General features: G+C 55.9%; 2 protein-coding genes, 1 non-coding gene and 2 gene segments (V, D, J or C); 1 reads left to right on the plus strand and 4 right to left on the minus strand.

Moving 5' to 3' along the window:
• Positions 1-19,652: 19,652 nt before the first annotated feature.
• On the minus strand, positions 19,653-20,594 carry LOC142821137 (olfactory receptor 10A7-like). Its single transcript, XM_075911936.1, has one exon. It carries the CDS (start codon positions 20,592-20,594, stop codon positions 19,653-19,655), a length of 942 nt encoding a protein of 313 aa, XP_075768051.1.
• A 10,604-nt stretch (positions 20,595-31,198) lies between these two features.
• On the plus strand, positions 31,199-31,810 carry LOC142821138 (olfactory receptor 10A7-like). The gene has a single exon (XM_075911937.1). The coding sequence runs from the start codon at positions 31,199-31,201 to the stop codon at positions 31,808-31,810; it is 612 nt and encodes a 203-aa protein (XP_075768052.1).
• An 8,155-nt stretch (positions 31,811-39,965) lies between these two features.
• On the minus strand, positions 39,966-40,121 carry LOC142821409 (U1 spliceosomal RNA). The gene has a single exon (XR_012898183.1). It is a non-coding gene; the product is annotated as a U1 spliceosomal RNA (small nuclear RNA).
• A 1,777-nt stretch (positions 40,122-41,898) lies between these two features.
• On the minus strand, positions 41,899-43,191 carry LOC142821208 (immunoglobulin heavy variable 3-23-like). The segment is given in 2 exon segments: positions 41,899-42,500; positions 42,683-43,191. Coding segments are annotated over 2 exon segments (384 nt in total).
• Positions 43,192-48,694: 5,503 nt separating this feature from the next.
• LOC142821359 (Ig heavy chain V region 3-like) lies at positions 48,695-50,978 on the minus strand. The segment is given in 3 exon segments: positions 48,695-50,014; positions 50,105-50,228; positions 50,880-50,978. Coding segments are annotated over 3 exon segments (540 nt in total).
• Between the last annotated feature and the right edge of the window lie 18,806 nt (positions 50,979-69,784).

Below are 69,784 nucleotides of genomic sequence, written 5' to 3' on the forward strand. Positions count from 1 at the left end.
ACACGCTCTGTGCCTTGGGCCAGCTCTGTGCCAAGAGCCAACCCAGCAGGGTGCATGTGACCTGTCCATCCCATTCCAGACGAAGAGCCACAATAGCAGTGGAGACAGAGTGAAGAGCTGAGAGAAAGTTGTTGAGAAAAAAACAACCACCACCATGCTGGGGGAAAATAGACGATGGTACATCCATCCCAGAGCATGGCTGCTCTGTTTGTTTGTTTGTTTGTTTGTTTGTTTGTTTAACAACTTTTCCTTGGGGCCTTTTTTTGGGGGGGGGGGGCGGGCAACAGCTTTGCCCAAGCTCTTCATGAGTATGTAGGGATAACATATTTGATTCCCCCAAGTGGAAGTGACTCCCTATAATTTGTTCCCCACAACCAAAAGTCTAAGTAGTATAAGTTTGTTAAGTAGAAGAAGGATATAAGTGTTTAGATTTATTCCTGTTAAAGTGTTTAGATTTAGTGTTATCAAGCTTGAGAAGTGTTTAGATTTATTATTATTATTTTTTAAGATTGTTAAATGTTTAGATTTATTACTATGTAGCCAGATACAGCTCCCCTCTCTGTGTCCCAGGCTCAAGCTTTTGCAAGGGGCTGCTTGAAATTGACATTGAAGCGATACATTGTGACAATGCATTCCAAGCCTCTAACTCTGCTCTGGGAGCCAAGCCCTGTCATTGACTAAGGGCATTGCTATAACTCTAATAGTAACTAACTCAGCACTCAGAGAATGTTTTAAGAAATGCCACCCAGAAACTTGTGACTTTTTGTAACTACAACTCTTGTATATGTAAAGTTATTATTATATAAAATACTGTATGTGAAACATTAATTAGGGAATGTATGTAAGAGAGAGAGAGTGCTTGGCGATGAATGAATGGTTTGAGAGGTGCCAGCCTGAGAATGCAGCAACAAAGGGCTGAAGAAGGCGTCAGGTGCCAGTGCAACCAAAAGGTGTCAAGTGGAGAAAACCAAGTACTGGAGATCCACCCGATGAGATCACTGACCAGCACCTGGCAGCCACCCAGGACATCAGCATGATGCAGCAATTCCCATACACTGGCATAGGAAGAAATTCCTATAAGAACTGGACTAAAAGACTATGGAGTCAGAGTCCAAGGTTCTGCTGCCAGCCCACCAGGAGCTTCAGATGCGCATCTGATCAGGACTTCGCTCCCCACTCCCATCACTTGTGTACAGAGTACCCGGCCAGTATTCTGTCACAAGCAACTTCCAGGCTGGTAACTATAACAAATACACAGACCTTGAATGAATGGATGAATGATTGAATGAATGTGTTTATATATGTGTGTGTGTGTGTGTGTGTGTGTGTGTGTGTGTGTGTGTGTGTGTATAAGGGTTAAGTAGTGATAGGAATAAGTAGTTAAACAACGTTGTTTGCTTTTATCTTTTCTTTATTCTTTATTATTATCTTTACAATAAATGTGGCTTTTTGCCTTATCTCCCTCATAAGATCCTGCTTGCTTTTATTGGTACAATACCCTCACCACTGCTACTGAACATCACAAAAAATGCACTGGGAAGGGGTGAGAGGTGTAAACTCCAGGAAGGAATCTGGATGCAGGAGGAAGGAGAGAAGAGGATGCTGGCTCAAGGGGCCCCAGGCTGCAAAGTTTTGAGGTCAGGGGGTGGGTTGGGGTTGTGTGAAAACTGCAGGCTTGTAGCTGTGAGGGTGCAGGAGTTTGGGCTGGGGTGCATGAGGGGCTCAGGACAGGGAGGCTGGGAGTACGACATGCTCAGGACACAGATTTGTGGTGTGTAGATGGTGCAGGAGTGTCATGGCAGAAGACTGGGGATGTCGGGGTGCAGGAGTTTGGGGATGTGAGAAGTTCAGTACAGGGGGTTCCAGGGTATAACAGGCTCAGGTTTGGGGTGGAGAGCCATGCAAGAGCATTATGATACTGCAGTGAGATGGAGGTTTGGCCCCAATTGGGGGCTTGTTGGCCAGGATTCATTTTTAAATAAAATATTATGTCAAACAGAAAATGTTTCAGCGTTGTCTTTATTTATGAGAAGGGCAGGGAACCTGTTTGTGTCAGGGGTCACTGACCCACAGAAAAGTCAGTCGGGGCCACACAAGTGAGATCCAAAAAACCAACCCTTCCAAACCTCACTAACGTGGCCTCAACTGTGCTGGTGGGGTCAGGGGACAGGGTGCTGGGGCAGGGTACTCATGGGTGGGGGGAGATAGCTGGGGCCAGTACCTGTGGATCTAGGGTCTCAGGAAGTGCACTGGTTGCTCTTCCCTTCCCCTTCCTTCCCCCAGGCAGTCTCCTGCTCTAACCCAATTCCCCCTCCCCTTCCCAGAGTCAGGCACACACATTCCATACTCAATCCCAACACCCCAGATCCAGACATCAGCCCTCCTCTATACCAATCCCCCTCTCCAACCTAATTCTCAGGTCCTGGAGCCACCACCACGGCTACAGTCGTGCCTCTTCCATCAGGCACTGAGGTGCATGAGCTGAGTAGCCAGCATGCCATGCACACCCTCCCCCCCCAACCTCCCTTCCCTCCCCTCCCCTCCCCTCCCCTCCCCTTCCCCACAGCCAGTCACCTCTCCTCCCCCACTAATCTTAGGCCCAGGTCCCGAAGCCGCCACTGGCCCTGGCACCACCACCACATCCAGAACCGCTGCCACTGCCTGCACTCAGCAACCGACTGCTAGCACGTGCAGGATATGACACTGGTGTTGGGCCCACAAGCGGAATGGTGCGGGTCGTGAGAGCGGCTGAGCTGATCGGTTTTGGTTTCTGTTCCAGTTCCATCAGGACCTGCAATTTTTCTCTTCACGAGTCGCGGGTTGGCCACCCCTGCGCTAGACTGTGGGTCAGTAGCAAGAGTGCTCATCCAGCTGTACAACAACACAGCACAGGCCTGTTGTGCCATAGAACGTACAGGAGCACTAAGACATGTAAGCGTCCGACAATGGACCTGCTCAGTCAGTGGTAGGAATTTCCACTGCCCCTAGACCAGAGGGAGGAGTGGGAGATGCAGTCCTAAAGATTCACCTAGTGAGGAGAACTCTAAACTAGGTTTGATGGGGGAAGGTGACCAAAACTCGCAGGTAAGTACCTTAGATGCCTGTATGCAAATGCTAAAAAGTATGAATAAGCAGGAAGAACTTGACGTGCTAGTAAATAAACACAACTATGACATAGCTGGTATCACACAGACTTAGTGGGATCATGCACAATGTAATCGGTCAGGACAGTGATGCAGTAAGTTCAGGATTCCCTGGTGTGACATCCTGACAGCTGTCCTGCTCTGTCAGTGATGATAAAAGTTTGGTTGTATGTGTTTTTGTATGCTCCCTCAGTATATCATGCCAGCTCTGCACAGCCAGCTAGCATAATAGACCTCATGAGAGTCCCCAGGGCTCACTGACTCGGATGAGATAGGATGGCACCCAAGTCAGGTTTCCTGTTGAATGAAGCACATTAATAGTTGTCGGTAGCCAGATGGCCTCTGAGCCCCTGTGTGTTTGTACCTGTGACAATGGACCCGGCTCAGTCGATAGTATGGATTTCACTATTGTCCCCTAGGCTGGCCCAAGGAGTTAAATTGAGGTACCCCAACATTTATAGAAGAGAGAAACAATCTGATACACACCCTAGAATCATTGTACTCGTTAACGACACATTTTGTACCTCCCCTTATACTTTCCTCCCCAAGCATTCAGCACCCATCATTCTGCTTTCACTCCTGGGCTGTGTCCACACTCGCAGCTTCTTGCACAAGAACATCTTGCATAAGGGTTCTTGTGCAAGAAGTCTTGTGCAAGAAAATGTCCACACTGCGTGCCGTGCTTTCGCGCAAGAGCTCCCATGGCAGTGTGGATGATCTCTTGTGCAAGAAAGCTCCGACGGCCATTTTAACCAGAGGGCTTTCTTGTGCAAGAAATCCCTGCCGAGTGTCCACACTGCCCTCTTTCACAAGAGCTCCTGCGCAAGAGGGCTTACACCTGTTAAAAAAGAGCATAGCTCTTGCGCAAGAAGCCCTCTCTTACTGCCGTACTGTAAATTTCCTTCTGCAAGAGCGGGCAGGCAGTGTGGATGCTCTGCGGATTCTTGCGCAAGAACAGCCATACTTGTGCAAGAAGCCGCGAGTGTAGACATAGCCCTGAGCTACGTCTAGACTGGCATGATTTTCCGCAAATGCTTTTAACAGAAAAGTTTTCCGTTAAAAGCATTTTCGGAAAAGAGCATCTAGATTGGCACGGACGCTTTTCCGCAAAAGCACTTTTTGCGGAAAAGCGTCCAGGGCCAATCTAGATGCACTTTTCCGCAAAAAAGCCCTGATCGCCATTTTTGCAATCGGGGCTTTTTTGCGGAAAATAAATCTCAGCTGTCTACACTGGCCCTTTTGTGCAAAAGTTTTGTGCAAAGGGGACTTTTGCCCGAATGGGAGCAGCATAGTATTTCCACAAAAAGCAATGATTTCTTACAGTAGGAAGTCAGTGCTTTTGCAGAAATTCCAGCGGCCAGTGTAGACAGCTGACAAGTTTTTCCGGAAAAGCGGCTGATTTTCCGGAAAAACTGGCCAGTCCAGACACAGCCCTGGTGTTTTTAAACTGTTTTATGAAGTACTAAGTTGGGGTGTCCTTGTACCATTCTGGGGGGATGTATTTACATATTTCATATGCTTTTTAGCAGAGCCAACAGTTCTAGTGTGAGAGAAACTGACTTGTGTTGCATAAATTGCAAGGTTTCGTCCCCTTGGAGGCTAGTCTGATTTACCCCAAGAAGAGAGTCACACTTTCAGGCTGGGTCCAACTCAAGTTTATTGGTTGCAACCAAGGTACGGCTAAGGAACTCAATGTTCAAAGCAGAGCCGACCCCCAACATCTCATAGGCAGGGGTTTTTATAGGGTTAACATCCTTCCTGGTTTAGGTGCCTTAACATGATAGGTTACTTCATTTTTGACATTTAGCATTCCTATAGGTCAGGTTAATTTTCTAAATGAGGTTAAATACAGTGCCTACTTGCTGACTTTGCGGTTACAGCTGTGTTACATTCATTCACTTTTGCTGAACAATGGGCGAGCCATACTTCCCTTTTCCCTTTCCTGCTTGAGCCGGTCACAAGTTTAAAGGATGTGGAATCTATCCATATCTCCACTTAACAGAAGACTGGTTTCACTTCCCCTCGTCTCCTTATTATAAGTTATTACCTGTGACAGGCCTTGACCTTTGTCATGTCTTACTCCTATACAAATAGCAAATATATCTAAGCATTAGCAATGTATGCATATTGTACGTGCCCCTCATAGGGGAATCAATAGCTCCGGGGGATTTGATTTCCCTTTTACACATCACTTGCAGGAAAACATCGGCTTTTGCCACAGCCTATCTAACTCATAGTATAACTCTTGCTCCCTTTGGTTCAAGCACCAGGCCCATGCTTCAGGCTCTTTCTTTCTCCTACACACACGATTGGTCTATTGGTATAGAAGAGCCAAACTTGCTCAGGAAGGGTAGGCAGGGAAATGGGAGGAGATGTTGCTTTCTATTTTGAAGATGCTTATACTTGGACTGAGGTTGAGATGGACAGAAGAGACAGACTTCCTGAGAGTCTCTGGGTTAGGTTAAAAGGGGTACGAAGCAAAGGAGATGTCATGCTGGGGGTCTACTGCAGACAGAAGTAGATGAGGCTTTAAAAAAAACTAACAAAATCATCCAAAGCACAGGACTAGGTGGTGATGGGGGTTATGTCCCACACACTCCAGCCCTTGCCTGGTGGGCTGCCAGCTCCAATACCAGAAATAATACCCACTAGTTACAGAGACTCCAGAGAGAATGCAAGTTAGGACAAGAGTCTCTCCAAGCTTCACCATGTCTGGGCTGGACTGGACCAGCTGCACCTGAGAGAGGACACATGGGGACAGGGAAAGAAAGTGAGGGATGATTTAGTCATTGACAGTCTCTCTGTGGACCTGGTCCCTGGACACTCCCAGGAGAGGACAGTGAGCAGGAAACAAACACACACACACACACACACATACACACACACACACACACACACACACACACACACACACACAGAGTCACTGCAGAGCAGCACCAGACAGTGGGAATCACAAAGGGCACAACAATGCAAAACCAGAGTGAGCCAGGTGGGTACAAGAGTGAACGCAGCCCCCACTACATCACACATGGCGATGTCCCCTCGGGGACAGGTCTCCATTCACAGGGAGATTTCACATCAGCTCACATGACAGGTGGCATCTGTAAGTGGAGGGAGGAGAAGCCAGAGAACAGGCCTCTAGGCTGGCACCCTGGGGGAACCGGCTTGGCCTGGGATTTGTGGTCTGTGTGCTTCTGCTCCCCCTCCTGGCTGTGGGGGGAAGGGTGATTCTGCAGCCTGGGTTGTTGCATGATCACAAACTGGTTTGATGTCACTGTGTCTCTCCCGCAGAGTAATAGCGGGTGGTGTCCTCGGGCTTCAGGCCAGTCAGTTACAGGGACAGCAGGTTGTTGGGGTTGTCCCTGGAGATTGTGAATCAGCCTTTCACAGAATCTGGGTATGCAGTTGTGATGACACGTTGGGGTTTCCCCATCTCCTGCACCCCCCTAGTGGCATGAACAGACTCTACCCGCCAGTAGAATAGAGGGAATTTATTGCTTCTCCAGGATACAGCACAGCACAGATGTCATCTGGTTACAAGAACTGGGGCTAGGAGGCCTCAGCCCCCCCCCCCCGAGATGCGGGGTGGCTGGGCCCTAACATCCCAGCCCCCTCCCTAGCCCCTTCTCCCCGGCTTCCCAGACAGAAACTGATTCTCTTCCAGCCCTGTCCCCCAGACAGGGATTGGTCTCTGCCTTCCTTCCTTTGTCTCTCTCCCTGGGAGGCAACCTGTCAGACAGGTTGTGAGACTCCTGTGTGGTGGGGTGTCGGGGTTCCCCTGCCTCCTGCACCCCTGTAGTGGCATGAACAGACTCCACCAGCCAGTAGAATAGAGGGAGTTTATTGCTTCTCCTGGATACAGCACAGATGTAATCCGGTTACAGGGCCAGGCCTAGGTGGAGGAGAGAAGGGGGCAGACTGGATCCAGTTACTGAGGGGTTGGGTTTGCCTGGGAGGGGAAAGAAGGTGGAAACTGAGTTCGGTGAGTGGGTGGGTGGGTGGGTGGGGGGTCGGGATGTGTGTGGAGGGGAGACAGGACGTAGGCTGCCGGAGGGCGTGGTGGGAGTCAAAGAGCCGCAAAGTGAAAGGGGCGCTTTCCACCTCGGTGCCTGTCCTGCAGAGACAGGCTAAGGGGTGGACAATTTTTTTTTATGCTTGGGGCAGCAAAAAAACCTAGAGCCGGCCTTGAGTCTCAGACTCAGGAGCTGTGGATGCCGTTCCCTGGGTATCCTCTGCCAAACGGGGATAATAGCACTGACCGATCCTTAGAAAGAGCTTCCACGTCCGATGAGAAGCTGGTACCAGGGCTGCTAGGAACAGACACGTGTGCGGGGCTGGTCCATGGACACACTGGGGAGATAAATACCCTACGTGACCTGCTGTGGCTTGGAACTTGGTGCAGACAGACGCGGGGAGGATGGAAAGTGAAGGCTGAAGAAATGTAGGAAGAAGCAGGAGAGACACGAGCACCAGCCGAGGCCTCCTGCTCCTTGCTCAGGGTCCGGCTCCCAAAGTCCTTTGGGGCAACATGGAGCTCGGGACTATCAGGGGCTCTTCACTTCCTGTGCAGCTGAACAGGAATCCGGAGGCTTCACCAGGGAGGAGGAGACCAACTCCTTCCCTCCCCCGCCCCAATAGCACCTGGGACCGGACATCGGGAATAACGACACGGTACGAATCTGCAGTTCATGTCCAAGCACAAACCTTGGGAGACCCCTCCCCCGAGGGGGGTAAATCAGCTCCCAGCGCTGGCGAGCGGTGTCTGCCCCACCGGCCCAGCGGGACTTTGGCTGCAAACAGGGGACGCGGCTGGGCAGTGAAAGGGTTAAAGCCCCGCGGCAGGTTTCTGTTTTATTTGCCTGGAGGCGCCTTCTCAGTTCTGTGCCCAGCGCCCGGTTATTCGTGTCTCTGCTGCCCCCGCGTGGCGGCCGCGGGTTCTGCAGGCTGGGTTTTTGCAGGAGCATCAATAGATTTCGTGTCGCTGTGTCTCCCGCACAGTAATAGCGGGCGGTGTCCTCGGGCTTCAGGCCGGTCATTTGCAGGTGCAGGAGGTTGTTGCCGTTGTCCCTGGAGATGGTGAATCGGCCTTTCACCGCATCCAGGTAGCGTATATAGCTCTCATCACCACTGATAACAGCGACCCACTCCAGTCCCTTCCCCGGAGCCTGCCGGACCCAGCTCATCCCGTAGCTGCTGAAAGTGAAGCCGGAGGCTTTGCAGGAGAGGCGCAGACAGTCTCCGGGCTTCTTCACATCCCCTCCAGACTCCACCAGCTGCACTTGGGACCGGGCACCTGGGAACAAACACGATACAAACATAAGTATCAAAATCGCAAACACAAATTATCCGTCCCCTCTCCTGTGTATTTAGCTAGAAAATACCTGGCAAAACTGCCGCAGAGAAAACTAAATAAACCCAAAATTTCATGTTCCCCGTTGCTGGGGGGCAGAGCTGGCTGGTAACTGCACAGACACCGGGGCTGCGGGGTGTCTCTCCGGGTGCAGCCTAGGGAGAGAGAGACACCGATTTAAGCAGGCACCGGTCAAAGCCATTTGCATATTCCCCTCCTTATCAGAGACACAAACGCCTTCCCAGAACGAGCCGAGTCACTGCCATGGAGTCTCCGGCAGAAGGAGTCTCCTTCCCCCTCCCTGTGTGTTTGTGCAGCGCCTGGCACAGCGCGGGGAGCGGATCCCGATGGGCTCTCACAGCGCAGGGGAAACACGTCACGTAGCTCGCCATTCGTGTCTAGGGGTTGCCTGGGAATCGGCTGTGGGGAAGGGAAAGAAGTTTAATTGGCGTTAGTGGCTTCGGCTCACGTGGTGATATGGGGGGGGGGGGGGGGTCCGTGTTTATTGTGAGCCCGGAGGTGAGAACATTTCCCTCTGTGCAGATTTGGTGGGAATCGCTGCTTCGGCCCTGGGGTGCGAATCTTCAATACGATTCGGTGCCTGGATCCCACAGACGGTCAATTCGATCCTAGCTCCGAAGGTCCTGGACGGTGTAAAGGGTCCCGGGTCCTCTGGCGGGTGCTGCAGTAGCGGGGCTGGGAGACTCGGGCCTTTCTCATTTCCCGGGCGGGTTCCTGGCCCCATGGCGCGCCCTGCCGAGTCCGACGTTCCCACGCGCTGCTCTTGCCTGTGCCCCAGGAAACCCTCGGGAGCTCCCGGGTCTCTGCTCCTCCCCAGGTATCTGCCAACGCCCGAGTGTCACTGCGAGTGCAACACCCCCCATCACGACAGCGCGAGTGGAGACAAGCAGAGGCCAGGAACCTCCCCCAGCCCGGTGCCCTCTGGCCCGGAGCCCCGACCCAGCCCCAGCGGGGCCCCGCTTCCTCTGCGCGGCTCCAGGGACCGCTGCTCCAGCTTCGAGTCTCCAGTTCCGCGACCGCCCCTGCTGGCCGCAGAGCAAAGGCGCCAGACACTCGTGTTTGCCCGGGGGTGCTGGCTCCTTCCTCTTCTTCCCCCGCCACTGCCTGCGGGGTTTGCCTGGCGCTGCACAACCCCATCCGGACGGCGGATTCTGCTCCCGGAGTTGCAGGGCGGGGGGAGGGGCGAGCTTTACAGAGGAAACTGAGTCAGAGAACTTACTTCTAATGAGCGCACAATGAACCCTAGTGCCCAGCGCCCTGCCGGGACCGGCAGGAGACTTACTGCTAAGAGTCAGCGGAGAGCCGGCCCTGAGGCAGTGGGGCTGGGCTGTCTTTCAGCTACACGCTCCGTAAGACTCCTCGGGGTGGAATAAGGGGGATCGGCACCAGGTGAAGCCTGGAAGAGCCTCCTCCCCGCCCATTGACGGTCGTCGCCTGCCACCTAGTGGCCAATCGATCCCATCTCGAGCTGCAGCTGCTCTGTTCATACAGGCTCTGTAGGGTACTTGGCCTCCGAAAAAAAAGTGGGCCATGAATGGAGGGTGCCCGGCGCCTGAGACAGTCAGGGGTGAGTAGGGCGTGTTCCCCCTGCCATTTTAGTGACATGCGGTCCCTAGCTGTCTGACCATCCCTATATGTCCGACCTGTCTGTCTCTTACTATCCATCCATCCATCTGCAAACACACCTATCTATCTATCTATCTATCTATCTATCTATCTATCTATCTATCTATCTATCTATCTATCTATCGACCTAGTCTGTGAGGACCAGGAGACTTGGATGCGGATCGTGGTTTTCCCTTGGCTGCCGGATGATTGTAGGAAAGTCCCTTCCGCTCCCTGTACCTGTTTTCCCATCTGTGAAACGAGGCATAATAGCACTGACCGCTCCTTAGAAAGAGCTTCCGAGTTCGATGACAATCAGGTAACAGGGCTGCCAACAACAGACACGTGTGTGTGTGTGACCTGCTTGTAACCTGCTGCAGACAAGCGGTGGTCAAATACTGGCGCGCGAGCCGGATTCGGTGTCCCAGAGTCAGCACTTTGGGGCCCCCCGAAGTGCCGTATTTTTCTGCTCAAGTAGCGGGGATCACAGCTCATGTTGGTTACGCGGAGAGTGAGGGGATTGGTAGGGGATCTACAAATGCCAGCCCGGTGGGTGGGGGTCTGCCTTGCGCAGCTTCTAGTTTTAACAAATTCCAAGGAAGGTTGGAGTCCCACCGGTGAAAGTGAGTTAGGTACCATACTCCAGTTGGGATTCACAGCCCCTTCCTGGAGGTCGGTGCCTCGGTGGATACTTAATAACACCGCCAAGCTCCCTGCGCCAAGGAAGGAGTTGGTGCTTCCTTTAAACTAGTGGTTAGAACACTTGCCTGAGAAACGATACAGCCAGGATCATCTCTCCGCAAACTGGTATGAGAGCAGGGGGAGTGTAGACACCCTCTCCTCTTTCAGCCTTAATGAGTATTCATTTACTCCCTGAGGAACAGCTTCAGCGGGAGATATTGAAAGACCCCCCCCCCCCCAAATCCCCCATCGTCTCATACTCAGGATATTTCCTCACGGTTCTATTGCTGCTGTCACAGGTGACTCTCCCAGAAGCCTAATTCATGTTTGGAAAAGTGACTTAGCGCTGCAGCAAGAAAAATCTAATTCCCAGGAGGCCAAAGTGAGTTGGGAGCCGATGAGGTTCGGGGAGAAATTACCCCGGATTGTTGACCTGGGCAAATGCTCTCGGGAGTGGTGCCACAGAACGATTTGTTGCTTTGAAAGGCTCCAATGTTGGAAGGACACCTGGGTTGGCAGGGCCTGGGTTCTCTCACTGGAGGTTTGTGAAGGGCTGTAGATGCGGTTTGTGTCACTGTGTCCCTAGCGCAGTAATACGTGGCGGTGTCATCGGCTCGCAGGCTGCCCAGCTGCAGCCAGGCCGTGGTTATGGAGTTGTCCCTGGTGATGGTGACTCGCCCCTGGAAGGCCGAGGCATAGTCAGTGCCACCGCTATTTGGATTGATCCGTCCGACCCACTCCAGGCCCTTCCCGGGAGCCTGCCGGACCCAGCTAAGGTAATAGCTGGTAAATGTGTAGCCGGAGGTTTTACATGTCAGCTTCACGGACTCTCCAGGCTTCTTGATTTCTGCCCCAGACTGGGTCAGCTGGACCTGGGAACTAACACCTGTGAATAAAAAAAACAAGAGAAATTCCATTAATTCCATTCTATTCCTCCTCTTCCCTTATCCAAGCGCTTGCCTTGTTCAGGACAGTCTCTTGTCTGGCTTTTTATAGGAAGAATCTGTTCCCGCCATATTCCTGTGCAGTAGGGAAGTACAGTTACACGATTTTCAGAGGGAAACTGAGGCATGAACTGGGCTGGAGGTTTTTCAGAGCTGCGTACCGGATTCCTGACACAAAATAATCAAAATTTGGCATTAAAATAGACTACTAGTCTTTCAAATTCCACACTTTGCGATGTGCTCAGAGCTAGGATTTAGAATCCAAAGTTCCTGATCCACCTCCTAGGGCTTCACCTTCAAACCATCTTTGCTCCCCTAGCCCAGCTGTGCCCAGCAGGGACTCGCATCCATCCCTTTACCTGAGAGAGCCGCCAGAACAAAACAGAACCCCAGACCGACCATTGTTATATTCTCCTCTCCCACCTTGTGTGCTGCAAAGCAAGAAACCCTCTGCCTGTTAGCGAGGGATCCTGGCTGTTTTTGTGTCAGTTTTCCTGCTTCATTTGCATGTGGGCGGGGCTACATCGTTTGACGAAACCTCGGCTGTGCCCGCCTGGACAAATAAATGGCCTCGGAATCTGGCGGGACACAGCCACGGAGGAGGCCAGAGCAGATCTATGGAATTTGGTCCCAGAACTAGGACAACACTGTAACTACTTTCACCTCAGCGGAGCGCCCGTGTGTCCTAAGGGACAATTGGGGAGGCTGAATGTTACGGTGCCCAGTGTCGGGCTGTCACAGTGTCACACCCAATGGATGTGAAACCGACATAACACAGAGTCCAGGGATGTGTAAACACGGGCACTCTCCAGCGGGGAAATCTGCCTGTGAGCGGCGATCTCCGAACTTCCCTGGGGCGCTGGGCACCGAACTCGTGCTGAATGGGAAGGGATTAGGCTGGGCAAAGCCTCACGCTGAAAATCCATCCCAGCCTGCAGAGTTGAGGCCAATAAATCCTGGTGATTATTCCCCGAATCGGTCTCTGGGAAGAAACGTTTCCGAAGCGAACGTGACACTTTGCTGCCCCCGTGCGGATCTGTCCCTTCAGTGACCACAGAAACGATTCCCCCGCCTCGTCCTTTTAGCTCAGGAGTGAGCAAAACGGCCCTCGCGGGCGGATGCGGCCTCCCGGAGGCCCAGAAGCTCCCCCGTCCCCAGGTCAACCAGGGGCAGAGGAGCACGAGAAGTTTCCTCCGCACTGACCCTGCCCTGTGAGGAGCACTTGGCACTTAAAAGACTTCGAGCTCTTCTCCGTCCCCAAGTGTATGCTTAGCGGGATTTTTAAGAATACCGGAACACTTAGCCTGTATTGAGATCTATGGGACTTAGGCACCCGGCTGATTCTGAGAACCCCAGCCGGTGCCTGTCTGATTCCCCAGGCAGCTACAGAGCAGAGGTTTCGAGGTACTTGGACAGAGAGGTCCCATCTGACCCTTCATCGTTGCATTCGGCGGTGCGAGGCCCAATCGATGTGGAGGCCTGAATCTCCTCTTCAAATCCCGCGAGACCTGGTGCAATTCGGGCCCGAGGACTGCAGTTTGCCCCCTTGTGAAAAGGAGCGATCCCGGCTCCGGGTCTGGGGAGGGGCCGTGCCCACGGGGACACCGGGCCGCAACCCCTCGGGGAGGGGAGATTTCCGCCGCGCGGAGAGGATTTGGGCCTGAACGTGCCCTTAGCTGAACCGGGTTCGTGTCTTGAAACAGCTGCGGGGCTCCCCGGTAGAAAAAGCTTCGAGGCGGGGGGCGGGGTCGTGTGAGGGTCAACATCAAGATCATTTCCTTAGTTCATGATCTGTAAGACGCAAAGTGCAGACAGAAGCTTTTCCCTTGTCATGTTCAAAACTCTTCTGCGGTAGGAAAGCGGCGGTTTTCAGAACACGTCCCCGCGGTGTAACATTGAGGGATTCCAATAGCACTGGTGCTACTAAATAATAACAAAACAAACTAACAAATAATAAAACAATTCCGTTCCCAGGCACTAGAACCGTCTCGCTGCAGCCACATTCCCATTCCCACGGCCACGCGTGTTCCATTCGACATCCTCCCACGCTGTCCCATCCACGCCCCGGCTGATGTTAACAACCCGGATTTCCCTCCAGCACGGGCCCTTCCCCACTGTACCTCTGTGTGGGGCTTGGCCTCCGAAAAAAACGTGGGACATGAAACAGCAGAGATGCGCGCTCCACGCAATTGCTGGTTCAGATCCGATCACACACAGACACGGGAGCCTTGTGACTTTCTTGCTCGGCCTGGCGCGGGATTCCCCGTGGAAGTGCTGCTCCCGCCCAGAACAGGGGAGCGATCAGCGGCGAATATAGGGCAGAGCGAGCGGGGCGGCTGCTCCTCTTGCTCCGCGTTTCAATAAGCCCCGCGCTAGCGGGGTCACTTTCTAGCTCTCGCCACCAGAGGGCGCCGCTGCCCCGCGCCTCGCAGGGAAGCCAGGTGGTCCTGGGAGCGGGTGGGAGCCGGGCAGGGAGATGCCGGAGCGTGTGGGGGGCGCTCTCAGGGCCCTGTCCCACAGAGCGTCCCCCAGCCTCTGCAGTTCTGTCTAGAGCAGCCCGGCCGGCCCGCAGCGCTCGGGGGTCTCTGCTGCCGGGTGGGGACCGGGAGGCGCCTTTCCCCAGCTCCGCAGACCCAGACACGATTCCAGCTACTTGAAAGAGCAAAACAGACTAAAGCGGCAGCTTCTGCAGCCTGGCATGGGGGGCGGGGGGAGCGACTCTACCGAGAGGGCCAGGAGCCGGCAACGCGGCGCTGTGCCTAGCCCTGCCCCACCCCATATCTGCTGCCCCCCAGTTGCTGCCAGATTCCGCAGCCAGAGTCCTCTGCCCCAGCATGGGAAGGGGCGGTCTCGCTGTGGGGGAGCCCCGTCAGCCCCACACTAGCTGGTCTGTGTCTGGGCGGGGGCTGGGTATCGGGGGCTGTTCTCTTCCTGGCCCCGGCACCTAGTCGTAGAGCAGCCGGGCACCAGGGGCCCACACAGCTGCCTTGGTGCGGACACAGGGAGACTGAGCCAGGCGGTTGCCCCCAGCCCCAGCCAGGAGGGACCCAGCCCACAAGCTGGACAGCATCAGGCTGGCAGAGCGCTCTGCTCGGGACACTCCTGGGGCGGCGGGGAGGGGGGGGCGGGTAGTGGCAGGCGAGTTTGCTGTGTCCAAGCTCCCTTTCTCGGCAGAGGCCAGTCGGGGCAGCCTCTATGGCCCCTCCTCTGACCCTGCCTGGGGCCTGAGGTGCCGTCACCTTTCCCTCCAGCTGCTCTGCAGGCTCCTGAGAGGCTGCTGGCTCGGACACAGCAACCAGCCCCTTCTAAATCGGGTCAGGATTTCCCTGCTTCCGGGCGCCTCGCTGCTCCAGTGCCTGGGGCTGCAGAAGGGGCTCATGCTGGAGAGAAGCCTTTTCTCACGGCTGTTAGAGACCCAGTTGCCAAAAGAGCTAGACAGCTGTAACAGACTTAAATAGGAATGGAAATGTTTAATTATTAATGCAGAATTGTGTTTAAAAATGAATTACAATATAATTCAAATAAAAATTATCCAGCTAAATTCAGTTTCTATCAAATTTACCCAATAACATTTAATTTGACGCTTTTTTCTATTTTTTCTCCCAAGGAGGGCCCCCTGAAATTGTGCTACCCTGGGCCCCACAGAACTCCCATCCTGTTTAGATCCTTGCTCAAGAGGCTTTTTGTGCACAAAATGGGCCAGTGTAGCCAGATCCTTCTTGCGCAAAAGCCTGTGCCCCCAAAATGGCGGCTTATTAGATATGCAAATGAGGCACCAGGATAATCGTCGCTTAGTCTCATTTGTATATTGCTTGTGCAAAAAACAAGGCGGTGTCGACATAGTCTAGGTGCGACACTCAATCAGAAGCGGTGATTTTAATAACTTAAAACCGAAACGATCGTTCCCCTGGCGCCCCCAGTGCTCCGAAGGGGGTAACACACCTTCCCACGCGGCTACCAGGAACCAAGCGCAGCCTAACTGCCCGTCTCCTTCCCGCGGCTCGGGAGCCCAGCTGGTCACCTCACCTGGAGGCTGCAGGTTGTCTGTGCTGCAGTAGGACCGGCAGAGGCAGGCGGCTTTAAACAGGAAACTGCCGCCTCTGGCCGCACATCCCAGCCCCTCACAAAGCTGTTCCGCCCTTCTCCCTGCTGAAATCCTTCCGCCGCGCTCTAGTGAGCTGGCCTCGCAGCGCCGGGTCCCTGCGCGGGAAGGGGCGCGAAGAAGCCACGTGGGAACGAACGAGTCCCATGAACCAGGCGAGCCGGGCCGTGGGAACAGGGCTCCCGCCTCAAGGGGCCTGGATGAGGCAGCCAGCGATGTCCGCCCCGCAGGCTCAGTGGGACCTTGCAAACCGCACGGGGAGGGGGGACGTTGCTAGGCAACGAAAGGGTTAAAATCTCCCCCGGGGTTGTATTTCACCCATCGCAGCTTGATCTCCGCTCTGTGCCCAGCGCCGGGTTGTTTGTGTCTCTGCTTCCCCCACGAGGCGCCGCGAGTTCTGCAGCCTGGGTTTTTGTAGGAGCGTCAAGATGTTTCGTGTCGCTGTGTGTCTGGCACAGTAATAGCGGGCGGTGTCCTCGGGCTTCAGGCCGGTCATTTGCAGGTGCAGCAGGTTGTTGGGATTGTCCCTGGAGATGGTGAATCGGCCTTTCACGGCATCAAGGTAGCGTATAGTACCCCCGCTGCCACTGATATAACCGAGCCACTCCAGCCCCTTCCCGGGAGCCTGCCGGATCCAGCTCATGTAGTAATCGCTGAAGGTGAAGCCGGAGGCTTTGCAGGAGAGGCGCAGAGAGTCTCCGGGCTTCTTCACATCCCCTCCGGACTCCACCAGCTCCTGAGACCGGGCACCTGGGAACAAAGGCGCGACAGAAGCATTAATATCAAACATGAAACAAAATCTCTGTCCCTCTCTCCAGCGTATTTAGCTAGAAAATACCTGGCAAAGCTGCCACCACGAACACTAAGTAGACCCAAAATTTCATGTTCCCAGTTGCTGGGGGGCAGAGCAGGCTGGTAACTGCACAGACACCGGAGGCTGCGGGGTGTCTCTCTGGGTGCAGCCTAGGGAGAGAGAGACACCGATTTAAGCAGGCCCCGGTCACCGCCATTTGCATATTCCCCGCCTTATCAGAGACACAAACGCCTTCTCTTAACGAGCCGAGTCACTGCCCTGGAGTCTCCGGCAGAAGGAGTCTCCGTCCTCCTCCCGGTGTGTTTGTGCAGCGCCTGGCACAGCGCGGGGGTCCCGATGGGCTCTTACAGCTCTGGGGAGACACCGAGAAATGACGTCACTTAGCTCGTCATGAATGTCTAGGGGTTCCTGGGGATCGGTTGTGAGGAAGGGAAATATTTTCCCAGGCGTTAGTGGTTTCGGCTCACGGGGGGGATCCGTGTTTGTTGGGAGCCCGGAGGTGCGAATATTTCTCCTCTCGGGTCAGGTTCGGCGGGATTTGCAGCTCCAGGCCAGGGGGCTCCGGGCGGTTTAGTGAGATTCTTCCTCATTTACGCCGCTTGGGACAAGCGAGCCCCAGTTCGCACCGTGTCTGTAACTCCCCCCCGATCGCTTCCCGCTGCGCTCGGTGAGTTCGATGCGGTGAGTGGCCCAAGCCGCTGGCCCATTTCTGGCCGCTCACCCGGACTGGGATGCGCAGCCGCAGCGAGGCACCTGCTTTGTCCCCGTCACACTCCCCCTCACTGGGGAACCCACATTTCTACTCCGGCCCCTTCTCTGCGACGCTCCCAACGCCTGCCCCGTGCGGACCGTGACTCACCAGCGCCCCCTGCCAGAGAATTTCTCCCCCGCAGCCTCAGGCGGGTTTTTGTCCGGGCGCAGGTAGGAATCAGTGATCAGTCTTCAGGAGTGAGGGGTCAGCGAGTCTGGGACTGTCCCTGCTCCCCCCCCCCCTTCGACCCCCAGTCAGTGTCTGCTCAGCCAGGCCCTGGGAGCAATGGCCCCGGCTCACACGCCGGGCGGTGTCAGCCCGGGGAAGGGCGGTGTCTGACGGCGCTTTGCTGCCAGAAGCGTTTTCCAACCCACGTGGCATTTCTGCTCCTCAGATCACTAGTTCCTCCTCCCTTGGGACGGAAATCTCCGCGGGGGACGTGGTGGGACGGGGCAGCGGGGCAGCGCCTGGCTCCCTCGGGCACCTTTGAGATTCCAGACCTAATTCACTCGGGGAAATCCAGCGTTCTCCGCCTCCCTGAGCCCCCTAGATACCAAGGGGCGGAATCAATCCCGGAGCCAGGCCCGATATGGGACGGAGCCTCCCCCGTTCCCTGCCCGGCTCGGCTCCCCCGGAATTCTGCAGGCGCCCGAGCGCACCTGGAACAGACATTTGGCAGGAAACGTTCCCCGGGCACCGACCCGGACACAGAGACGTGCCCCTGCCCGCCGATTGCAAAGTATCTGGCAAGCGGGGCGGGCCACTTGCTAATTCCCGGTTGGGTTCATTCCTCCTGACGCACCTGCCATTGGCCGCTGCCGGCAAACAGGACTGTGGGCTAGAAGGACCTCGGGTCTGACCCAACGTGGCCACGCCAATGGTTGCAGCTCTGGGCAGGGGATGGCGTTCCACTCACTTGTCGGAGAAATGATAAAGGAACTCCTAGACACATCAACAGCTCAGGGGCCAGTGTATCGGCCTTATAGGCCGAGAGTTGTGAGTTTAAAGCCTCGGGGACAGCGTCTATTTTTAAGTGCACCTAGATCCGTAGTGTGCAACACGCTCATCACTAATCTCTCTTCGGCTGCTTGAGTGTGGCTAGGTCGCAAGTTCAGAATTCGCTGGACACCGCGGATCTAGACGGTGCTTGGTCCTGCCGTGAGGGCAGAGGACTGGGCTTGAGGATCTTTGCAGGGCCCTTCCAGTTCCAGTGTTCGAGTCTATGGGTCCCGCTCCAACCTGGCGAGGCGAACACCTCCTGCGGCAGAGGGACGCTGGACTGGCGGCTGCTCCTCCCTGGGGCTGGTAATGCCAGACCGGTTCTCCACGCGGTTAGTTTCAGCCCAGCCTATCCTAGGCTCCCTCTCGCTGTGTGTATCTGGCGCAGCGATACAGGGCGGTGTCTGCGAGTATCAAGGACACTGCCGCACGGTCACTGCTGCCCCCAGGCGGCTCAAGGCGGAGGTGCAGGCTGGGTTCTTGTAGAATCTCTACTAGGTTCTGTGTCGCTGTGTGTGCGGAACAGTAATAGCGGGAGGTGTCCTCGGGTTTCCCTAACCCAGCCCCTGCTGCAGCTGTTCCATTTTCACCTACGCAACCCTATGGGCCAGAATCTTAGAACCCTTAACTGAGTACTGGGCACAGATGTAGTTGCCTCATCTAAAAAAAGATCTCTCGGCATTAGGAAAGGTAAAGAAAAGGGCAACACAACTGAGTAGGGGTTTGGAATAGGTCCCATGTGAGGAGAGATTAAAAAGACTTGGACTTTTCATCTTAGAAAAGAGGAGATTAAGGGGAGATAGAAGTCTATAAAATCATGACTGCTGTGGAAAAGGTGAATAAAGAAAAGTTATTTACTAATTCCCTAAATATAAGGATTAGGGGTCACCAAATGAAATCAATAGGCAGCAGATTAAAACAAAGAAAAGGAAGTTTTTCTTCATTCAGCACACAGTCAACCTCTGGAACTCCTTGCTAGAGGATGTGGTGAAGGCTAGGACTTTAATAGGGTTCCAAAAAGAGCTAGCGAGATTCATGGAGGTTAGGTCTATGAATGTCTATTAGCCAGAATGGGTAGGAATGGTGTCCCTAGTCGCTGTTTGTCTGGAAATGGGTGAGAGGGGAAGGATCAGTGAGGATTACCTCTTGTGTACTCTCCCTTTGGGGCACCTGGCACTGGCCACTTTTTGCAGATAAGATACTGGGCTAGATGGACATTAGATTAATCCAATGTGGATGTTCTTACGTTCTTAATTCTCTGCAAGCTTTGCACAGGGCCTCTTGAACCTCTCTGTTTCTCAGGGCGTAGATGAGTGGATTGACCAGGGGCGTCAGGACGGTGTAGGAGACCGAGAGAACTTTCTTGAAGTCGCTCAGGAGGTCGGTGGTTGGGAACATGTAGGCAATCATGAGAGCTCCATAGTAAATGCTCACCACAATGAGGTGGGAGGAGCAGGTGGAAAAGGCCTTTTGCCTCCCGGTGGAGGAGCGGATTCTGAGGATGGTGCTGAGGATGCAGATGTAAGACGCCAAGGTGAGCAGGAAGGGGACCAGTGCGAAAATCAAGCAAATTGAGAACGCCAACGTGTCCATCAGCAGAGGATGATTGCAGGAGAGTTTTACAAGGGGAATAAAGTCACAAAAGAAATGGTCGATACCATTAGGGCCACAGAAGGTTAACTGGGACAATGGCAATGCTGTTACACTACAAGCAATGAATCTACCTATCCATGACCCCCCGGCAAGCTGGAGGCAAGACCTGATACTCATCCGGGCTGCGTAGTGTAGTGGGTTGCATATGGCTAGATACCGGTCGTAGGACATCACTGATAGGAGGAGGCATTCTGAACCTCCCAGAGCACCAAAGAAGTAAAATTGTGTGAGACACCCAGTGAAGGAAATTGTCCAGTCCCCAGTCAGGAGCCCGGCCAGCAGCTGGGGCAGGAGGGTGGAGCTGTAGCAGATTTCCAAGCAGGACAAGTTTCCCAGGAAGAAGTACATGGGGGTGTGGAGGTGTCGATCAGCCACAACCAACACTATGACAATGACGTTTCCAGCCATGGTCACCAGGTAGATCACGAGGAAGAGCAGGAAGAGAGGAACCTGCAGGCCAGGAAGATCCCCAAATCCCAGGAGGATAAATTCTGTGACAGATGTTTGGTTTCCTTGTTCCTGGGTTGCCATGGGGTGTGTCTGTGGGACAGAGACAGGGTCACTGGGAGCAATAATTAACATTCATTGCAATATGGCAGCCTGTGGCGCTGGACTTGGACAGGGGGTACAGACTCCCTGACGGATGTGACAGTCGCTGGTTCAGACAGTCACTCCCATCACTGCCTGGTGGATAAAAGCTGAACAAGGGAGGGGGAGCTGGGCCAGGAGGGAATATTTGACAGGGAGCTCCAGCAGAGAAACCAGCCAAGCAAGCGGGCCTGGGACTTGTAAGGGCCGGGTGAGGAGCTTCCCTTTGGCCTGGCCCCTGGTTCTCCTCCTTTGGATAGAAAGCAGCAGGGCACATGTAAGAGAGCCTGGACGGCCCTTCCTTAACCAGAACAACAATGTCTCCAGTGCCAGGCCTCATCCAGTCCTTGGATCTCTCACAAAGCAGAGTCTAGGCCTGACTCAGCTCTGGGGGACTCATGGACACATACAAATAAGGCCAAAGAGGGTGGGGGAGAGTCAGGAGTGCTGCCCAATCTTGCATAACTTGTACAGGACATTGAGACCAGGGCAGTTGGACCAGAAACAACCTGGTCCTAGTGCATCCCATTTTATAAGAAAAATTCCAGAGACACCGGGAAAACTATTAATTAAGGACTTTTGCAATATTTTGGCCCAGCAAAATGTATCCTAAATATTGACATAATAGGTATCGTACACGATATGCAGTTGATTGGTAGATATGACTAGAACCACCAAGTCTCGCTTTGCTATAAATTGGGTGTAGTAAGAAGAATGATGGGAGGGAAGAAGCAGGAATGACCCACAGGTTTTGCTTTTGCTGTAACTAGAAATACTGGAGCCCTTCCCCATACCCAGCATTCAAAGGAACCCCGACCTCCTGCCTGGTATTGTAGGAAACATACGGATGAAGTACAACCAAACTAGGATTAATTATTGTATGTACATCTCCACCTTGAATGTGCAAGCAGGTGTGATTGTCCTATCCCAAAAAATCTACACTAAGTATGGAAAAGGTGCCGAGACGGCAATAAAACACGAGGGGCTTGGAAACAGTTTCAAAAGCGGGGAGAAGAAAAACATCAAAATTGTGCGGTTATGGATGGTCTGTGAAATCATGAATGATCATCTCCTGCAGGGGTGGGCACTAAAACTGGGCCATTTCACCGGGGTTAGCCCCTGCTGGGCTGCTGCCACCATATTTACCTGCACCGCCCCTGGTACTGCAGATTGTAGCTCCCAATGGCCAGGAACGGCGATCCGTGGCCAATGGATGCTGTGTTCCCCGTACCTGAGGCGGTGCAGGTAGATATGGTGGGGCCAGGGCCCACAGGGGTTAACCCCCAGGGACCAAATCCAGCCACAGGCCAGTATTTGCCCAATATCGGCTGTTGGGGGAGGGGAGGGGGTTTGCCTAGGGCGCCAGTTGCTGGCAGCTAGTCTAAGGCTGCAGACAGGCAGGTAGCCTGAATAATTGTGTGGGTAATTTGGGAGGTTAACAAGTAACTGGTTATCTGGTTATACAGGTTAATCTTACCAGATAACAGGTAACTGGTACCTGGGCGCAGCCCCCACCTGCAGCCTGCTGTGAGAAACAACAATCAGTTTCACACATACTGAATGGGAAATGACCCTCAAGTAATGGACTACAAGCCAAATATGAGCCAGCAGTGTGACATGGCAAACATGATTCTGGGATGCATGAACATGAGTGTTGTGAGCAAGACACAAGAAGTCATTCTTCCGCTCTACACTGTAGTTAGGCCTCAGTTGGAGTATTGTATCCCATTCTGGACACCACATTTCCGGAAAGATGTGGAGAAGTTGGAGATGGTCCAGAGAAGAGCAAGAAGAATGATGAAAGATCTAGAGAACATGAGCTATGAGGAGAGACTGAAAGAACTGGGCTTGTTTAGTTTGGAAAAGAGAAGACTGAGAGAGAACATGATAGTGGTTTTCAGGTATATAGAAAGGCATCACAAGGAGGAGGGAGAAAAATTGTTCTCCTTGGCCTCTGATGATAGGACAAGAAGCAATAAGCTTAAACTGCGGCAAGGAAGGTTTAGGTTGGACATTAGTAAAAATGTCTTGTCAGGTTGGTTAAACACTGGAATAAGTTGCCTAGGGAGGCTGTGGAATCCCCATCTCTGGAGATATTTAAGAGCAAGTTAGACAGATACGTGTCAGGGACTGTCTAGAATGTACTGGGTCCTGCTGTGAGGGCAGGGGACTGGACTCAGATGACCTCTCGAGGTCCCTTCCAGTGCTAGAGTTCTATGAAGATGGCGTTGGTGCGAGGACATTGGAGCAGCCTGGGACAAGACTCTCCCAACATGCAAACTGGTGTTTAATTAGGAACTGAACTATTTTCCTCATCAGGGGAATCAAAAGAGACAATTAGACAAGGCACGTGGAATGCAAGTGCCTCTATGCAAGTCCCACTGGGCATTGTTAGCTCCAAAGCTCTGGAGACAAAACCAGTCAGCGGGGGAAAGGCTGGCGCTGGGCAGTCATGAAAAGTGTGAAGACATCAGAGGATACAAACTTCAGGACACGCTGAGTGGGGTCCCAGTGGGCCAGGCTGGGATTGCTCTGCTGGGGCAAATGGCAACGAAGGGGGCAGATAGTCCCCCAAACTGTCAGGCTGATATTTAGATTGTCCAAACTGGGGAGCAAAAAGCTTCTGCAGGACTTTGCTGGTACCCAGGAGCCAGAAACACAGTTCCCTTAAATCAGTGCTGACCAACCACTCCATCGGGATCTACCAGTAGATCCTGGAGCCTCTGGCAGGGGATCCCGACTGGTTTGGCCAGGAAGCTATCAAGTGCTGGCACTAACATTGCTCTTCCACCCACTGTCATGCTGCTCCTGCCCTCTGCCTTGGAGCGCTCCCTTGGGAGCCTCCTGCTTGCTGGGCAGGTGTGGGAGGGGGAAGAGGAAAGGAGCTGATGTCAGGGTGTCCCTCCTCCCCCCTCTCTGTGTGGGTTCAGGAGAAGGGGATGGAGGGAGCTTGGCAATGCAAATCTCTGCCACGCTCACAGTCTGTGTGTCTCTGTCATTTCTCTCTCTCACACACACACACACACAGACACTGCCCTTCCCTCTCCTCTCTGGTCCCATCATGTAAGGGGGGGGGAGGGGAGAGGGGAGGTTACCACTTTGACTGCTTGCAAAGTGGGTTAGTTTGGGTTTGACTGGGCTGTGCAGACATCACTTTCATTTCTCTGGGTTGTTTAAATGTGATTCTTGGAGCAGTGAGCTCTAAAATGCCAAACCTGCCACGTCTGGAGTCATTATCCCCGTGGTAACTGCTGCTCCTGGGTGTGGCTGGCATGTCCCTGCAGCCCCTGCGAGGCAGAGCAGGGGGTGTCCACATGCCGTCCTTGCCTGCAGACACCGCACCTGCCCCTCCCATTGACCAATACCAGGGAACTGTCTGTAGATGAGGGGCAGCACATCAAACCGTGAGGCCACTGCAGTACGTAGCAGCTGCTCTCAGGAGCACTGTGGGGCCAGGGTGGGTGATGATCAAGCTCCAGGCCCTGTGCTCTCTGTGTGAATGCTCCAGCCCTTGCACAGCCCAGCACCCCTCCATAACGTCAGGGGGTCCCTTATCCTGCCTCCTAGAGCAGGGGCCAGCTGGTGAGGGCTCCCCAGCCACTCTCAGGCTGTGTCTACACTTGCTCCAAACACATCCTCACTGCCACGTGCTTTTGTGCAAGAGCATCCATGGCGTGTGTGTGCTCTCAGGGCGTCCTTAGGATCCATGGTGCCCTAGGTGGGATTGTTAAACTGGTGCCCCTAGGCCTGACTTGCTCTTCCACCCCCTTCCCTCAGACTGTGCTGCAGGCAGAGCATTCGGCTCTCTCTAGGACCCAGCCCTGCTGTTACATGCCCCACTGCGTCCCGTCATAGGCATGCGCAGCACATCTCATTAGGCTGTGCACCCAGAGAATGTTTTACATGTTCTCTTTGACCCCCATTAGCCAGGCCCCTGACCCCTGTTAACCACGCCCCTGGCCCCATTAGCCTCTGCAGGCAACACTCTGGGGGCAAGATGGACACGTGACCAAAAGTAACTGCTGCTCCTGGACGTGGCTGGCAAGTCCCTGCAGCCCCTGAGAGGCAGAGCAGGGAGTCGCCACACGCTGTCCTTGCCTGCAGACTCCGCTCCTGCAGCTCCCATTGATCAATATCAGGGAGCTGTGGCATCAGTGTCTGTAGCCCAGGGGCAGCACCTCAAACCACGGAGCCACTGCTGTAATTGCCAGCTGCTGTGAGGAGGGCTGTGGGACCAGGGCAGGCGTGAGTCTACCATGGCTCTGCTGCTCCATCCCTGGGCCAGCTGTCCCCAGCCATTCCCAGGCTATGTCTACACTGGTGGGTTCTTGCACAAGAACACGTCCACACTGCCATGTGCTTTTGAGGAAGAACATCCTTGGCAGTGTGGATGCTCATTTGTGCAAGAAAACTCTTGTGGCCATTTTAGCCACAGGGATTTCTCACGCAAGAAACCACTGCCACGCGTCCACACAGCCCTCTTGCACAAGAGCTCTTACACTTGTTAGAACAGAGTGTAGCTCTTGCACCAGAAGCCCTCTCTTCCCACACTTTAAGCTATGTCTAAACCTGCGGGTTCTTGCAAAAGAAGAGCCGTTCTTCTGCAGAGTGTCCACACTGCCCACCCACTTTTGCACAAGAAGATTTACAGTATGGCTTAGTAAGAGGCGACCTCTTGCACAAGAGCTATGCTCTTTTCTTACAAGTGTAAGCTTTCTTGCACAAGAAGGCAGTGTGGCTGCACAGCAGGGTTTTCTTCACAAGAAAGCCCTAAGGCTAAAGTAGCTATCAGAGCTTTCTTCTGCAAGAGAGCGTCCACACTGCCATGGGCGTTCTTGTACAAAAGCACATCTTGCACATCACAGTGTGGACAAGTTCTTGTGCAAGACTTTTTGCACAAGAACCCTTGCACAAAAAGCCACCAACGTAGACATAACCTCTCTGTTCTAGGGACACCAGACATATATTCCAGTGTAGACATGGCCTTACTGTAAATCTTCTTGTGCAAGAGCAGGTGAGCAGTGTGACGCTCTGCAGAACAGTCGTTCTTGCACAAGAACCCGCCATTGTAGACATAGCCCCAGAGCGGCTGAAGATCAAGCACCCAGTCCTATGTTTTCCAGGCTAATGCTTTAGCCCATGCCAGAGCCCACCTCCATAACTTCAGAGGGTCCCTTATCTTGTCTTCCTAAGGCAGGGGCCACTTCAATCCTGGGAGCAGGTTTGTTGGATCCCCAGCCTGGAGAGGACCTGAACCCACCATCCTCTGCTCCCCAGGGAAATGCCCTGTACTCCCAGCCACTCACCCTTTGGCCTACTTTCAGAGGGTCCTTATAAGCTGTCTGGTCACGCATAGGGTTGCCTCAAGCTCCCAACACTGTGCTCCCCAGGGAAATGGCAAACATCCCAGGCCCCTCCACAGCCCACCCCACCTATCTATCTTCAGAGGGTCCCTTACCCTGCTTTCCAAATGCAGGAGCTAGTCTCTTCCTGGCTATCCTGCCCCTCTCGGGGTGGGTGAGGCATAAACCCAACATCCCTAAACCTGCCCCAGGCAAATGCCCTATTCGCTAACGCACCCCAGAGCCCTCCCCGCCTCCCTAACTTTAGGGTGTCCCCTCCCACACTCTGAGCCTCTTGGCCCAAGACCAGAGCCTGCACCCCAACCCCCCTACCCCAGCCTGGTGAAAGTGAATGATATTCGGGAGGGGGGGAGGAGGATGGAGTTTATGGGATGAGGCCTTGGGGAAGGGATGGATCAGGGACGGGGCCTCAGAGAAGGGGAGAAGGAAGTCGGGCAAGGGTATTTGAGTTTGAGGTAGATCTCACATTGCACTTACATTGAAAATGTCATCTTGTGGTTTAAAAGGCTGGAGAGCTTTCCCCTTTCCTACAGATCATGGGAAGCTAGTTGCATTCCTCCGCCCGCGACAATTAACCATTCAGCTGCCCAGTTGCCACGACTTCAAAGTGACTCATGGACACTGACATTGTCACAGCCAATTCCTGGCCAGTCACAGCCCCTTGGGGTCTCAGAACCAATAGAATAGAGCAGGGACAGAAATCGCCTGGGGACATCACTGACCTCCAGTGAGGTGCAGGGACCCCAGAGCAGCACAGTCACTAGCGAGCAACCAGCCGGCCTGTCAAAGCGCTGCTGTGTCGGACATGGCTCCATTCGCCACCTCTGGTGACGGGCTCTAATGACCATTTATACCCCGTTCTAATCTGCCTTTAGTGGCTGAATGTGGGTGATGTAGCCCAGAAGTTTCCTGTCCCTTCCCGGCTCAGTATCAGAGACTGTGGGAACATTTTCACACACACTTCAGTGACTCTCGAAAGTGACTGAAGAGTCGGTTGAATTTCAGCGAGGCAGAGACTGCTCAGCCCTAGCGATGAAGCCCCTTTGAAAATGGGATCCAAGCTCCCCAGTCACTTAGATGCTCATTATAATGACACCTGAACTGAGCTGTTACAGACGCGGACAGGACAGGGACCTGGCTGTTCCTTTCCAAGGGCAGCAGGAGGTTAGTTTCCAGACGGGGCAAGCTCAGCCAACCAAGCTGAGATTGTCAAACCTGTTAAAGGGAAGTGGATGAGAATTTTGTGCACTTAGGCAGCTCTGACAAACTCAGCCACACATCGTGTTCCTGGAATCCGTGTGTTATTTCTTGAGAGCCAGCGCAGACATTGCGCGCGACAGAGGGATTTGCTTTAGGGCTCAAAGTTTCTCCCCTCCCTGGGATTTTGCCTTTGAGACTAGAAGTTTGCATCTGCTGATGTCATCTAGAAACAGACCAAACACCAACTTTCCTCGCCGGTGATGTTCCCCGTGGGACTGGCACCTGGGGAGGCGGCCCCTGCCCGCACCAGGCTATACAGCGCACCGAGAAGATTTTCCACAATTGGCGCAGAGCTGAGGCTCGGGGCGCGTAACCGGACAGGGCGAAGGAGCCTCGGTCGCTGCTCTGGGCTCTGACGTTCCATTGACCGGGCCGGGGCGCAGGGGAACGCGCCGGGCAGAGCAGACGGACGGAGGAACCTGCCTCTGGCCCTGAGACGCTGCGTGCGGAGGTGGGAGCCGGGATCCCGTTGCTGCCTGACCTGCCTTGGAGGTAAATCAGCCGTTTCCTCCCTGCTCCCTGGCGCTCCAGGGCTGTGAAGCAACATGGGTTTGGTAGGACACTAGTGGGGAGGGGGATGTTCATGGGGCACAGGGCGTTGGCCTCTAGCAACCCTCCCACACAAAGGGAGAGGATTTCAGATCAGCCAAGAGCTTTCAGCTCACAACTTTCCTTGCTTCCATCACCCTGGTATCTGGGCACCGCACTCTCTGGAACATGTCTCTCCTCTTCCGGCCCTGTGCATTGCGGGGTGTCTGGCGCACACAGGCACTGATCTCTGGAGGTGTTTAGGCAGCTAATGCTGTAGTATCCCACACTGCCACCAAGCCCATTCTGAGGCTGTGCCAGAGCCTTTCTAATGGGCCCAGCGAGTCCCAGAGAGAGCTTGGGGCAAAGCCAGGATGGGAATCATTGAGTCACAGAACACTAGAACTGGAAGGGACCTCAAGAGGTCATCGAATCCAGTCCCCTGCGCTTGCGACATGGCCCAGTACTGTCTAGACCATCCCTGATAGATGTGTGTGTAACCTGCACTTAAATATTTCCAAATAAAGAGATTCCACAACCTCCCTAGGCAATTTATTCCAGTGTTTAACCACCCTGACAGTTTAAGCCCATTGCACCTCTGCCATTTCTAAGTTTCCTGTTACTGTTTCTTCCTCCTCACTGAGCAGTGGGCCTTCCCTGTCCTTGGTCTTCTTCTTGCTTCTCATATATTTATAGAAAGTTTTCTTGTTTCCCTTTACGTCTGCAGCTAGTTTGAGCTCATTTTGTGCCTTTGTCTTTCTAATCTTGCCCCTGCATACCTGTATTGTTTCCTCATATTCATCCTTTGATTGTCCTACTTTCCACTTTTCATAGGACTCCTTTTTGATTTTTAGATTATGCAAGATCTCCTGGTTACGCCAAGGCGGTCTTTTGCCACACTTTCTATCTTTCCTGTACAGTTGAATAGCTTGCTTTTGGGCCCTTAATAATGTCCATTTCAAAACTGCCAACTCTCTTCAGTTGTTTTTCACCTCAGTCTTGCTTCCCATGGGACCTCACCTACCAGTTCTCTGAACTTACCAAAATCTGCTCTCCTGAAATTCATTGTCCCTATTTTGCTGTTTTCTCTTCTACCATTCCTGAGATTCACAAGCTCTATGATTTCATGATCACTTTTACCAAAGCCACTTTCAAATCCTCAACCAGTTCCTCCCTTTTTGATAAACTCAAATCTAGAACAGCTTCCCTAGTAGCTTTTCCAACCTTCTGAAATAAAAAGTTGTCTTCATGTAGCACACAAACGTATTGGCCAGTCTGTGCCCCCCTGTGTTAGTTCCCAACTGATATCCTGCGCCCAAGGCAGCCCTGCAAACAGTGGGCCCACTTTCCACTCCCCTCCCTGCGGCACAGTGAGAGTCCTTCCCTGCCTGACGGCCCTCGCAGGGCCTTGAAGAGGGGGCGGGATGATGCAGGGAGCACAGAGCTGGGAATCGCTGCTGTCTCAGGCCAGGGAGGAGATGTTGGCTGGGGCCAGCCTGGTGGAAATGGCCTTTTCCTGCAATCTCATGGGCTAATCTTTGATTTTATGTCTTTTCCCCATTTGTAACCAGTTTAATTGTTCACTGTTGTGGGGAACCCAGCTGGGTTAGGGGAGGGGTAGGTCAGTGCCAGCACGGGGCTGTGGGGAGAACCTACCTACAAAAGCGGAGATACAACAGTCCCTTGCAACACCGAGGGGGGGGGGCAAGACATCAGGGGGCCAGGTGCAGGGACGGTGGCTGCTCTAGCCCAGGGCTGGGTCCATCCAGAGCCACAGCTGGAAGGAGGAGGCAACTTGAGCCCCTCGATCATTTTGGTTGTCCTCCTCTGGCCTCTATCCAATGCCCCCGCACCCTAGAACAGAGGGGCAGGAGCACATGGAGCTGCCGTTTCCCGCCTACTTCACGGAGGGGTTTTACCCCTCCCCGTCCCATTGGCATCTGAGCCAGTTTGTGAGCCTGAGAGATTCTTGGGGGTTTAAATTTTGAGACACTTGCATCCGTCCCTCCCCCCAGACGTGTGTGGGACAAAGGGCAAAGCGATGTGGTGCCGTGTTCCCACCACCAGGCAGGGCCTGTGGACCCACAAGGCAGACCCGAGTTGGAGTTCACAGTGCAACAGGGCGGGATGGGATGTGTGAGCGCTCACTGCCCGACTGCCCCACGTCCATGTTTCAGAGCCAGGCCCTGCAGCCCGATGGGAGGGGCAAGAGAGGTTGGCTGAGAGGTCAAACACTCAGTGACCAGAGATATTCTAGCCCCTGACCCACTCAGCCTCCCCCCTTACCCGTCCCAAAGGGGACCAAAGGGGTGGGATGCAGACCCTGACTCACAGCCCCCCTGAATGGAACATGACGTCTAACAGGTGTGTGACTGAGGTGTGCACTGTGGGTGTTTCTGGGCCTGCGAAGGAGAAGAAGGAGTTGGAAGGGGGTTGGGAATGGGGGGATGGGGCGATTCCCTTCTCTGCCCTCCATGCCCCACTCGGCTGCTGTGCCAGGGCCGGAAGAGGGAGGCAATGAAGACAAGTCTCCCTGTGACCTAGTGGGGGTACTTGCTGGGCTGTGGTGACCCCTGCTGTCTGGAGCAAGACCCAGCAGGGAAAACCTCACTAGGCAGAGGTAAGGCCAAACTTGTTAAACCAGTGGCCAGACACCCCCCATGGAGAGGAACAAAGGAAGGTGAATGCGGCCCTGGCTGGGGGGCAGGGCGGGAAGTGGGTTAGTTGGTTGGTGGCTGTCTGTGAGGATGGATGAGACAGCCTAGGGAGAGGAGCTGGAGTTTAGGGGCCCAGTCTCCCCCATCTCAAGGGGGCCTGAGGCATCCTAGCCCAGTTCCTGTAACCAGATTACATCTGTGCTGCGCTGTGCTGGAGGAGCAATAAACCACCCTCAATTCCACTGGCTGGTACAGTCTGTTTGTGCCATTTCGGGGTGCAGGAGACGGGGAACCCCCAACGTGCCGTCACACTCCCATATTGCAATGAATGTTAGTTATTGCTCACAGTGACCCTGTTTCTGTCTCACAGACACACCCCATGGCAAGCCAGGGACAAGGAAATCAAACGTCCCTCACAGAATTTATCCTCCTGGGATTCGGGGACCTTCCTGGCCTGCAGGTTCCTCTCTTCTTACTCTTCCTCATGATCTACCTGGTGACCATGGCTGGGAACAGCCTAATCATTGTGCTGTTTGTGGCCGATCAGCACCTCCACACCCCCATGTACTTCTTCCTGTGCAACTTGTCCTGCTTGGAGATCTGCTACAGCTCCACCCTCCTGCCCCGGCTCCTGGCTGGGCTCCTGGCTGGGGACTGGACAATTTCTGTCACTGGGTGTCTCACACAATATTATTTCTTCGGTGGTCTGGCAGCCTCAGAATGCCTCCTCCTATCAGTGATGTCCTACGACCGGTATCTAGCCATATGCAACCCGCTGCACTACACAGCCCGGATGAGTAGCAGGTCTTGCCTCCAGCTTGCCGGGGGGTCATGGATAGGTGGATTCCTTGCTTGTAGTATAACCACAGTGCCATTGTCCCAGTTAACCTTCTGTGGCCCTAATGGTATCAACCATTTCTTTTGTGACCTTATTCCCCTTGTAAAACTCTCCTGCAATCATCCTCTGCTGATGGACACGTTGGCGTTCTCAGCTTGCTTGGTTTTCGCACTTGTCCCCTTCCTGCTCACCTTGGCGTCTTACATCTGCATCATCAGCACCATCCTCAGAATCCGCTCCTCCACCGGGAGGCAAAAGGCCTTTTCCACCTGCTCCTCCCACCTCATCGTGGTGAGTGTTTACTATGGAACTATCCTGATTGCCTACATGTTCCCGACCACGGACAGCCTGAGCGATTTCAAGAAAGTTCTCTCGGTCTCTTACACCGTCCTGACTCCCCTGGTCAATCCACTCATCTACGCCCTGAGAAACAGGGAGGTCCAGGAGGCCCCGTGCAAAGCTTGCAGGGAATTAAGGGTTCCAAGATTTTGTCCCATTGTGTTGCTTAGGTGACAATGGAATAGCTGTAGCGTGGGTGGGGTTGGGGCCAGAATCAAAGCCTACCAAATAGTAGCTTCCATTTCCACTCGCTTCTCTGACCTGCTTGCCCTGAGCTTGCACAGTCACAGGCCTGGGAGCAACGGGAGTGCAGGGACCTTTTCAAAACCGTTGCCCCATGATATTTAGGACTAGTGGCTAATGGCCCCAGGGACGTACCAATGGGCTACATTTTGCTACACAAAATAAGAAGAGCTGGGTAGATTGAGCCCAGAGAGAGGTGCAGGGGTCGGTCGCATGCTCTGTGCTTCGGGCCGGCTCTGCACCACGAGGCAACCCAGCAGGGTGCCCTTGACTGGCCCAAGAAGACAGTTACCGGGGTGGCCAACCCTTTCCAGACAAAGAGCCACAAGAGCAGTGGAGACAGCGTGAAGTGCTGGGACAAAGTTATGGAGAAAAAAAAATCGCCACGCTGGGGGAAAGTAGTGGATGGTACATGTGTCCCAGGGCACAGCTTCTCTCTCTCTCTCTCTCTCTCTCTCTCTCTCTCTCTTTTGTTAACAACTTTTCCCCTGGCCTTTTTTTTCGGGGTGGGGGGGAAGGTGAGCTCAATGACTGCCCTGGCTCTTCATACTGTCACCACTGCTAATGTACCTCACAAAAAATGCACTGGGAAGGGGTGAGAGGTGAAAGCTCGGGGAGAGAATCTGGATGCATGAGGAAGTAGAGAAGAGGATGCTGGCTCAGGGGGCCCCAGGCTGGACAGTGCTGGGGTCAGGGGGAGGATTGGGGTTGTGTGCAAGCCACAGGCTGATAGCTGTGAGGGTGCAGGAGTTTGGGCTGGGGTGCATGAGGGGCTCAGGGCAGGGAGGCTGTGACACAGATTTGCAGTGTGTGGATGGTGCAGGAGTGTTGTGGCAGAAGACTGAGGATGTGGGGGTGCAGGAGTTTGGGGATGTAAGAAGCTCATGACAGGGTGTTCCAGTGTATGATAGGCTAAGGTTTGGGGTGAAGAGGGGTTCAGGAGCATTATGATGCTGCAGCCAGATGGAGGCTTGGCCCCAATTGGGGGCTTGTTGACCAGGATTCATTTTTAAATAAAATACTATGTCAAAAACAAAATGTTTCAGCATTGTCTTTATCTGTGAGATGGGCAGGGAACTTGTTTTGAGTTAGGGGTCACTGACCCACAGAAAAGACAATAGGGGTCTGTGACGGCGCGATGGGGTTCCCCCGTCTCCTGCACCCCGAAATGGCACAAACAGACTGCACCAGCCGGTGGAATAGAGGAAGTTTATTGCCTCTCCAGGATACAGCACAGCACAGATGGAATCTGGTCACAGAGCTGGGCTAGGATGCCTCAGGCCCCCTTGAGTTGGGGGGAGACTGGGCCCCTAAACTCCAGCTCCTCTCCCTAGGCTGTCTCCTCCATGCTCACAGCCAGCCAGCCACCAACTCTAACTTCCAGCCCTGCCCCCCAGCCAGGGCAGCATTCCACCTTCCTTTGTTCCTCTCCATGGGGAGTGTCTGGTCACTGGTTTGCATAGTGACTCATCCTGTTTTGCTGGGTCGTGGCCCCCACGACAGCCAGTGGGGGTTCCCCCAGAGCCAGCAGCATAGAAACCATCCAGGTACCCCCACTACGTCACAGTTCTCCCCCCTCCGAGAGCGAACTGAGCAGGGTCACTCCGCTCGTGACCTAGGGAAGTTCGGGTCCTCTGCGTGGGAACCCGCCCTGGGGACATGGGTGCTCCCCTTGACTTGGGCCGGCCGCGGCGAGGCCCCACATGAGCTGGCTTCCCTCTGTCCACTCGCCGCCCCGCTCCATGGCGACTGGCACAGCCCTGTCCTCGGGGGTCACACCCACCCTTCCGTTGGCCTTGATCTCTGGCCAGGGTCTCTCAGGCCGGGGCCATGAGCCCAGCGAGCCTTCTCTGGACAGCCAGGGCGGCTTCCATCCCCGATGCCCCATCCAGGGAGGTCTTCCCCTCCCATAACTCTCTCAGCAAGCCCAGAGGGTCCTCTATCTGGGGTAGAGACCCCCAAGCCGCTTTCCTACTGTCTTGGGCCTTCCCGCCCCTCTGGCAGGAGTCACAGGACTGGCAGTACCGCTGCACGGCTGTAAAGATTCCCGGCCAATAGAAGTGCTGGAGCAGCTTCAGCCGGGTGCTCCGGATCCCCCGGTGGCCCCCAACGGGGATATCGTGGGCCAAATACAGCAGCTTGAGGCGATACTTTCGGGGGACGACCAGCTGCCGCTGGACCCTCCATGCCCTCACCTTCCTGGGGGGAAGCCATTCCCGGAACAGGAGTCCACGCTCCCGCAGGAATCTCTCCTGGCCACCTCTCCCCAGGGGCTGAGCTGCACGGAGGCCAGCCTGGTCCCTCAGCCTCTGCAAGGAGGGGTCTGCCTGCACCTCAGCCTGGAATTCAGCTGCTGAGGCAGGGATCAGAACCTGTTCCCCACCTTTGCCTAGGTCCGGAGTCCCAGCCTGGCTGGACCACGTGTCCACTGGGATGGGACCCTGAGGACGCTGCCAGGAGTCCTTCCCTGGACCCGCTGGCTCTGGCTCCGGGTAGTGACTAGAGCCCGCTGTGATTCATGGGGCCACTCCTCTAGGTCATTCCCCATCAGCACCTCGGTGGGCAAGTGCGGGTGCACCCCCACTTCCTTGAGGCCTTCCTTCGCCCCCCATTTCAGATGCACCCGGGCTACAGGCACCTTAAACGGGGACCCATCTATGCCCTTCAGGGTCAGCTGCGTGTGGGGTAGTATCCGCTCTGGGGCCACTATGTTGGATCGGGCCAGAGTCACCTCCGCCCCCGTGTCCCAGAAGCCCGTCACCTCCCTACCATCCACCTCCAGGGGTATGAGGCACTCGCTCCGCAGGGGCCGTCCTGCCCCCACCCGGTACACGGAGAAATCCGCGTCCTGAGAATCAGACCTCCCAGGGGAGGTGCACTGAGCATCCTTCCCCTCTCTCTGAGCTGAGGTTTGCCTGCCAGCCCCTGCCTCTGGGGCAGCCTGCCCTTCCTCCCGCCCCAGCCAGTTAACCCTGGAAAGTCCCCGGTCCTGGGACCTGGTGCACTGAGCCCTCTTGTGGCCTTTTTGCCCACAGCGCTGGCAAGTTAGGCTTTGGGCTGTCTCTGTCCAGGGCCTGGCTGGTTCTCTGGGGTATCGATGACTGGTCCTGGTCCCTGGGGCTCGCCTCGGAGGTGTCTCTCCCCGTTGCTCCGCCGAGAACCGGTCTCTGCACGGTTCCCTTTCTCTCCGGGACTCCCGTTCACACCTGGACCGGCTCTCCGTGAACTCATCCGCCAGTCTCCCGGCCTCTTGGGGGTTCTCTGGTCTTCGGTCCTTGAGCCACAGCCTCAGTTTGGGTGGGCACGCTTCATAGAACTGCTCCATCATGACCAGCCTGAGCAGCTCTTCTGCGGTCTGGGCTCCGACTCCAGACACCCACTTGCGGCAGTATTGCGCCAGGCGGGAGGCCAGGTCCACATAGGTCTCCCGTGGCCCTTTCTGTACCCCCCGGAACTTCTTCCTGTACATCTCGGGGGTCAGCCCGAACTTGTGCAGCAGGGCCTCCTTGACTCGGTTGTAATCCCCTGGCTGTAATCCCCTCCAGCTGACTGAGCACTCCGGCCGCCTCCTGGTTCAGTGCGGGGATGAGCTCCTGCAGCCAGTCAGCTGGGGGAACCCGTTGCAGTCCACAGGTCTTCTCAAAGGCACTGAGGAACCCATCTATGTCGCCCATGTCCTTCAGTTGGGCCACCACGAGCCTCTCCAAGCGTCTGGCAGTCCTGGGACCTTGGGGCCCATCCGCACTTGGCGCAGCCGGTGCCCCGCCGGTTCTCCGCTCTTCCATGGCCAGCTCATGCTGTCGCTGCCTCTCTATCTTGGCGCTCCCTCTCTCGGTCCTGTACTTCCAATTCCCTGATCCGCAGCTGGATCTCCAGCTGCCGCAGCTCTGCTTGGCTGGCCCCTGCCCTAGATGGGCCGCAGCTTGCAGGCCTCCTGGGGGAAGCTGTCTCATCTCTCCGGTGAGTTCCAGCACTCCTTCCCCTCTCTGAGCCTGACACACTCTCAGGGGGGGTCTGGCTGCTTCCCCTGGGGACAAGATCCTGGCCCTGTGGCTGGTCATTATCTTCCAGCTGGGTAATCAGTTGGGCCTTGGTTGCTTTCTGCACAGGCAAGCCCCTCTCTTTGCACAGCCCCACCAGCTCTGCCTTCAAGAGTTGGGCGTAGGCCATCTGCCCGCTGGTCCCCTTGGTCTAGACTCACCAGTCTAGTGCTGCAGCGCCCCACGATTCCCAGGAACCGCTTCGCTCTGTCTCCAGCACGCCTGGCTCCAGGGCTCTTGATTCTACTGCGCCTTGTCACTTGCCGCTGGAAGCTCCATCCACGGGGTGCAGTGCATCCCACCCCTGACACCAGTGTGACGGCGCGTTGGGGTTCCCCCGTCTCCTGCACCCCGAAATGGCACAAACAGACTGCACCAGCCGGTGGAATAGAGGAAGTTTATTGCCTCTCCAGGATACAGCACAGCACAGATGGAATCTGGTCACAGAGCTGGGCTAGAATGCCTCAGGCCCCCTTGAGTTGAGGGGAGACTGGGCCCCTAAACTCCAGCTCCTCTCCCTAGGCTGTCTCCTCCATGCTCACAGACAGCCAGCCACCAACTCTAACTTCCAGCCCTGCCCCCCAGCCAGGGCAGCATTCCACCTTCCTTTGTTCTTCTCCATGGGGGGTGTCTGGTCACTGGTTTGCATAGTGACTCATCCTGTTTTGCTGGGTCGTGGCCCCCACGACAGCCAGTGGGGGTTCCCCCAGAGCCAGCAGCATAGAAACCAGCCAGGTACCCCCACTACGTCACAGGGTCACACAAGTGAAATGCAAAAAACCAACCCCTCCAAACCCCCCAAGCCTCACTAACTGTGCTGGTGGGGATAGGGGACAGGCTCCTAGGGCAGGGTGCTGGGGCAGGGTACTCGTGGGGGTGTCTGGTCAAGAGGGGGGGGACAGAGACAGCAGGGGCCAGTACCTGGGGACCCTGGGTCTCAGGAAGCATACTGGCTGCTCTTCCCTTCCCCTTCCCCTCCATCAGATATCCCCCCCCCCCCACTCTAACTCAATCCCCCTTCCTTTCCCCAGAGCCAGGCACTCCCCCCCAATCCAATCCCCCTTCCCTTTCCCAGAATCAGGCACACACCCCCATTCAATCCCCATTCCCTTCACCAGAGCCAGTCCTTATCCCAACCCCCCAAAGCTAGACACCTACGCCCTTTATACCAAGCCACCCCTAACCTAATTCTCAGGTCCAGGAGCTTCCACCACCACTACAGTTGTACCTCTCCCTCCAGGCGCTGGGGCACATGCCCTGAGCAGCCGGCACGCCATGGGCACTGCCCAAACCTCCCTTCCCTCCCCTTCCCCAGTCAGACACCTCCCCTCCCCCACTAACCTTATGCCTAGGTCCTGGACACACCACTGGTGCTGGCACCACCACTGTACGCAGAGCTGCTGCCGCTGCCTACACTCAGCAGCCAGGGGCAGGGGCAGCCTGGCCCGTCAGGATACTGAATGGACCGTAATATCCACAGTAAAGCTCCTAATACTGTGGTCACCAACCCATCGATTGAGATCGACTGGTCGATTGGGAGAGCTCAACCAGTCGATTGCGAGGCATTCAGGGGCCTCACTCCAACTTCCCCCCAACCCCCAAGAAGCCCCAGTACCTATCTCCAGTGACAATGGAGGTAGTGGCAGCTTCCTGAGGTGTGGACGGAAGTCCGGCAGCAGTGCGCCGCCATGTTTGGGGGTTCTGGAAGTCACAGTGGCTGCTCACCCTCCCCCATGTCTGTGGCATCCCGGAAACTGGTGTGCTATGGAGTGGTGGGGGGAGTCCCCAGAGGAGGCGTGCACTGGGGCTTTCCCTCCTCTACAGGTGGAAGAGGGCAATCATCTGTGGAGGAGGCACGTGCCAGGGCTTTCCCTTCTCTGCAGTGGGGAGGGCGAGGGTAGAGGAGTCCCAGAAGGAGGCAGGTGCAGGGGAAGAACGACCGTTCTTGTGAAAGAACCCACAGAGGATCCACACGCCCGCCTGCTCTTGCACAAGAAGATTTACAGTATGGCATCAGAAGACAGGGCTTCTTGCGCAAGAGCTACGCTCTTTTCTAACAAGTGTGGATGCACTGTAGGGCTACGTCTACACTGGCATGATTTTCCGAAAATGCTTTTAATGGAAAAGCTTTCCGTTAAAAGTATTTTTGGAAAAGCACGTCTAGATTGGCAGGCTGCTTTTCCACAAAAGCACTTTTTGTGGAAAAGTGTCCATGGCAAATCTAGACGCGGTTTTCCGCAAAAAAGCCCCGATGGCCATTTTCGCGATCGGGGCTTTTTTGCGGAAAACAGTACTGTGCTATTTACACTGGCCCAGTTGCGCAAATGATTTGTGCAAGAGGGCTTTTGCCCGAACGGGAGCAGCACAGTATTTCTGCAAGAACACTGATGATCTTACATGAGATCGTCAGTGTTCTTGCAGAAATTCAAGCGGCCAGTGTAGACAGCTGGCAAGATTTTCCAGTCTAGACACAGTCTTAGGGGTTTCTTGCACAAAAAAGCTCTATGGGTAAAATGGACATTATAGCTTTGTTGAACTGCCATGGATGCTCTTGCACAAAAGCACATGGCCATGTGGATGTGTTCTTTTGCAAGATTTCTTGAGCCGGAAAAAAGCGGTTGCCATGTTCATGCAAGTGGAGTGGGAAAAATTTAAATCCCCGCTGCATTTGCAATTCCAACTTGTCTAATCTGCATCCATTTTCCGGGAAAGGGGTGCAGTGTAGACACAGCCCCAGGAGTTTTTCCAGGATTCCGGAGATATCCCAGAAAAACTCTTCCACATCCATGGATGTGTTTGTTTTTCCACTTTTTTTTAGTGGAAGAGCAAACATGCTTTTTTGGCAAGCCCTATATTCCTCGTTCCACTTCCAAAAGAAGGGGTTTCTTCTGACATTTGGTCCCATCCAGACAAACCAAATGTTGGAAAACCTCTTCCTACAGAAGAATTGAAAAGAAAAGTGGCAGTGTAGTGGGTATAGGGGCTGGAGATAGCAAGTGATGGAAAGGAGGAGAATAGAAAGGGTGGAGCTTCAAGGAAGGGGTAGGGTCTTGGGGGAAGGATGGGGTGGTAAATCTTGGCCTGTTCTGACATTTAAAAAGTTATGTTGGGTGTAAAAAGGCTGGAGACCACTGTTCAAATATAAAAAAAAATCTATAACACCAAAATTCTAAATGTTTCCAAATAAATCCGAGCCGGCCAAGGCTGTGAGCGTATGTGTGTGTGGCCGGGCGTGGGATGCAGCACTGGCACTGCCTTGGTTTCTTTGGTGCCAAAATGAATGATGTCATGGTTGACATCAACTGAATGGACGTGCAATGCGAGATGGTGCATGACAGCAACGCCTTGGCCTGCTTTGTGCAACGTGGAATTGGTGATGGGGTCGCTCGAGTCTTGACCAGCAAGTAGAGAGTTCTCAGTGCTTGGATGAGTTCTGTTATGCTCTGTCCTTCTGGGTGTGTGGTTTTCCATAACTGACAATAAATAACTGTGCGAGTACGGTGTAAACCAAGATAGTGTGCGTGAAAAATTCAGCCATTCTCAACCCATGTCCTGGGCCTATTTTGATTGCCAGTCTGCCCCTGGGTGCAGGTAAATACTGCAGCGTGGGGAACCGCCAGTGCGTAGTCCTGGCAGACCAGATCCAGCCAATGTTTGTCCACCTCTGTGCTAGAATGACCAAAAGTCAAGCTGGTCCCAGAGGTGAGTGGGGGTGGGGAACTTGCAGGTTCAATCAGAACTTCCCAGGGAGAAGGAGTGACACGTGGCTTTGGTCAGACCATTCTCCTACCCGACAAGGGAGAAATAAAGAGACCGAAAAGAGCAAAGAGCCCAACCCAGTGGGGGGAATAAACGAAACACTGAACCCTGAGCACAACTTCGAAAGCAACAAAGACATTAGCCGAGATAACAAACAATCCCGCTTAACACTCTATGCTGCGATTACTCTTTAAAGAACACAACCCGTCTCTGCAGCATAAACAAGAATCGCAGCTCGCATTACTCAGCACTTGCAAAAAAAATTAACTTTTTTTCACCACTACAGCCGGGAGAAAGCGCGCTCAGTTTCCCCCAAATCGTGCAGTCGAGTTTTCACTAGTCGACAAAATCGCAGGAGTTAACGCACCCGCAGCGCGATGGATAAGCCTCACCCTAGAAAAACCACTTCCCTGATCATGATATTTCCCCTGCTAAATCAATACAAAACCCCATCCCCAATCCCCGCCCGCCCTCGAGCACCCCGAACTCTCACATCACGGAGAGTCTTCCCCCTCCATGGAGGTGTGACGGCGCATTGGGGGTTCCCTGTCTCCTGCACCCCGAAATGGCACAAACAGACTGCACCAGCCAGTGGAATTGAGGGTGGTTTATTGCTCCTCCAGCACAGCGCAGCACAGATGTAATCTGGTTACAGGAACTGGGGCTAAGAGGCCTCAGTGCCCCCCCTTGAGATAGGGGAGTCCCAGCCCCCTCCCCACCTCCTTATTCCCTGCCTTCCAGATAGGAACTAGCTAACCCTCCTCCAGCTCTGCCCCCCAGCCAGGGCAGCATTCCACCTTCCTTTGTTCCTCTCCATGGGGGGTGTCTGGCCACTGGTTCAACAAGTTTGGCATTACCTCTGCCTAGTGAGGTTTTCCCTGCTGGGTCTTGCTCCAGACAGCAGGGGTCACCACAGCCCAGCAAGTACCCCCACTACGTCACAGGAGGTCTTCCCCCTCCAAATAACCCCGCCGACACGGCTTCCAGCTGCTGCAAGCTGCCCCGGCACCAACTGGGGACCCCACGCGGAGCCCCACTCGCCACATTCGGGCGCTGCTCGTCACCCCTTCATTCTCCCACAATGCTCCACGCGCCCCCAACATTTGCATACGTGGTCACGCGGCTCCAGATAAGTCCCGCCCCGGGCTACCTGTGCTCAACATTGTGCCTTGTCAAGCCAGACCCGGCTCTACAGACATTGCCCACGTGCTGCTCGTGAAGGCGGGAGTCAAGGAAAGCGGCAGGGCGGGGTAGGGGACAAGGGGCTACGCGCAGTAAGGGGGCACTGGCACTGGTGGGGGGAGCGGAGCAATTTTGCTACAGTTCGCTGTGCTGCTCCCGCCGGTGAGTGCCAGGTCTTGCTGCCAATTACTCTAGACGCTGGGGAGGGATAGGGTGGCGTCCCGCGCTGTCCCCTCCCCCTAGAAAAATCCCTCAGCTCCCATTGGCCAGTTTCCGGACAATAGGGGCTGAGACATTTTGCTGGAGGCAAGGGCAGCGAGGGGAGCGTCCTCCCTCCCTGTGCAGGAGAAGAGCCACGTGGAGCAGCCATCCTGGCAGACAGACATGGAGACCTGCCTCTGGTTTATGCAGGGCTGGTGGATTGGAGCCGCCAAGGTAAGCGCCTCTCAGCGAGGGCTTCCCTCGTCACTCTTCTTTCCCTCCAAATTCCTGCCCCAGGCCACCAGCCCCTCTTCTCCCAGGTCACCACCCACATTCTCTGTACTTTCTCTTTCCGCATTCTCCAGATCAGAGCTCTCTTCGAGCTCCTGCATTTCTCCTACATCCCTTCTCTAGGCTGGAATTCTCTTCTGCACCCCTACGTCCTTCTGGAACACGCAACCCAAGCCCATGTCCCAGATAATAACCCCCTCCTTCGTACAAACTCCCTCTCAGACCCCACAGCTCTGCCCGCACTCCAGGCCCGTATCCCAAGCTCCCTCTACACCCCACCCGCAATAGCACACCCTGCATTTCCTCCAGAGCGCCCTCCACCCATTAAAATTACTGTCCACCCCGCTTTAACCCTTTAGTAACGGGACATCTGGGTAGCGTAAGCATACAAGAGCGAAGAGACGAAAGGAGGCTGCAGCCCTGCCCGTCTCTGGGATCCCTGTGAATCTTCTTCTCCTTTGGGCGCCCTTTCGCTTTTGCGGCACGTGTGTGTATTGAACAGCTCGGGGGAGGGGTTCATTTCCCGTTCCGAAACAAGCTAGGGGACCAGGGCCTGAAACTGCCTCGCAGGGCGGATTAAAGCCCTAGGCGGCCGGATCCGGCCCCTGAAAGTCTCCTGCCCACCCCTGTATTAACAGCAACTGACTGGGATTCTGTGCCGCTAACCCTTCCACTGCCGGAGCGCGGGATAGACGAGTGAAGCCGGGGTCAGTCAAGTTGTTTCTCTCTCTTTTTCCCGGTGCCTACAGGGCTTCGCTGGGCCGGTCTCGCTGCTGCTGTTCCAGTTTGCAGAGGAGGTTTATGTATTCACTGCGGTTGGTTTCTGCTCACTGTGTCTCTCGCACAGTGGTAGCGGGCGGTGTCCTCCGCTCTCAGGCTGTTCATCTGCAGAGACACCAGGCTGCTGGAGTCGTCTCTGGAGATGGTGAATCGCCCTTTCACCGCATCGCTGTAGAACGTGCTGTGGCTGTTAGCGGGATTGTATATCCGCGATACCCACTCCAGCCCCTTCCCGGGCGCCTGCCGGACCCAGCTCATGTGGTAGCTGCTGAAGGTGAACCCGGAGGCTTTGCAGGAGAGCCGGAGCGATCCCCCGGGCTGTTGAATTCCGCCGCCGGACTCCACCAGCTGCACCTGGGGCCGGACACCTGGGGGCAAAAGAAGAAAAAAAGCGGCTCAGAATCCCGTTCACACGAGAGCTCCGGCAGCGCTCCCAAAAGCCGCGGGGCCTATTCCCGTTGGAATCGCTGCGCTTTGGGCTGGGGCAGGACCGGCACCATCTCTCCTGTCGTATCCTAGCGATGCGGGGAGCGGGGGAGGGGAGAATTACCCGGCACCGCGGCTAGAAGGAAGAGAAGGTTCGGCCACAGCATCGTGCTCTGAGGCGGGAGGGGTTTCTGCTGCCGGGACCTGGGCCTGCTGCTTCTCGCACCGCGCAGCCCGGGGAGGCGCAGGATTTATGCGGGGCCCCGAGACACTGAATTTGCATCTCCTGCTCCTTAAATGGCCCTAAACCGACCCCCTCGCTGAACCAGGGCCTGGGGGGAGGGGAAGGTCCAGAGGAAGAAGGACGCGTGGCCGGAGAAGATGAGCGAGTCTCTCCGACCGTAGGAGCCTTTCCGCGGGGATCTCTCCCAGGCCCTGCGCTGCCTCTCGCACACAGAATGTCCCATTGATCGTTCGCCTGCCGCTGCGTTCTGCCCCCCCCCCCCCCGCTCTGCCCGCCCTCGGCTCCACCGCGCGCCCCAGTGCCCGGAGCACTAGCCGGGTCCAAGAAAAATCATTTGGGGGCAACATACACACAACCCCGCACTGCCCCAGATTTCAAGGGAGAGAGACGCTCCCCTCAATCCCCTCACACCAGAGCCTGGGGGCCCAGCCTAGTAGAGTCTGTGCGCTCCAGTGGAGGGGGACTGGAGGGGGAACGGTGGGACAGTGGAGGGGACTGGAGGGGGAGCAGTGGGACAGTGGAGGGGACTGGAGAGGGAACAGTGGGACAATGGAGGGGGACTGAAGAGGGAACAGTGGGACAGTGGAGGGGGACTGAAGAGGGAACAGTGGGACAGTGGAGGGGACTGGAGGGGGAACAGTGGGACAGTGGAGGGGACTGGAGGGGGAACAGTGGGACAGTGGAGGGGGACTGGAGGGGGAACAGTGGGACAGTGGAGGGGGACTGAAGAGGGAACAGTGGGACAGTGGAGGGGACTGGAGGGGGAACAGTGGGACAGTGGAGGGGACTGGAGGGGGAACAGTGGGACAGTGGAGGGGGACTGGAGGGGGAACAGTGGGACAGTGGAGGGGACTGGAGGGGGAACAGTGGGACAGTGGAGGGGGACTGGAGGGGGAACAGTGGGACAGTGGAGGGGACTGGAGGGGGAACAGTGGGACAGTGGAGGGGACTGGAGGGGGAGCAGTGGGACAGTGGAGGGGACTGGAGGGGGAACAGTGGGACAGTGGAGGGGGACTGGAGGGGGAACAGTGGGACAGTGGAGGGGACTGGAGGGGGAACAGTGGGACAGTGGAGGGGACTGGAGGGGGAGCAGTGGGACAGTGGAGGGGGACTGGAGGGGGAACAGTGGGACAGTGGAGGGGACTGGAGGGGGAGCAGTGGGACAGTGGAGGGGACTGGAGGGGGAACAGTGGGACAGTGGAGGGGGACTGGAGGGGGAACAGTGGGACAGTGGAGGGGGACTGGAGGGGGAACAGTGGGACAGTGGAGGGGACTGGAGGGGGAACAGTGGGACAGTGGAGGGGGACTGGAGGGGGAGCAGTGGGACAGTGGAGGGGACTGGAGGGGGAGCAGTGGGACAGTGGAGGGGACTGGAGGGGGAACAGTGGGACAGTGGAGGGGACTGGAGGGGGAACAGTGGGACAGAGGAGGGGACTGGAGGGCTTTGCTGGGGAGGACCCTGAGCTTTGAGGGCCAGATCCAGGTATGCAGGGGGCTGCATCGGATCCCTGGGGCTCAGGTTTCCCGGACCTGTCCTAGAGCTCTACTCTGGTCCACGGGAACCGGGTGTTCCTGCCTCGGTCCGCTGGGCTCCCTTGGATAAGTCATTTCTCTCCGTAGAATTGGGACGGAGACCCCGCCCCGCCTTTGCGAAGCGCGGGGAGATCTCGTGAGGGAAATCGCTGGAATCAGAGGCCAGGGGCTGCTGCTAATACTAATGTCTGAACGTGGCTCTTTCTTCTGTCAGAAGAAGGGGGGCAAACGCTTGAAACATTTGGATCCCGGCGGTTGCTGCGGGGCATTGAACCAAACTGCACAGGCGGAATAGAATAGAATAGAATAGAATAGAATAGAATAGAATAGAATCAGTTTCGAGCCAAACCCCTGGATCCAGCACGTGTGTTTGACACTCTGCCTGGCGCGGCCGGACTTTACAGGATATAATTATTATTAGATTCACCTCTGAATGTCTGAACCCGAGCGTCGCAATGAGCTGAATTCTGCTAAGTCACAGAGTGAACATGGGCAGTCGGTGCCCTGGGTTTGGAAGAATCGCCAGGCAGGAATTGTAGCCCGGTGGGTGTGTCTAGGCCTGTGTGACTGTAAATAAAACACCCTCAGGGGCTGCGTGGGGCTAATTGTAGGAAGAGAAGCCATTTCATTGAACTGTTACATCCCTTCCCTCCTTCTCTTTCTTATTGGTTTCAACACCCGCTCTAGAAAGGCCATTATGCAAATAAAACTGTCATAAGCATGTGAGAACCTCCCGACTGGGTCAGACCAAAGGTCCATCTGCCCAGTGCCCTGTCTGCCGGCAGCGGCCAATCCCAGGTGCCCCAGAGGCAGTGAACAGAACAGTTCGGAAAGGCTCATCCAGTGATCCCTGATCCCTCCCCTGTGACCCATTCCCAGCCCCTGACAAACTGAGGCAGGGACACCTCTGCACATTCCTGCCCATTCTCCCATAGCGCTGCCCCCTATAATGCCGCAGGTAGCAGGTGCGCAGGGGCTGGCGCTGCCCCTCTGCACAAGGGCGGGGTTTGATCCAGACAATCGTCACTGAGCTGGGGCGGGGGAGGGGGAGCTGCCTGAGGGATCAGTGACTCCACCCGGCCTGTCACCCGCCTTCACTCAGGGCTCAGCCCTCCCTATGGCTGCCCGAAGGGCCCCGCTGCCTTCTCTGAGAGGCGGGAGCCTCCCATGGATCCGGGTCTGAGCACAGAGTCACTGGGGCAACCAGACCGCGAGGCCGGATGCAGCTGTTCGTTCTCCCTGCCTCGGGAAACACCCGCTGGGCAACCGCTCCCTGCGCTCCCCGGGGACCTGGGCTCAGCAGCGCCTGTCTCCCTATTTTAGCTGGGCGCGGGGACCGTGGGCACTGCCCGTGTTATTGTGCGGAGCGTGAGCGCCACCCCGAGGAAATCCCGCCGGGTCCCTGCAGGGGGAGGTTTTTGTGCGAGCTCAGATTCGCTTCCTCTCGCTGTGCCCCTGACTCAGACACGCAGTAATACACTGCGCTGTCCTCCGCGCTCAGGCTGGTCATTTGCAGGTAGAAGTTGGCGCTGTCCTTGGAGGCTGCGAACCGGCCCTGCACGGAGGCTGCGTAGAACTTGGTGTTTGCCTCGCCATAATAATAAACCAGCCACTCCAGCCCCTTCCCCGGCTCCTGCCTGACCCAGCCCATCCAGGTGCTACTGAGCGTAAACCCGCTGGTGGCGCATTGCAGCTTATGGGCCTCTCCGGGCTTCTTCAGCGCTGGGCCCGACTGGGTCAGAACCACCTGCGAGCGGGCCCCTGGGGAGAAGGGAAACAGGGAAATTGGAAATTAAAACATTAGCAACGGATTGAAGCAGCGAATTAAAATCAACAGGAGTAAAATTAGCCGCATGAATCACACTTGCCAATAAAGGGAGTGAGACCGCAGCGTTAAGCGCTGTTACAAATCCCATCGCTGGCAGCATCCTCCCCGAACAATCCCTTGTCCCTGCGGTGGGCGTATCGGGGAGAAAATACCTTCCCAAGCCGCAGCGAGGAGAACTAGATGCAGCCAAAGTCCCATTGTCCCTGGTGCTGGAGGGGGAAGTTCTCTGCGGACTGGCTGGTCACTGCAGAGAGCACGGGGCTGCGGATTGTCCCTGGGGGTGCAGCCTGAGCAGTGAGAGGGGCAGTTTTAAACAGGACACTCAGCCCCTATTTGCATAGCCCCTCCCTGCGACACATAAAACCTCCTCGCAGAAGGAGCCCAGGTCAGAGGTCCGGGGATTCAGAGAGTGGAAGAAGAGAGGGAGGGTCACTCAGAGTCAGGGTGCTCATCTGGGACTCTGCGTGGCCAGGTTCGGTTCCCTGCTCTGTCCCAGACTCCCCGTGTCACCCGGGACAAGGCGCCTGGCGCCGGATTGTTCCGGGTATCGAGGTGTCAGGAGGGATTTTCTATAGTGCCCAGCTCCCATGCATGCGCTGGTGCCAGAACACCCAGGTACAAGGTCCTGGTGTAACCGCACCCGCTGAAGAAAAGTCAAGACGCATGGACAGCCCGACCCCTCGTACCGCTCAGGGCAGAGTGGAGGTGGGTGGGGGTTGGGATGCTTGGATCGAACCACCCTGCACAAGGCAGAGGGCGGGAACTAGCCCCCTTCGCGGGCTGACACGTTATTGCTTGTGTCACAAGAGGGGCGCAGAGGCGGAGCCTTGTCTGGCTGGGAGGGGACCGGGAGCGTTCACGGGTCTCTGAGCCGGGCCATTCTCATGGGCATGTCAGGCCGGCTGGGCCCAGAGCCAGGCAGAGACACTGGAGCTTTGTGAGTAACAACCCCGGGTACAGGCACCGGAGAGTCACAGCCAGAGCCCCGCCCCCCAGTGTGACCATTAGCCCAGTTCCCAGGGTGTGACGGCGCGTTGGGGGTCCCCTGTCTCCTGCACCCCGAAATGGCACAAACAGACTGCACCAGCCGGTGGAATAGAGGAAGTTTATTGCCTCTCCAGGGTACAGCACAGCACAGATGTAATCTGGTCACAGAGCTGGGCTAGGATGCCTCAGGCCCCCTTGAGATGGGGGAGACTGGGCCCCTAAACTCCAGCCCCTTTCCCTAGGCTGTCTCCTCCATGCTCCCAGACAGCAACCAACTAACCCTCTTCCAGCCCTGTCCCCCCGCCAGGGCAGCATCCCCCCTTCCTTTGTTCCTCTCCATGGGGGGTGTCTGGCCACTGGTTTTCATAGTGACTCATCCTGTTTTGCTGGGTCGTGGTACCCACGGCAGCAGTGGGGGTTACCCCAGAGCCAGCAGCATAGAAACAATCCAGGTACCCCCACTACGTCACACTGGGTCTCCGCATTTTTGAAAACCCGGTTCCCCAATTTTAGAGCAGGCCCGGCTCTGCCCTGTGTCACTGTGTGCCCGGCGCAACACTAGGGGGCGCTGTCTGCAGCTGTCAGCGAGCGGAGCTGCAGCGAGACCTGGTTCCAGACCCGGTCTGCAGAGATGGTGACTCGGCTCGGGAGGGAGGGGGCGGGTTTCTGTCCCAGTCCTCGTTACCGCTTTCATAGCACATCTGCCCCGTCTACTCCAGCCCCATCCCTGCAGGCTGCCTCATACAGTTCCAGGCAGCGTCATCACTGTCCCCAGTATCCCCAAAGACGGTGCAGCTCAGGGTGAGGGTCTCTCCGGGCTTCACCGCCCACGGGCCGGATTTGATCAGTTACACCTGAGCGAGGACACCTGGGAAAGGAGAAAACAAGCCAAGACAATATTAACCCGCGAACCAATCCAGGGCTCTGTTCCTAGTTCCCCTCTGCCCCACGGACACTCACAGCCGGGGGCGGCGAGTAGGGCGAGGAGAAGCAGCAGAGGTTCCATTCTCGGTCTCAGGCACTGAGGGAAAGTCAGCGGGCAGGGCCGGGCAGGTCTGTCCCTGGGCAGGGAATGAGGCGCCTAGAACCAGGGGCTGGTATTTAACCAGGAGCCCGGGCAGGGTTTTGCATGCCAGTTCTCTTTGGGTATAAGAGATGTGAGGCTCTCGGCGCTCATGCGGGTTCCCGAGGCGGATTTAGGAGCTGGCAGAGGGAGACCTCAGTACTGGAGGTGTCACTGACAGTGTCCATTCGACACTGGGAATATCCAGTCCCTGTGCCACAGTCCATGCACAATGCGCTCCTCAGCTGTGCCTTGGGATCCAGTGCCCAGTGTGGACCTTGCAGAGGGAGTAAGAAGACACAGAACAGGTCTGTGAGAAGGGCTTACACCACCCCCCCCCCCACCTCCCTAGCCCAGACTGGACCAGCTGAACTTTGAAAAACACAGCTGAGGGCGGTGATTTTTTTCAAAGATATTGATCCAGATGTGAATTACATCCGACAGCAGCTGTTCGACTGATTCTATTGCTCCATTACCGTAATCTCTGTAGTGTGCTTGCCTCACAGCGGCCTTGTGAGGGAGGAAGGGGCTCTCAGCCCCACTTCACACCAGGTTCCCCACGGGACAGATTTACACAGGTGCCTCAGTACACAGAGCGGTACCTAACTGGCTGTGCCAAAGAGCCTGAGGGATGGAGGCCGCTAACTCCCACTGCCAGACAATGGAAATGAAGCGTCTGCTCCTTCCATGTGCGAAATCCGCCAGTGCCAGGCTGTCAGCGGTTTGCAGGCCCCTGGAGACACAGACAGATGCCGAGGGAGGGTCACCAAAGGGACCTGTAGCTCCCAGGTTAGTCACTGGGCGTTAGACGCCTGGACGCTTCTGGAAATCCCGCCGGCCCCTCTCTGCGTCGGCGAACACCCCTAAAGATCTGGCTCTGCGGGACTCGTCAGCCGTTACAGGGGGAGGCCGCGACGGATCAGGGAAGCGAATCCAAGTGTGTGAGCCCCAGGCTGGAGCCCTTAGCTCCGGTCCCCCAAATACGCACTGGCCGGAGGCAAAGGTGGGCGGAGGGAGAGGGGAGGGATTCCTCATTGGCACCGAGACCCGGAACAGGAGTGAATAGCTCAGCGCCTACTGGGTCTGTTCGCTGGGTCCCCGCGAGCTGCTACTTAAACAGGGCGGCCGAGTGACACATGGCACCGCCCAGTCTGTCTGTCTCCAGCCCAGTGTGTCCGAAACCTGCCCATCCCCCTCCGTCCCCAGACACATCCAACATCTCCGCCACCTCCTCTGTGTCTTCTCTCGTCTCCTTTCCTGCTCGGTGGTGTCCGCTCCACCGGCTCAGAGGGATTTGGCTGCAAACAGGGGACGTGGCTGGGCAGTGAAAGGGTTAAAACCCCGCGGCAGGTCTGTGTTTTATTCGTCTGGAGGCGCCTTCTCCGTTCTGTGCCCAGCGCCTTGTTGTTTGTGTCTCGGCTGCCCCCGCGTGGCGGCCGCGGGTTCTGCAGCCTGGGTTTTTGAATGAGCTTCAGTAGGTTTTATGTCGCTGTGTCTCTCGCACAGTAATAGCGGGCGGTGTCCTCGGGCTTCAGGCCGGTCAGTTGCAGGTGCAGCAGGTTGTTGGGATTGTCCCTGGAGATAGTGAATCGGCCTTTCACGGAGTCTGAGTAAAATGTTTGGCTCCCATCAGTGTAAATGAGCGAGACCCACTCCAGCCCCTTCCCGGGAGCCTGCCGGACCCAGCTCATCCAGTAGCTGCTGAAGGTGAAGCCGGAGGCTTTGCAGGAGAGGCGCAGAGAGTCTCCGGGCTTCTTCACATCCCCTCCGGACTCCACCAAGTTGATCTGGGACCGGCCACCTGGGAACAAAACGCGACACAAAAGTTAATATCAAAACGTCAAATAAGAAATCTCCGTCCGTTTCTACAGTGTTTTTAGCTAGAAACTACCTGGCAAAGCTGCCCCCACGAAAACTAAATAGACCCAAAATTTCATTTCCCCTGTCGCTGGGTGGGAGAGCTGGCTGGTAACTGAACAGACACCGGGGCTGCGGGGTGTCTCTCTGGGTGCAGCCTAGGGGGAGAGAGACACCGATTTAAGCAGGCAGCGGTCACCTCCATTTGCATATTCCCCTCCTTATCAGAGACACAACCGCCTTCCCTTAACGAGCCGTGGAGTCTCTGGCAGAAGTCTACGTCCCCCTCCCTAGGTTGTTTGTGCAGCGCCTGGCACAGCGCCTGGAGCGGATGCCGATGGGCTCTCACAGCGCTGGGAGTTAAGGAGAAATGACGCTCGGAGTTTCAGGGCCTCCTCCTAGTTTGTGCCCCCAGAGGCTTCTTGGCAGCTTCTTGCGCAAGAACATCTTGAGCACGTACACTTCCACACTGCCATGTGGGAGATGTGTGGCAGTGTGGACGCTTTCTTGCAAGAAAGATCCCATAGTCATTTTAGACATAGGGCTTTCTTGCTCAAGAAACCCCTGCCACGACCACACTGCCCTCTTGCTCAAGAGCTCTTGCGCAAGAGATCTTACACCTGTTCTGGAGTGTGACCCATTAGCCACTGTTCCCGGGGCTGCGATTGCAGGGGCAGAGCCCCTAGGGGGAAATGGACTCGCTTCCTCTCTCTATGCCGCGCTCTCTCTCTCTCTGGAAGTCAGAGCTGTATCATTTGCAGCAGGGGGCCGGGGTGCATATAGGGGATTTCTTGGCGAAATAACCTCACATTGGCCCCGCAATCTCTGCTCCCTCCTTTGCACTGAGGCGTCCGTTTGGAATCTCCTCTGAGCGGGAGGGTCACATCCGGGAGCAGCTCAAACATGCAAAGGGTCTGGCCAGTGGTAGGACATGTGCCCTGCAAGGCAAAGGTGGAGCGACAGTGATATCACAACGGCCTTTTACAGCTCTTCAGCTGATTGGCTAAAGCCATTTCACAGGGAGACCATGACAAAGCCAGGTGGGACAGGAGCGATCTGAGAGACCTTTGTGGCTTTGCCACAGGAAAGAGAATTGATGGTCCCAGATGTGGGCTCAAACGAGGAGGTGCTTCTATGGAGATTTCTCCCCCTCCCCCCAGGCCGCCGCCGCCTCAGCCGCAAATAGCACCTGGGACCGGACACTGAGAATAAGGACACCTTACGAACCAGGAGATTCTGCCCCAGGAGAATCCTGGGGGTCCTCGCTGCAGAAGGGCAAATCAGCTCTCACCGCTGCGCGAGTGGTGCCTGCTCCACCGGCCCAGAGGGACTTTGGCTGCAAACAGGGGACGTGGCTGGGCAGTGAAAGGGTTAAAGCCCCGCGGCAGGTTTTATGGTTTATTCGCCTGGAGGCGCCTTCTCCGTTCTGTGCCCCGCGCCGGGTTGTTCGTGTCTCTGCTGCCCCCGCGGGGCGGCCGCGGGTTCTGCAGCCTGGGTTTTTTCAAGCGCATCAATAGGTTTCGCTTCGCTGTGTCTGTCTGATACAGTAACAGCGGGCGGTGTCCTCGGGCTTCAGGCCGGTGATTTGCAGGGACAGCAGGTTGTTGGGGTTGTCCCTAGAGATTTTGAATCGGCCTTTTACTGAGTTTGCGTAAAATTGTTGACTCCCATCAGTGTAAATTTGTGCGACCCACTCCAGCCCCTTTCCGGGAGCCTGCTGGATCCAGCTCATATGTAGCTGCTGAACGTGAAGGCGGAGGTTTTGCAGGAGAGGCTCAGAGAGGCTCCGGGCTTCTTCATATCCCCTCCGGACTCTACCAAACTGATCTGGGACCGGGCACCTGGGAACAAAGACGGGATACGAGCATTAGTATCGAACTGCCAAACACAAGCTATTTCTCCGCCTCTGCAGCGTGTTTGGCTAGAAAATACCTGGCAAAGTTGCCACCACGAAAACTAAATAGACCCAAAATTTCATGTTCCCACTTGCAAGGGGCAGAGCTGGCTGGTAACTGCACAGACACCGGGGGCTGCGGGGTGTCTCTCCGGGTACAGCATAGGGAGGGAGAGAGACCGATTTAAGCAGGCACCGGTCACCGCCATTTGCATATTCCCCTCCTTATCAGAGACATAACCGCCTTCCCTTAACGAGCCGAGTCACTGCCATGGAGTCTCCGGCAGAAGGAGTCTCCTTCCTCCTCCCTGTGTGTTTGTGCAGCGCCTGGCACAGCGCGGGGGGCGGGTCCCAACAGGGCTCACATAGAGCTGGGGAGATAAGAAGAAATGACGTCACTTAGCTCATCATTCATTTCTAGGGGTTGTCTGGGAATCGGCTGTGGGGAAGGGAAATAGTTTAACTGGCGTTAGTGGCTTTGGCTCACTTGGTGCGAGGGGGAATCGGTGTTTGTTGTAAGCCCGGAGGTGCGCACATTTCTCTTCGCTGCTCAGATTCGGTGGGAATTGTCACTCTGGGGGTTTAACGCAATTCGGTGTCTGGATCCCACAGACGCTCAATGCGATTTTTGCTCTTTTACACCCCTTGGGACTGGCGAGCCCCAGTTCGCACTGTGTCTGTAACTTCCCCCCTAGCTCTTTCATGCTGCGCTCAGTGCCCCTCAATTCCGACATCCAGCCCTCTGTTCCCTCAACCCCGATACTGCCCCACACTCCTGAGCCTCAGGAGGCAAGGCCATTTCAGGGAGAATTTCTAATGTAAAACTGGGAGCCCACTTTTGATCTCTTTTGACCGGATGCGGACACACTGGAGCGGGGCTCTTGGCGCTAGCGGCCTCCCAGCCTGGCTGCTCTATTGTTAATTCCCTGCCCTAAAGAAGCGACCAAGACACCCACCTGAGCTCAATCTTAGAACCATAGAACTAGAAGAAACCTCAGAAGGTCATCAGGTCCAGCCCCCTACTCTAGGCAGGACCAATTCCAACTAAATCAACCGGGCTTTGTCAAGCCGAGACTTAAACATCTCTAGGGATGGAGACTCCACTATTTCCCTAGGTAATGCATTCCCATACTACTTCCCTAGGTAACTAAGAGCCTCACACCCTGAATGATCCGTGTTTGCTGTGCTTCTCCCTCCCCTGAACCTGTCAAACCCCAGACAAGGCCAAATATCTCCTGGAAAACGAGCCAGAACGTACCTGTCCAGATGCCCTGAAGGGGTAGATTCCTAAGCTTGTGTTCTTGCAGTGACAGGGAGACATGGAAATGAGGATACTTCTCCACACAGGAATCAAAGGTGGTTCCCAGAGTGGGCTTTGAACCGACGGCTTGGTTCGGAGCCCAGAACACCCAATGAGGGAACAGACAGGCACTGACGTGGGCCGCTTTGTTAGACCACTCAGCCACCCTGACGTGGCTAAGGGGCAATTTCTTTCGACCATCGTTTTCTTAAATGTTTGCGTTCCTTGGGAGAGTCCAACGTGCAAGCTGAGCCCAGACATGAATGGGGGTGGAGAGATTGCAGGTTGGATCAGAACTTCCCAGAGAACAGAAGAGACACATAGTTTTGGTCAGACCATTCTCCTGCCGGACAAGGGAGAAGCAAAGAGACAGAAATGAGAAAAGATCCCAACCCAGCTGGGAAATAAACTGATGGGTGATTGACAGAAATGATAAACTGAACCTCAAGCATAACTCTGGAAGCAAAGCGGACACAAGCCCAAGCCGCAAACTGTGACCGACTGGGCCGGTCTGGGCACAGCTGAGGGCATCTGCTCAGGGCAAATTGCTCAACTTCGGGGCTCCTTACAGCCCCCAGACTGGTGACCTTTCCACAGGCCACAAACCAGTCCCACAGAGTGCTTCAGCTGCCTGCCTGAAGCCTCACAGCAAAATCCCTTGACACCCCAGCAATATCCGTGCCCCAAAGGGCCCCGGGCCTCATACACAGGTTGGGGGGTCTTAGAACCCAATCCCACCTACCCCGAACAAGTTCTGTCTGGTTCCAAGAAACCAGCCACAGATCTCTGGTCAATTTACCCTCTGGATCTTACCCACAAATCACGCTGAGCCAATCCTTTAGCATCTAGCATCTAAAGGTTTATTACTACTGTGATGTAGTGGGGGTACTTGCTGGGCTGTGATGACCCCTGCTGTCTGGAGCAAGACCCAGCAGGGAAAACCTCACTATGCAAAGGTGATGCCAAACTTGTTGAACCAGACACCCCCCATGGAGAGGAACAAAGGAAGGTGGAATGCTGCCCTGGGTGGGGGGCAGGGCTGGAAGAAGGTTAGTGTGTTGCTGTCTGTGAGCATGGAGGAGACAGCCTAGGGAGAGGAGCTGGAGTTTAGGGGCCCAGTTTCCCCCCATCTCAAGGGGGCCTGAGGCATCCTAGCCCAGCTCTGTGACCAGATTACATCTGTGCTGTGCTGTATCCTGGAGAGGCAATAAACTTCCTCTATTCCACCAGCTGGTGCAGTTTGTTTGTGCCATTTCGGGGTGCAGGAGACGGGGGACCCCCAACGTGCCATCACAACTACAATAAAGAAAAGCATGAGAGTAAGGTTGCTAAAGAATCATACATTACATGCATCGAATCTCCCAGTTCTCGATGCAGGCTCTAGCAGAGATGTTACAGCTGCTGGCTTAAGAGTCCTTGTTGCACATCCTAGAATCAGGATGGGTCCACGGTTCTTTCCGGCTCTTCAATCCCTGAACTGCTGCCTCTGGGATGAAGTGCTGAGCTGAGGAACCAAGATGGAATCGACCACATGGTCTAGTTATCCTTCCTTTCTGGTCTCTTCTTGGCTACAGCAGGTCACCTGGCCTATGGCCTATTCCTGTGTTCCCTGCTGGTAGCCCTTAGGTATGAGTCACCACTCTTGAGGTGTTTCCTTGGCCTATGGAGGGCTATTGTTTCAGAGCTTTGCTCGTTAGCATCTTCATAGGCTGAGGTGCTTTGCCCATAGTTCAACCACATATAGAGAAACATTTGGTATCCACAGAAAATACATGCTTATAACTTCACATACCCACATTATACAAATCACATGAATAGCATATATGGAATCAGAAGAAAGTAGGCTTCTATTGGACACCTCACACGGGTTAACCCGTGGGGTGAACCTACGCCTGACCTACGTCTGACGCAACAGATAACAGTCTCTGACCTCGGCTTTATTTTATGTAGCTAGCGCAAGTTCACACTTTTTCGCCACGAAAAAGCCGGCACAAAGTCCCCCCACTACTAAAAATTATACAGTCGAATTTCCCCTATTCCTGATCATGGTATTTCCCCTGCTAGATAAGTATGAGAGCTCAGCTCCCTACCCCATTTCCCCCTCAAGATCCTGGAACTCTCTCACATGACAGTGGCCTCCACCACCAAACAACCCCGCCGACAGCGCTTCCTGCTGCCTTAGGCTGACTCGTGTCTGTCCCCAGACGCCACCCGGAGCCCCGCTTGCAAATTAGGGCCCCGCTCTGCAGCCTGCTCCAGCTTCCACTCCCAGCCCGCTCGCACACACATCTGCATACGTGCTCACGCGGCTCCGCCCCTGCCGATGATCCAAGACCCTGTCTGCCTGTGTTCCACACTCTCTCCTGTCCAGCCAGACCCGGCTCTTCAGCTGCTCAGCGCCCGGCAGATAGACCCCGGGAGCCTTTCTCAAGTGATGCCCGCTGCTGGGGTGGGGGTGGGGGGTTATGGGAATGCAGCAGGACGGGCGACAAACGGGCACAGCAAGCGGGGGTGTACCTGGCCACACACCCCGGCGGGGAAACCGAGCAGCTTGGCCCCATCTCAATCCATTTCTCGCTGGTGTGTTCCTGTCCCCCCACCCCCATGAAACGAGTCACCGGGGGAGCAGATGGAGCTGGGGGCGTGCTGCTCTTCTGCTCCCGCTGCTGCCAGTGCGTGCTGGGGAAGGGGTTCTGCTGCGGATGCCAGGAACTTGAGAAAGGCTCCCGGGGTCTGTCTGCCGGGCGCTGAGCAGCGGGCTGGACCTGGGACCGGGCACCAGCAATGGAAGAAACAAAGAGAATAAAATGAATCTCTTGCTTTTATGCCAGTGAAATGATTTATTTTTGTGGGAGGTGTGATGTCCATTCGGCCATTCTCTGGTCGCTGTGCTTGGGCTGTGGGCTATGGGTGACCCCTACTAGCCTGAATCTGTAAGCACTGACCAGTGGGAGTCACTCTAAAGACCCTCAGATCACATAGTCTATGGCCCAACTGGTTCTTACCTGTCCAGGGAAGGGGTCCGAAGAAAGGACGGGCGTGGCTTGAAGAAGGGGCAGATTTTTGCTGGGATGAAATGAAGAGAGGAGACTAAGCTGAGTACTCAGGGGTCAGGGGCCGGTTGACATTATCCCAAGGGGTCTAAGGCTGCCTGGCCCTGACTACTGTAACCACACCAGTCTATGCTGTGCTGTATCCTAGAGAAGCAATAAACCCTCTCTAGTCTACTGGCTGGCGGAGTCTGGCCTTGCTGTGGACAGGGGTGGAGGATCTCGGGGTTTCCGGACGCGCCTTCGCAGGAGGTTTGAAAGCCCCCCGGCAGTCAGGAGGGCTGGACCCATAGAACTTGAAGGGCCTTTAATGACAAGATCAGTTTGTGGGAGGCGAGTAGCGCTGTTCTATCCAGGGGAGGTGTTCAGGAAACGAAAGAGTTAACCCGTGTTTTCCATCCTGACAGGCCTTCGCTTTCCTGCGCTCCACTTAGGGCTTTTTTGCGCGTGTCTCTGCTGCCCCCGTGTGGTAAACGCGGGAAGTTCTTTAGCTCTGGTTTGTGTACGAGCAGCCGCAGGGTTCGTGTCACTGTGTCTGCACAGTAATAGCGGGCGGTGTCCTCGGGCTTCAGGCCGGTCAGTTGCAGGTGCAGCAGGTTGTTGGGATTGTCCCTGGAGATGGTGAATCGGCCTTTCACGGCATCAAGATAGTGTGTAGTACTCCCAGCATTGCTGATAAAAGCGACCCACTCCAGCCCCTTCCCCGGAGCCTGCCGGACCCAGTTCATATGATAGCTGCTGAAGGTGAAGCCGGAGGCTTTGCAGGAGAGGCGCAGAGAGTCTCCGGGCTTCTTCATATCCCCACCGGACTCCACCAAGCTTATCTGGGACCGGGCACCTGGAAACAAAGGCGCGATACGAACATTAGTATCGAAATATCAAATACGAAATCTCCGTCCGCATCTCCAGTGTTTTTAGCTAGAAACTACCTGGCAAAGCTGCCACCACGAAAACTAAATAGACCCAAAATTTCATTTCCCCTGTCGCTGGGTGGGAGAGCTGGCTGGTAACTGAACAGACACCGGGGGCTACGGGGTGTCTCTCCGAGCGAAGCCGAGAGAAAGAGACACCGATTTAAGCAGGCAGCGGTCACCGCCATTTGCATATTCCCCTCCTTATCAGACACACAACCGCCTTCCCTTAACGAGCCAAGTCACTGCCATGGAGTCTCTGGCAGAAGAAGTCTCCTTCCTCCTCCCTAGTGTGTTTGTGCAGCGCCTGGCACAGCGCGGGGAGCGGATCCCGATGGGCTCTCACAGCGCTGGGGAGTTAAGGAGACACAGGCAATAGCAGCGCGTGGGATTGTTGGACTCGGCAGGGCGCTCCTAGGGGCCGGTAGCCCGCCCGGGAAATGGGAAAGGCCCGGGTCTCTCAGCCCCGCTACTGCAGCACAGCGCAGAGGACCCGGGCCCGTTTACACCGTCCGGGACCTTCGGAGCTAGGATCGAATTAACCGTCTGTAGGATCCAGGCACCGAATCGCATTGAACCCCTTTGAGCCCGTAGCCCCGGAGCAGCGATTCCCACCGAATCAGCACAGAGAGGAGAAATGTTCGCACCTCCGGGCTCACAATGAACATGGACACACACCCCGCCCCAGCCATCACCACTAGAGCCGAAGCCACTAACACCAATTAAACTTTCCCTTCCCCACAGCCGATTCCCAGGCAACCCCTAGACATGAATGGCGAGAATTAATGACGTCATTTATCTGTCTCTCCCCAGCGCTGTGAGAGCCCCATCGGGACCCTCCGGGCTCCTTCCTCTCCTTCCCCAGGCACTACCTGCGGGGTTTGCCTGGCGCTGCAAAACGCCTGGGGGCGGCGGATTCTGCTCCAGGAGTTGCAGGGCGCGGGGAGGGGCGAGCTTTACAAAGGAAACTGAGTCAGAGAACTTGCTTCTTACGAGCGGACAATTAATCCCAGTGCTCAGCGCGCTGCCCGAACCGGCAGGGGAGTTGCTGCTAAATGCCAGCAGGGAGCCGGCCCTGACGCAATGGGGCTGAGCTGCCTTTCAACTACACGCTCCATAAGGCTACTCGGGGAGTTGGGTTGAGGAGTAAGAGGGATCGGCACCAGGTGATCTCCCCATTGACGGTCGTCGCCTGTCACCAAGTGGCCAATCGATCCCATTTCGAGCTGCAGCTACTTTGTTCATACAGACTCTCCACCCTTCACCTCTGTGGCTACCCCCCCCCCCCCCCGCTTTGTTCCCCATATTTGTTCTCTGGCCCTGTCCGGAAGTCAAAGACAGGGACCGCCCCGTGTGCTCGGTGCTGCATAAACACTCACTGACACAAACTCTAGGAATTTACTCTCCAGCACGGCCCTCCCCACCAGGGTGGGATTAAGACCTTTAGAGGCCCTAAGCTCTGCAAAAGATTATGGTGACCCCCATATGTTATTCAAAATAAAAACAATACTATACAGTAAAATCATTTGTGTGTGTGTGTGTGTGTGTGTGTGTGTGTGTGTGTGTGCGCGCGCGCGCGCGCCCGCGCCCTAGTTTTGCTAGTGCCCTATTGGGTAATCCAGCCCTGTTCCCCACCATACTCCTCTGTGGGGCTTGGCTCCTGAAAGATACCTGGGACATGAATGGAGGGTGCCCAGCCTGGCAGTGGACACCAGCAGTCAGGGATGGGTAGGCCCTGTCCTCCCCCCCCCCCCCCGGCCACTTTGGTGCCATGCCTTCCCTATCTGTCTGTCTATCTCAATGCGCCCAACCTGTACCCATCCATCCACCTCCATATGCATCCTTTCTATCTATCTATCTATCTATCTATCTATCTATCTATCTATCTATCTATCTATCTCCATACACTCCTGTGGGGGTTTCCCACCTCCTGCACCGCCATGATGTCAGGAACAGACTCCACCAGCCAGTAGAATAGAGGGAGTGTTTTGCTTCTCCAGCATACAGCACAGATGTTCCAGGGCAGGCCTAGGATGCCTCCGCCCCCCCTTGAGATGGGGGAGACTGGGCCCCTAAATCCCAGCCCCTTCCCTAGGCTGTCTCCTTCATGATCCCAGACAGAAACTAACTCCCTCACTTCCACCCCTGTCCTCCAACCAGGGGTGACATTCCACCTTCCTTTGTTCCTCTCCCTGGGAGGTAACTGGTCAAATAGGTTATCTCCCTGTCCAATGAACTACTGGACTGGGCCGTGGTACAGACAGCAGCCAGTGGGGGTGTGACGGTGCATTGGGGGTCCCCCGCCTCCTGCACCCCCGATATGTCACGAACAGACTCCACCAGCCAGTAGAATAGAGGTGGTTTATTGCTTCTCCAAGATACAGCACAGCACAGATGGAATCTGGTTACAGGGCAGGCCTAGGATGCCTCAGCCCCCCTTGATATGGGGGAGGGGGTCTCGGCTTCTAAACCCCCCAGGCTGTTGCTGAGGCTGCTTCCTCCATGCTCCCAGACAGAAAACTAACTAACTCTCCTCCAGCCCTGCTCCCCAGCCAGGGGCAACATCCACCTTCCTTTGTTCCTCTCCCTGGGGGGTAGCTGGTCAGACAGGTTGAGATACCCTCTTTGCATAGTGACTCATCGCTTGTCTTGCTTGGTGGTGCTACAAACAGCAGCCAGTGAGTTAGCAAGTTACCCCCCACTACGTCACAGGGGGTCACCCAGAGCCCAATGTGGGGCAACCAGCAAGGTACCAACACTACGTCACAAGGCTGTCCGTCCATCTGTCTATCCCCATACCCCCCCCCTCTCGCTCACTTTATTCTCACTCTCCCTCCCTCTGTTTTTAGTGATGTTGTGGCCATGTCAGTCCCACAGACACCAGCAGGGTCAGATAATGTCTTAGATTGGGCCACCTTCTGTGGGCGAATGAGACCTGCTTTTGCACTCACTCAGCTCTCCTTGCCTAGGAAGGACTTGTTCTCTCTCACTATCCTTCCTTTCCCAGCATGCATCTGCCCGTCTAACCCGATAACCCAGATCTCTCCCCAAAAGGCAGGTCCCAGCAGCGCCCCGAGGTGGGCTACTGAGGAAGACAAAGGAAACCACCAAATGCTTCCAAGAGGTAAAACTTTCCCCTGGCTTTGGAAAGTAGCACCCGAGTTCCCCTCCTTCCCTCCGCCCACCGTCCCGCACGCCAGCCACCATGGTGCAGGACAGCCTGACACTCAGTGAACCCTTGAGAGTGTTTGGAAGAACTTGGACCTCTAATGAGGCCCTTTGTGCCTCCGTTGCACATCGCAGGGCCCCGCAGCCCTAGCCCAGGTCCCCAGGGCAGGCTGTGCTAAGGCTGACAGAAGAGGTTATACATTTGGAGAAGAACAATAGAGTGCAGGATCAGAGGCAATGCTGGACCACCCAAGGCATTTACCAGGAGCTCCTTATGTTCCTGTGTAAGCAGACAGGAACCCCCCTGTAACATCCATCTTTGCTTGCCTGAAGCATACAGGGCACACAGAGCAGGAAGCCTTGAACAGAAGGCCTGGACATGCAGGCTGCTGTGACCCTGAATGACTGTAAACAGAGATATGCCAATTGCTGATCAAGAGGCTGCCAAGGAGTGCCCTTGACTGAAATCCATATTGATACGAACACACAGCCGTCCATGGGGGGAGGAATCTCTCTCCCAGTAAAAAAAATGTCCAGTACTCACAATTTAGTTATCTCTCTTGCAAGTGTAAATTAAGTTGAAACTCCCTTGTAAGAACTGGGGTCACAAAGACAGACCAGTACAATTTGGCATCTTAGATAAGAAAGAGGATACGGGCCCCTATGGGTATAAAGAGGGGTCCAGCAGCACATTTACTCTGAGTGTCAATCTACCATCTATCTGCTGGCTGAGTTACGTGTTTGACCTCCTGAGGTTCCATGGGGACACCCATCTCGTATTCGTCTTTCCTAGGAATTGAGGGACCAGCCTTGGCTTGACCCGCTGGCATTGAGAGGCACAGAAGGGGGTAAAAATTTTACCTGTATGTGGTCCTTTGTCTTGCCTGACACCAGTGTGACGGCGCGTTGGGGTTTCCCCGTTTCCTGCACCCCTGTAATGGCTCGAACAGACTCCACCAGCCAGTAGAACAGAGGGAGTTTATTGCTTCTCCAGGATACAGCACAGCACAGATGGAATCTGGTTACAGGGCAGGCCTAGGATGCCTCAGCCCCCCTTGATATGGGGGAGGGGGTCTCGGCTTCTAACCCCCCCAGCCTGTTGCTGAGGCTGCTTCCTCCATGCTCCCAGACAGAGACTAACTAACTCTCCTACAGCCTTGCCCCCCAGCCAGGGGCAGCATTTACCTTCCTTTGTTTCTCTCCCTGGGGGGTAGCTGGTAAGACAGGTTGAGACACCCCTTTTCCATAATGACTCATCCCCTGCCCTGCGGGGCCATGCTACAGACAGCAGAGGTCGCCCACAGCCCCAGCAAGTTACTCCCCACTATGTCACAGCTGCTTCCCCTTTTTGTGCAGTCTTTGAGAGTAACATCCAGCTCTGCCACAGGGTGTTGGGAAGGGACACGGAGCTTTAGTGTCCCCCTGTCAATGGTTGGTAAACTGAGGCACGGAGACTGGAACCTGCCCCAACGTTGTTGGCTGTTAGAACCAAACCCAGGTGTCAGGAGCTCTCGCCCAGTGTTCCCATCCTCACGCTGTGCGCGCCGACACCTAATCACGTGGCATTGACGTCACCCTTAGAGCCCAGGTGCTGGACTATGGGAATTCTCGGATCCCCGGGGCGGCTCCCCGGCCGTTCCCAGCCACCCTCCGCCTCGCCCCTTTGCCACAAAGACGCGTTCAATTTCCTGCAAGAGGCGGAGCCTGTTCAAAAGTCGCTCTGCGGAGCTGACAGCCCCGGAGTCCGGCACAGGCGGGTGGCTGGGCACCCGCCCGGGAGGTGCCCTCAGTGCCGGATTCCCCCCCCCCCCTCCGTTGGCGTTGCCTTTCGAGTCACACGGAGTTTGGGAGCGAGGGGGGATCGCGGCTCTTTGCGTTCCCATTGTCTCAGTGGGGCGGTGAGAATCCGCTTCCCCTTTTGGTACCAGCCCCGGGTTGCTCTGTGTCACGGCGCAGTAATAGGTGCCGGTGTCCACAGCTGTCAGCGCGCGGAGCTGCAGCGAGACCTGGTTCCTGGCGGTGTCTGCGGGGAGGGTCGCTCGGCCCCGCAGCGCGCTGTTGTATTCAGTGTTCCACTGGCCAGACCTGTACCACGTGCGCCCCACCCACTCCAGCCCCTTCCCCGCGGGCTGCCGGAGCCAGTGCCAGGCAGCGCTGTCGGTGGAAACCGAGTCTCCGGAGATGGTGCAAGTGAGTGTCAAGGACTCCCCGGGCTTCGCCGCTCCTGGGCCCGTTTCCCGCAGCTGCACTTGGGAGAGGACCCCTGGAGGGAAACACGGAAATGACGGAGTGAGTCAGTCCCACAGATCCCTGGGAATATGAAAATTGAACACCCTGGAGGGCGCCTAAGGGAGTCACCTGCCACCTAATTCCACTGGGATCCGGGCACCTAATTCCCTTAGGCTGGCCTCGAACAGCTTCTCTTCTGTCCTCAGCGCAGCAGGGATCCCTCCGGACCCCCAATAGCCACGTACCTGAAGGGGCCTCCACCATGAAAAGGAAAATCAGTAGAAGATTCATCTTCAGTGATGTGCAAACTGTCTCCAGCACCCAGGACCGCGCGGGTCTGTGTCTTGGGGGAGTCTGAGGCGCCTAGAACCAGGGGTCGGTATTTAAACAGGAACCCGCCGGAGTAGGGATTTGCATGCGAGTTTCGCCATGTGAATATAACAGGTCTGAGGCGGGCCTACACGGGATCTCTCTGGGACCGCTGTCGCCTTCAGGGAGTGAGCTCAGATCAAATAAGTGTGAAACCGCCGAAGGTATCTGTTCTCCCGAACTCAGTTTAAATAAACAGCATTTAGTCATTTAACTCTCAGCGGCCTTTGGAATTCTCAGCCCAACATAAGCGCATGGCGAAGCCTTCTTAGGAAGGAAGGAATCTTTGGATAAGATAAATCATGCCCCTTCTTTTGTCGTATTGGCTTGGATTTCAGGAAAGCCCAGGGGAATTAGGAACACCAAATTTAGAAAGATTTGGCAGCTTAACTCCCTTACAACAACTCTGAAAACCTTCCCCTGCTAAGTAGAGCGTAAGTCGAAAATCCGTTTCATTCCATTTTACCATGTTTATCTCTATTGAGCTTTTCAAGAATATTTACGGGAGAGCCAGATTTCCAGCCCCTGACATTAGTGTAGCTCCAATGACGTTAATGGGCGGGACCATCCAATGGAATCAGTTGTCCATAGCTCCATTGGAATCGATGGGACCAGATTCCCAGCTGGCGTGAATCAATCTCTCTCCACTGGAGTCAATGGGGCCAGATTTCCCGCCCGCACAAACCAGGGCAGTTTAGTCCGAGCCGGTGGAATTGTGCGTATTTCCACAGGCTGGGAACCCCGGCCGCTGTGCGTGGCGCTGTAACTAGCTCTGGCCCCTCAGTGCGGGGCCACGTGTGTTACTGTTGTTGTTATAGTCATGTTACTCCTGTAGAATTTTGAGGCCACAGCCAGAGATCAGACCTCTCTTATTGCAGCGGCCACAGACACCCGCCGGGCAATGAAGGCCGCTACCCCCAAAGGGAGGACAATCTGCGGGTTGGATTCGCCAAGCAGCCCCGGGATGCGCATGCTCAGGACCCATCAAACATCAGCGCGAAGGGGGTGTCCGAATTCCCTGCGGGACTTGGAACGTGCCACGGCAGGCGGGTGCCAGACACACGAGTGTGCGGAACGGAGCCGCGAGATGAGGACGTTGTTGATTAGTGCGTGAAACGTGCTGAGATCGGGGGAATTTCGGGTTGAGCGGGACGTTGCAATGCGGAGGTGAATAACGCCGGGTTGCTGGGATGTGATACCCCATGAATGGAAGGGGGCAGTGACCAAAGAGAAGAAGCTGCGGATACAGGACCCTGCGCTGATGAATTCTGAGGCTGAGCGCTGACTCCCAAAGCCCCCAGAGATGCCGGGAACTCACTTCCCAGCCATCTCACGGGCTTGGCCTGTGAGCAAACCCTGCCTGTGCAAATCCCGGCCGGAGAGGGGACGATCCGGCCCAGTGTTTGCAGGGCCGGTGAGGGAACATTTCTCCCCGGGCTCACGTTGCATTTTGCTGCCTCAGTGTGGCCACGGGCGGCGCTTTCGCGAGATTGTGAACGTGATTCTGGGGATTTGTGTCAGACCAGGGAAAACCTCCCTCTGCCCCGCCCCAGTTCTCTGCCTGCCCCCTTGTCCTTGTGTCTGTCCCCTCTGCCAGCTGCCCTGATCGCAGCGCAGAGCCGGCCCTGCCCGGGCAGCAGAGGAAGCAGATTTAACGGGCCCTGCTGGAGCTTGGAGGAGACGCTAGGTCCATAGAACGCGCCCCAGGCAAACCCTGCTCAGGGTCTGGAGCCTTTCTCTGCGCGGGCAGATGCCCCCCCGCTCCCCAGTACTAATTTATTCACTGCAGAACAGCTTTCACGGAAAGATCCCTCCCCCAAAGTCCCCCTCGTCTGGCCTTGAGGGAATTTCCTCAGGGCTGTTTTGCTGCTGTTACAGGAGCTTAATTCATATTTTGAAAAGTGACTGAGACCCGCAGCCAGGAAACTCTTCTTACTGAGGCCTGAATGAGTTGGGGCCTGTGAAGTTTGGGGGGAAATTACCCCAGAACGTAGAACTCGGCAAATGCCCTCTGGAGGGGCTAAAGGCACCAGTGTTGGCAGGACACCTGGGTTCCACCACTGGGGTTTGTGAGGGGCTGGTTTGTATCACTGTGACCCGAGCACAGTCATATGTGCTCTGTTTATCAAATGCTGGGACTCCAATCTCTAATGAGGGTGAGGGGAATCTGGGCAATGAACTCTCCCTCACCAGGCCTTTTCCTAGGGCAAGATGACCCAGTCCCGGCTGCAGCGCTGAGGGAACTGACCGGAGTTTAATGAGAGGCTGGAAGAAGCATCCTTGTGACTCAAATGGGTGAAGCTCCACCTGCAGCAGAGCACGAGGCCGATTCCAGCGTCGCAGCCTCAGTTTCTCTACACACGCCGTGCGCTGAGAACCGCGGTTCTTCCCTGGGACGGGGCTTTCCCTGGCCGCCCCTTTTAAGGTGTCTCAACTCGACCAACCAGAAATGGAGCCCGTCCCCCCTCAAATCTCCCTGGTGGGCCCTGCTGGCGGTTAAGATGGGAGGCTGGGAGCCCAGAGCCAGCGAGACCTTTCTCGGGGCTGCCTCCGGCTGGATCCCACAGTTACCAGTGCCCGGCTGTTCTGTTCAGCACCGCTCCTCCCTCCGCTCTGCGCTCTCTCCGGAGCTCTGACCGCGTAGCGCCCTTTGCTCGGGGCGCGCTCTCCGCCCGCAGGCGCGTTCCAGGGGCCTGTGACTGGCAGGGCCCCTCGCTGCTAGAGGGGTTGGCTAAAAGGCGTCAGCAGCCAGGGCCCCTCCCCCGCTGGAGCTGTGGGTGAGCTCAGGGGCAGGGCCCTGGGGGCGGGTCCGGTCCTTGGGCAGACCCACATTTCCTGCCGATTGCTCCTGCCACATCCCGTTTCTCCAGGGGCTGCGGTGGCTCCGGCCCCCCCAGCTGGAGCCGACTGGGTCCCAGGAACGGAGTCGCCTGGAAAGTGATTTAGGCACTTAGGGTTCTAACCCCCTTTAGCTGTCTCTGATTCTGAGTCCCTGATAGGGCGTGAAATTACCCGGGTTCACACGAGCAACCACTGGCCCGGGTGAGTGAGGAATTGGCAGGAGCCCTGGGTTCTCTCACTGGAGGTTTCTGAAGGGCTGTAGATGAGATTTGTGTCACTGTGTGCCGAGCGCAGTAATACGTGGCGGTGTCATCGGCTCGCAGGCTGCCCAGCTGCAGCCAGGCCGTGGTTATGGAGTTGTCCCTGGTGATGGTGACTCGCCCCTGGAAGGCCGGGGCGTAGCCAGTGCTACCGCTGCTGGGATTGATGTATCCCATCCACTCCAGGCCTTTCCCGGGAGCCTGCCGGACCCAGTGAATCTCATAGCTGGTAAAGGTGTAGCCGGAGGTTTTACATGTCAGCTTCACGGACTCTCCGGGCTTCTTGATTTCTGCCCCAGACTGGGTCAGCTGGATCTGGGAGCTGGCACCTGTTAATCATGAAAACACAGTTAATTCCCGTCTGTCCCCGCCTTCCCAGGTTTACCCAAGACCCTCTGTTCCCCTCCTCACACTGATCAGCTTGTGTGTCAAAAGGAATTTACCTGCACTACCCTCCTGTGCTGTAGGGAGGGGCAGTTATCCCCATTTTGAAAAGGAGAAACTGAGGCAGGAAGGTATTTTAGTGTGCTCTCTGAGTTTTGGGATACCCAGGTCCCATTACAAATGATGAACGTGGGTATTAAAATCTTTTTAACGTTTCAAAATCTCAATCTATGTGATTTCTTCAAGGCTAGAGAATTTACAATCCTGACCCGCACCTTTCTGGCCTAGCTTACAACCATCTTCCCTCCCCTGGCCCAGCTGTGCTGAGCTGATGCCCGTGCGTTCATCAACCTACCGGAGAGAGCTGCCAACAAGGAAAAGAGGCTCAGACTGAGCATTTTGAGCCTCGGTTCCGTGCCTGGGAACTAGCGACCCTTCCTCTGCCGGCAGCTGTTCAGGGAGGGCCGCTTGTTCGCCTTTATCAGTCACTTTCCTTCTTCATTTGCATGTGGGCACCGCTACGTCACTTGACTAAACCTCAGCGTCACCCGCCTGTACAAATAGCCGCCGGGAGAACTGAGCGGGGCGCGGTCCCGCGGGCACTAAACACACGAATGAAATTCGGGTCCCGATCCCGGCAGACACTGACGCACGTGGACATGGGTCTGAGCTCGGAGTTAACTGGGGGGCTCAGCAGGAAGATTCCTCCTATTGTGAACTCAGAATGTAACAGGCGATAGGAAGGAAACTGACAGAACAGAACCGAGGGCTCCCCCCGCCCGGGTGAAATGGGCCCGAGCGCTGCGGCTGCCAAACCCTCCGAGGGGCCCTGGGCGCTGCCCTTGTGCTGACGGGGAAGGGGGCGGAGCGGTCGGACCCGCCCTGGGACAATCCAGCCCTGGGCGCTGGGGCGGGAATTCCCGGAGCCTGTGCCCAGGGTCAGTCTGCGGGAAGAAACGCGTCGTGCTCCCACGTGACACTTTGCTGCCCCCTTGTGGCTCTGTCCCGTGCGTGCGGGTGGAACCATTTCGCTCTCCTAGCAGTAGCCTGAAACCTTTTCTAAGGTCACTAACTAGGGCAGCAGGCAGAGCATCAGGCCGTTAACCCGGGAGCAGAGTGTGAAGGGACGTTGGAGTTTTCCCGTCTCCTGCACCCCCATAATGGCACGGACAGACTCCACCAGCCAGTAGAACAGAGGGAGTTTATTGCTTCTCCAGGATACAGCACAGCACAGATGTAATCTGGTTCCAGGGCAGACCTAGGATGCCTCAGCCTCCCTTGAGATGGGGGAGTGTGGGCCCCTAAATCCCAGCCCATTGCCTAGGCTGCTTCCTCCATGATACCAGCCAGAAACCTCCCTCACTCACTTCCAGCCCTGCCCCCAGCCAGGGCTCCACTCCACCTTCTTCCCATCGTTCTGCTCCCTTGGAGATAACTGGTCAGACAGGTTCAAAGCCCCCTTGCATAATGACTCATCCCCTGCCCTGCTGGGCCGTGCTGCAGCCAGCAGCCAGTGGAAGTCACTCACAACCCACTGCTCAGCTTAGCAACCAGCAAGGTAACCCCCACTAAGTCACACAGAGGTGTCCAGCCCTGTCCGGGCAGGTGGCTTTTAACTTTTCTTGTGCACCAATAGCCCAAAGAATAATGGCTGTGCCCGAGCTACACCTCCATTCCCAGACTGTGGGGCCACTGCCTGAAGGAAATTCCCTTTCTCCTGGGGGGCCCTTAGGAAGCGGCCTGGGGGCTCAAATCCACAGAATCGGGCCTGGAAAGTGCAGTCTACGGCTGGCGGGAAGCGCTGCGGGGCCGGGAACGGAGGAAGCCAAGGGAAGGGAGGGGGAGTCCCGGGGACACAGCAGCTGTGGAGAAGCGATAAGGGCCGAGGGTCTGGGAGCTGCCTGCGGGGAAAAGGCTGCGCCAGCCTGTCCAGGAGAGTCTGAGAACAGCTGGGCAGCCAATAGCGCTGGGTCCGGTCCCAGACCGGTTCTAGGTTTTTTGCCACCCAAGCAACATTTTTTTGGCTGCCCCTCCCTTTTTTGTGAGAGACGCATGAGTGGAGTGGGACTGGGGGCTTTCCTGCTGCTTAGAGCCGGCCCTGCACTGAGGGCAGCGGGAGAGCGACACCCGGTTCTGTGGCTCCGGAGCGGATCGCCAGGTGGGACCCTCGGGGCGTGTGTCACCGACCCCGTTCCCCGCTATTGCCCTGGTGGCGCCTTGTTCCCTGCCCCCAGAACCCGAGAAGCCTCCCGCGGGCTGAAACGCTTCGCTCTGTCCAAGGCCTCCGGGCTCCACACGGGCCTGGGTGCGAGTCTGTGCAGGAGGCTGCGCCGAGCGGATGTATGCGCTAAGTGTGGCATTGGGGGAGGGGGAGGGTCCCTGGGGAGCCCGGGGTCCCCAGGTTGCGGAAGGAGGGGCGAACCGGCCCAGGTCGGGAACGGAGCAGGTCAAAGCTCCGGTGCCGCTCAGTAGTGGGATAGCGCCTGTGAGCAGCCCCTGCAGCGCAGGCTGGGGAGACCCGGCCTCTTTTTATGCCGCCCCCCACTGCAGAGCCTTGGGGGAGGAGAATGGAGCCAAACACACAGCTGGGATCCGGACTGGAGCAGCGGGGGCGCCCATTCCCCAGAGATCCTGAGAGGGGAGCAGGGCCCCGCACACTAGATGGGCTGCAGGGTTCGGAGAGAGACACGTGAGTTGCGAGCCCTGCAGCTCGCTTCGAGACTCCGGGAAGCAGCGCTGCGATCCCTCTGTGCCCAGCCCGGACATTTGGCATCTGGGGTCCGATCACGCTTTGAAGATCCCTGACTCCTGCGTGTTTGCCCGCCCTCCCCATTCCGGACCCCTCCGTGTGGATGCTCCGTTCCCCAGATGGGTTCTGCGGAGGGCGGCATAACAAGAGGCCGGGTCTCCCCCAGGCTGCCCCACAGGGGCTATCCCACTACTGAGCGGCAGGGGAGCTTCGACCTGCTCAGTTCCAGACCTCAGCCGGTTCGCCCCTCCTTAGGCATCCTGAGGACCCCGGGCTCCCCCCCGTTGATGCTGCTTTAGTGCAGACACCCATTCGGCACAGCCCCCTGCAGCCCAGAACTCCTACACTCAAGCGACTTGCTGGTCTAAGCCGCTCTGGGCGCTGGGATCACAGGCACCCGCCACTGTGCCGGGTGGGTTTTGCCTTCTCAAGGCTCCAGCTTCAAGCTCTGCGGTCTGAGGCGCTGGCCAGAGCGGGCGCCAGGGAGCTGGGCTAATGCCGCTCCCCGCACATGATCCAAGGGGCGGGGGATCCTTTGTCCCTCCATATAGGACCCTGG

This window comes from Pelodiscus sinensis, chromosome 30 (assembly GCF_049634645.1).
Source record: "Pelodiscus sinensis isolate JC-2024 chromosome 30, ASM4963464v1, whole genome shotgun sequence".
In the NCBI taxonomy this organism is placed as follows: Eukaryota; Metazoa; Chordata; order Testudines; family Trionychidae; genus Pelodiscus; species Pelodiscus sinensis.

What these genes read in the sequence shown, in the direction of transcription:
- LOC142821138 (XM_075911937.1), top strand. Translation starts at nt 31,199, where the DNA reads ATGTCCTACGACCGGTATCTAGCCATATGCAACCCGCTGCACTACACA.
- LOC142821137 (XM_075911936.1), bottom strand. Translation starts at nt 20,594, where the DNA reads ATGGCAACCCAGGAACAAGGAAACCAAACATCTGTCACAGAATTTATC.